The sequence below is a fragment of the Telmatherina bonti genome, assembly GCF_933228915.1.
Source record: "Telmatherina bonti genome assembly, chromosome: 4".
Lineage (NCBI taxonomy): Eukaryota > Metazoa > Chordata > Actinopteri > Atheriniformes > Telmatherinidae > Telmatherina > Telmatherina bonti.
In genome coordinates this window covers 39,790,638-39,854,475 of record NC_136622.1, presented here as the reverse complement: position 1 = coordinate 39,854,475, position 63,838 = coordinate 39,790,638, and positions in this window count along the sequence as shown.

The following is a 63,838-nucleotide window of genomic DNA, read 5'->3' as shown; positions in this document are numbered from 1 at the left end:
CTGGTTTCGGGTCTCTGGTTTCAGGGTTCTGGTTTCGGGTCTCTGGTTTCAGGGTTCTGGTCTCGGGTCTCTGGTTTCAGGGTTCTGGTTTCAGGTCTCTGGTTTCAGGGGTCTGGTTTCGGGTCTCTGGTTTCAGGGTTCTGGTTTCAGGTCTCTGGTTTCAGGGTTCTGGTTTCGGGTCTCTGGTTTCAGGGTTCTGGTTTCGGGTCTCTGGTTTCAGTGTCTCTGGTTTCGGGTCTCTGGTTTCAGGTCTCTGGTTTCAGGGTTCTGGTTTCGGGTCTCTGGTTTCAGGGTTCTGGTTTCGGGTCTCTGGTTTCAGGGTTCTGGTTTCAGGTCTCTGGTTTCAGGGGTCTGGTTTCGGGTCTCTGGTTTCAGGGTTCTGGTTTCAGGTCTCTGGTTTCAGGGTTCTGGTTTCGGGTCTGTGGTTTCAGGGTTCTGGTTTCAGGTCTCTGGTTTCAGGGTTCTGGTTTCAGGTCTCTGGTTTCAGGGGTCTGGTTTTGGGTCTCTGGTTTCAGGGTTCTGGTTTCAGGTCTCTGGTTTCAGGGGTCTGGTTTCAGGGTTCTGGTTTCAGGTCTCTGGTTTCAGGGTTCTAGTTTCAGGTCTCTGGTTTCAGGGGTCTGGTTTCAGGGTTCTGGTTTCAGGTCTCTGGTTTCAGAGGTCTGGTTTCGGGTCTCTGGTTTCAGGAGTCTGGTTTCGGGTCTCTGGTTTCAGGGGTCTGGTTTCAGGGTTCTGGTTTCAGGTCTCTGGTTTCAGGGGTCTGGTTTCGGGTCTCTGGTTTCAGGGTTCTGGTTTCGGGTCTCTGGTTTCAGGGTTCTAGTTTCTGGTCTCTGGTTTCAGGAGTCTGGTTTCAGGTCTCTGGTTTCAGGGGTCTGGTTTCAGGGGTCTGGTTTCGGGTCTCTGGTTTCAGGGTCTCTAGTTTCAGGGTTCTGGTTTCAGGTCTCTGGTTTCATGGTTCTGGTTTCAGGTCTCTGGTTTCAGGGTTCTGGTTTCGGGTCTCTGGTTTCAGGGTTCTGGTTTCTGGTCTCTGGTTTCAGGTCTCTGGTTTCTGGTCTCTGGTTTCAGGGGTCTGGTTTCGGGTCTCTGGTTTCAGGGTTCTGGTTTCAGGTCTCTGGTTTCAGGGTTCTGGTTTCGGGTCTGTGGTTTCAGGGTTCTGGTTTCAGGTCTCTGGTTTCAGGGATCTGGTTTTGGGTCTCTTGTTTCAGGGTTCTGGTTTCAGGTCTCTGGTTTCAGGGGTCTGGTTTCAGGGTTCTGGTTTCGGGTCTCTGGTTTCAGGAGTCTGGTTTCGGGTCTCTGGTTTCAGGGGTCTGGTTTCAGGGGTCTGGTTTCGGGTCTCTGGTTTCAGGGTCTCTAGTTTCAGGTCTCTGGTTTCAGGTCTCTGGTTTCAGGGTTCTGGTTTCAGGTCTCTGGTTTCAGGGTTCTGGTTTTGGGTCTCTGGTTTCAGGGTTCTGGTTTCAGGTCTCTGGTTTCAGGGGTCTGGTTTCAGGGTTCTGGTTTCAGGTCTCTGGTTTCAGGGGTCTGGTTTCAGGTCTCTGGTTTCAGGAGTCTGGTTTCAGGTCTCTGGTTTCAGGGGTCTGGTTTCGGGTCTCTGGTTTCAGGGTTCTGGTTTCAGGTCTCTGGTTTCAGGGGTCTGGTTTCGGGTCTCTGGTTTCAGGAGTCTGGTTTCGGGCCTCTGGTTTCAAGGGTCTGGTTTCAGGTCTGTGGTTTCAGGTCTCTGGTTTCAGGGTTCTGGTTTTGGGTCTCTGGTTTCAGGGTTCTGGTTTCGGGTATCTGGTTTCAGGGTTCTGGTTTCGGGTCTCTGGTTTCAGGGTTCTGGTTTCAGGTCTCTGGTTTCAGGGGTCTGGTTTCGGGTCTCTGGTTTCAGGGGTCTGGTTTCGGGTCTCTGGTTTCAGGGGTCTGGTTTCAGGTTTCTGGTTTCGGGTCTCTGGTTTCAGGGTTCTGGTTTCGGGTTTCAGGTTTCAGGTCTCTGGTTTCTGGTTTTCACCTCTAGTTTCAGGGGTCTGGTTTCAGGTCTGTGGTTTCAGGTCTCTGGTTTCAGGGTTCTGGTTTCGGGTCTCTGGTTTCAGGGTTCTGGTTTCGGGTCTCTGGTTTCAGGGTTCTGGTTTCGGGTCTCTGGTTTCAGGGTTCTGGTTTCGGGTCTGTGGTTTCAGGGTTCTGGTTTCGGGTCTCTGGTTTCAGGAGTCTGGTTTCGGGTCTCTGGTTTCAGGGGTCTGGTTTCAGGGTTCTGATTTCAGGTCTCTGGTTTCAGGGGTCTGGTTTCGGGTCTCTGGTTTCAGGGTTCTGGTTTCGGGTCTCTGGTTTCAGGGTTCTAGTTTCGGGTCTCTGGTTTCAGGAGTCTTGTTTCGGGTCTCTGGTTTCAGGGTTCTGGTTTCGGGTCTCTGGTTTCAGGGTTCTGGTTTCAGGTCTCTGGTTTCAGGGGTCTGGTTTCAGGTCTCTGGTTTCAGGGTTCTGGTTTCGGGTGTCTGGTTTCAGGGTTCTGATTTCGGGTCTCTGGTTTCAGGGTTCTGGTTTCGGGTCTCTGGTTTCAGGTCTCTGGTTTCTGGTCTTTGGTTTCAGGGTTCTGGTTTCGGGTCTCTGGTTTCAGGGTTTTGGTTTCGGGTCTCTGGTTTCAGGGTTCTGGTTTCGGGTCTCTGGTTTCAGGGTTCTGGTTTCAGGTCTCTGGTTTCAGGGTTCTGGTTTCGGGTCTCTGGTTTCAGGGTTTTGGTTTCGGGTCTCTGGTTTCAGGGTTCTGGTTTCGGGTCTCTGGTTTCAGGGTTCTGGTTTCAGGTCTCTGGTTTCAGGGTTCTGGTTTCGGGTCTCTGGTTTCAGGGTTCTGATTTCGGGTCTCTGGTTTCAGGGTTCTGGTTTCGGGTCTCTGGTTTCAGGTCTCTGGTTTCTGGTCTTTGGTTTCAGGGTTCTGGTTTCGGGTCTCTGGTTTCAGGGTTTTGGTTTCGGGTCTCTGGTTTCAGGGTTCTGGTTTCGGGTCTCTGGTTTCAGGGTTCTGGTTTCAGGTCTCTGGTTTCAGGGGTCTGGTTTCGGGTCTCTGGTTTCAGGGTTCTAGTTTCGGGTCTCTGGTTTCAGGAGTCTGGTTTCGGGTCTCTGGTTTCAGGAGTCTGGTTTCGGGTCTCTGGTTTCAGGGGTCTGGTTTCAGGGTTCTGGTTTCAGGTCTCTGGTTTCAGGGGTCTGGTTTCGGGTCTCTGGTTTCAGGGTTCTGGTTTCGGGTCTCTGGTTTCAGGGTTCTAGTTTCGGGTCTCTGGTTTCAGGAGTCTGGTTTCGGGTCTCTGGTTTCAGGGTTCTGGTTTCGGGTCTCTGGTTTCAGGGTTCTGGTTTCAGGTCTCTGGTTTCAGGGGTCTGGTTTCAGGTCTCTGGTTTCAGGGTTCTGGTTTCGGGTCTCTGGTTTCAGGGTTCTGGTTTCGGGTCTCTGGTTTCAGGGTTCTGATTTCGGGTCTCTGGTTTCGGGTCTCTGTTTTCAGGTCTCTGGTTTCAGGGTTCTGGTTTCGGGTCTCTGGTTTCAGGGTTCTGGTTTCGGGTCTCTGGTTTCAGGTCTCTGGTTTCTGGTCTTTGGTTTCAGGGTTCTGGTTTCGGGTCTCTGGTTTCAGGGTTCTGGTTTCGGGTCTCTGGTTTCAGGGTTCTGGTTTCGGGTCTCTGGTTTCAGGGTTCTGGTTTCAGGTCTCTGGTTTCAGGGGTCTGGTTTCGGGTCTCTGGTTTCAGGGTTCTGGTTTCAGGTCTCTGGTTTCAGGGTTCTGGTTTCGGGTCTGTGGTTTCAGAGTTCTGGTTTCAGGTCTCTGGTTTCAGGGATCTGGTTTTGGGTCTCTGGTTTCAGGGTTCTGGTTTCAGGTCTCTGGTTTCAGGGGTCTGGTTTCAGGGGTCTGGTTTCGGGTCTCTGGTTTCAGGGTCTCTAGTTTCAGGGTTCTGGTTTCAGGTCTCTGGTTTCATGGTTCTGGTTTCAGGTCTCTGGTTTCAGGGTTCTAGTTTCAGGTCTCTGGTTTCAGGGGTCTGGTTTCAGGGTTCTGGTTTCAGGTCTCTGGTTTCAGGGGTCTGGTTTCGGGTCTCTGGTTTCAGGAGTCTGGTTTCGGGTCTCTGGTTTCAGGGGTCTGGTTTCAGGGTTCTGGTTTCAGGTCTCTGGTTTCAGGGGTGTGGTTTCGGGTCTCTGGTTTCAGGGTTCTGGTTTCGGGTCTCTGGTTTCAGGGTTCTATTTTCGGGTCTCTGGTTTCAGGAGTCTGGTTTCGGGTCTCTGGTTTCAGGGTTCTGGTTTCGGGTCTCTGGTTTCAGGGTTCTGGTTTCAGGTCTCTGGTTTCAGGGGTCTGGTTTCAGGTCTCTGGTTTCAGGGTTCTGGTTTCGGGTCTCTGGTTTCAGGGTTCTGATTTCGGGTCTCTGGTTTCGGGTCTCTGTTTTCAGGTCTCTGGTTTCAGGGTTCTGGTTTCGGGTCTCTGGTTTCAGGGTTCTGGTTTCGGGTCTCTGGTTTCAGGTCTCTGGTTTCAGGGGTCTGGTTTCAGGGTTCTGGTTTCGGGTCTCTGGTTTCAGGGTTTTGGTTTCGGGTCTCTGGTTTCAGGGTTCTGGTTTCGGGTCTCTGGTTTCAGGGTTCTGGTTTCAGGTCTCTGGTTTCAGGGGTCTGGTTTCGGGTCTCTGGTTTCAGGGTTCTGGTTTCAGGGTTCTGGTTTCGGGTCTGTGGTTTCAGGGTTCTGGTTTCAGGTCTCTGGTTTCAAGGATCTGGTTTTGGGTCTCTGGTTTCAGGGTTCTGGTTTCAGGTCTCTGGTTTCAGGGGTCTGGTTTCAGGGTTCTGGTTTCGGGTCTCTGGTTTCAGGAGTCTGGTTTCGGGTCTCTGGTTTCAGGGGTCTGGTTTCAGGGGTCTGGTTTCGGGTCTCTGGTTTCAGGGTCTCTAGTTTCAGGTCTCTGGTTTCAGGTCTCTGGTTTCAGGGTTCTGGTTTCAGGTCTCTGGTTTCAGGGGTCTGGTTTCAGGGTTCTGGTTTCAGGTGTCTGGTTTCAGGGGTCTGGTTTCGGGTCTCTGGTTTCAGGAGTCTGTTTTCGGGTCTCTGGTTTCAGGGGTATGGTTTCAGGGTTCTGGTTTCAGGTCTCTGGTGTCAGGGGTCTGGTTTCGGGTCTCTGGTTTCAGGGTTCTGGTTTCGGGTCTCTGGTTTCAGGGTTCTAGTTTCGGGTCTCTGGTTTCAGGAGTCTGGTTTCGGGTCTCTGGTTTCAGGAGTCTGGTTTCGGGTCTCTGGTTTCAGGGGTCTGGTTTCAGGGTTCTGGTTTCAGGTCTCTGGTTTCAGGGTTCTGGTTTCAGGTCTCTGGTTTCAGGGGTCTGGTTTCGGGTCTCTGGTTTCAGGGTTCTAGTTTCGGGTCTCTGGTTTCAGGAGTCTGGTTTCGGGTCTCTGGTTTCAGGGTTCTGGTTTCGGGTCTCTGGTTTCAGGGGTCTGGTTTCAGGTCTCTGGTTTCAGGGTTCTGGTTTCGGGTCTCTGGTTTCAGGGTTCTGATTTCGGGTCTCTGGTTTCGGGTCTCTGTTTTCAGGTCTCTGGTTTCGGGTCTCTGGTTTCAGGGTTCTGGTTTCGGGTCTCTGGTTTCAGGTCTCTGGTTTCTGGTCTTTGGTTTCAGGGTTCTGGTTTCGGGTCTCTGGTTTCAGGGTTTTGGTTTCTGGTCTCTGGTTTCAGGGTTCTGGTTTCGGGTCTCTGGTTTCAGGGTTCTGGTTTCAGGTCTCTGGTTTCAGGGGTCTGGTTTCGGGTCTCTGGTTTCAGGGTTCTGGTTTCAGGTCTCTGGTTTCAGGGTTCTGGTTTCGGGTCTGTGGTTTCAGGGTTCTGGTTTCAGGTCTCTGGTTTCAGGGATCTGGTTTTGGGTCTCTGGTTTCAGGGTTCTGGTTTCAGGTCTCTGGTTTCAGGGTTCTGGTTTCGGGTTTCAGGGGTCTGGTTTCTGGTTTTCACCTCTAGTTTCAGGGGTCTGGTTTCAGGTCTGTGGTTTCAGGTCTCTGGTTTCAGGGTTCTGGTTTCGGGTCTCTGGTTTCAGGGTTCTGGTTTCGGGTCTCTGGTTTCAGGGTTCTGGTTTCAGGGTTCTGGTTTCAGGGTTCTGGTTTCAGGTCTCTGGTTTCAGGGGTCTGGTTTTGGGTCTCTGGTTTCAGGGTTCTGGTTTTGGGTCTCTGGTTTCAGGGTTCTGGTTTCAGGTCTCTGGTTTCAGGTCTCTGGTTTCAGGGGTCTGGTTTCAGGGTTCTCGTTTCTGGTCTCTGGTTTCAGGGTCTCTGGTTTTGGGTCTCTGGTTTCAGGGGTCTGGTTTCAGGTCTCTGGTTTCAGGGTTCTGGTTTCGGGTCTCTGTTTTCAGGGTTCTGGTTTCAGGTCTCTGGTTTCAGGGTTTTGGTTTCGGGTCTCTGGTTTCAGGGTTCTGGTTTCGGGTCTCTGGTTTCAGGGTTCTGGTTTCGGGTCTCTGGTTTCAGGGTTCTGGTTTCGGGTCTCTGGTTTCAGGTCTCTGGTTTCAGGGGTGTGGTTTCAGGGTTCTGGTTTCAGGTCTCTGGTTTCAGGGGTCTGGTTTCGGGTCTCTGGTTTCAGGGTTCAGGTTTTGGGTCTCTGGTTTCAGGGTTCTGGTTTCAGGTCTCTGGTTTCAGGGGTCTGGTTTCAGGGTTCTGGTTTCAGGTCTCTGGTTTCAGGGTTCTAGTTTCGGGTCTCTGGTTTCAGGGGTCTGGTTTCAGGTCTCTGGTTTCAGGGTTCTGGTTTCAGGTCTCTGGTTTCAGGGTTCTGGTTTCAGGTCTCTGGTTTCAGGGTTTTTGTTTCGGGTCTCTGATTTCAGGGGTCTGGTTTCAGGTCTCTGGTTTCAGGGGTCTGGTTTCAGGTCTCTGGTTTCAGGGTTCTGGTTTCGGGTCTCTGGGTTCAGGGTTCTGGTTTCAGGTCTCTGGTTTCAGGGTTTTGGTTTCAGGTCTCTGATTTCAGGGTTGTGGTTTCGGGTCTCTGGTTTCGGGTCTCTGGTTTCAGGTCTCTGGTTTCAGGGTTCTGGTTTCGGGTCTCTGGTCTCAGGGTTTTGGTTTCGGGTCTCTGGTTTCAGGTCTCTGGTTTCAGGCTTCTGGTTTCAGGTCTCTGGTTTCAGGGTTCTGGTTTTGGGTCTCTGGTTTCAGGGGTCTGGTTTCAGGTCTCAGGTTTCAGGGGTCTGGTTTCAGGGTTCTGGTTTCAGGTCTCTGGTTTCAGGGTTCTAGTTTCGGGTCTGTGGTTTCAGGGTTCTGGTTTCAGGTCTCTGGTTTCAGGGGTCTGGTTTCGGGTCTCTGGTTTCGGGTCTCTGGTTTCAGGGTTCTGGTTTCGGGTCTCTGGTTTCGAGTCTCTGGTTTCGGGTCTCTGGTTTCAGGGTTCTGGTTTCGGGTCTCTGGTTTCAGGTCTCTGGTTTCAGGTCTCTGGTTTCAGGGTTCTGGTTTCGGGTCTCTGGTTTCAGGGTTCTGGTTTCGGGTCTCTGGTTTCAGGAGTCTGGTTTCGGGTCTCTGGTTTCAAGGGTCTGGTTTCAGGTCTGTGGTTTCAGGTCTCTGGTTTCGGGTCTCTGGTTTCGGGTGTCTGGTTTCAGGGTTCTAGTTTCGGGTCTCTGGTTTCAGTGGTCTGGTTTCGGGTCTCTGGTTTCAGGAGTCTGGTTTCGGGTCTCTGGTTTCAGGGGTCTGGTTTCGGGTCTCTGGTTTCAGGGGTCTGGTTTCAGGGTTCTGGTTTCAGGTCTCTGGTTTCAGGGTTCTAGTTTCAGGTCTCTGGTTTCAGGGGTCTGGTTTCAGGGTTCTGGTTTCAGGTCTCTGGTTTCAGGGGTCTGGTTTCGGGTCTCTGGTTTCAGGGTTCTGGTTTCAGGTCTCTGGTTTCAGGGTTCTGGTTTCGGGTCTCTGGTTTCAGGGTTCTGGTTTCAGGTCTCTGGTTTCAGGGTTCTGGTTTCAGGTCTCTGGTTTCAGGGGTCTGGTTTTGGGTCTCTGGTTTCAGGGTTCTGGTTTCAGGTCTCTGGTTTCAGGGGTCTGGTTTCAGGGTTCTGGTTTCAAGTCTCTGGTTTCAGGGGTCTGGTTTTGGGTCTCTGGTTTCAGGGTTCTGGTTTCAGGTCTCTGGTTTCAGGTCTCTGGTTTCAGGGTTCTGGTTTCAGGTCTCTGGTTTCAGGGGTCTGGTTTTGGGTCTCTGGTTTCAGGGTTCTGGTTTCAGGTCTCTGGTTCCAGGGGTCTGGTTTCAGGGTTCTGGTTTCAGGTCTCTGGTTTCAGGAGTCTGGTTTCGGGTCTCTGGTTTCAGGAGTATGGTTTCGGGTCTCTGGTTTCAGGGGTCTGGTTTCATGGTTCTGGTTTCAGGTCTCTGGTTTCAGGGGACTGGTTTCGGGGTTCTGGTTTCAGGTATCTGGTTTCAGGCTTCTGGTTTCAGGTCTCTGGTTTCAGGGGTCTGGTTTTGGGTCTCTGGTTTCAGGGTTCTGGTTTCAGGTCTCTGGTTTCAGGGGTCTGGTTTCAGGGTTCTGGTTTCAGGTCTCTGGTTTCAGGGTTCTAGTTTCAGGTCTCTGGTTTCAGGGGTCTGGTTTCAGGGTTCTGGTTTCAGGTCTCTGGTTTCAGGGGTCTGGTTTCGGGTCTCTGGTTTCAGGTCTCTGGTTTCAGGGGTCTGGTTTCAGGTCTCTGGTTTCAGGGTTCTGGTTTCAGGTCTCTGGTTTCAGGGGTCTGGTTTCGGGTCTCTGGTTTCAGGTCTCTGGTTTCAGGGTCTCTGGTTTCGGGTCTCTGGTTTCAGGGGTCTGGTTTCAGGTCTCTGGTTTCGGGTTTCAGGGTTCTGGTTTCGGGTCTCTGGTTTCAGGGGTCTGGTTTCGGGTCTCTGGTTTCAGTGTTCTGGTTTCAGGGTCTCTGGTTTCAGGTCTCTGGTTTCGGGTCTCTGGTTTCAGGGTCTCTGGTTTCGGGGTCTCTGGTTTCAGGTCTCTGGTTTCAGGTCTGTGGTTTCAGGTCTCTGGTTTCAGGGTTCTGGTTTCAGGTCTCTGGTTTCAGGGTTCTGGTTTCAGGTCTCTGGTTTCAGGGGTCTGGTTTCGGTTCTCTGGTTTCAGGGGTCTGGTTTCAGGGTTCTGGTTTCAGGTCTCTGGTTTCAGGGTTCTGGTTTCAGGTCTCTGGTTTCAGGGGTCTGGTTTTGGGTCTCTGGTTTCAGGGTTCTGGTTTCAGGTCTCTGGTTTCAGGGTTCTGGTTTCAGGTCTCTGGTTTCAGGGGTCTGGTTTCAGGGTTCTGGTTTCAGGTCTCTGGTTTCAGGGTTCTGGTTTCGGGTCTCTGGTTTCAGGGTTCTGGTTTCAGGTCTCTGGTTTCAGGGTTCTGGTTTCAGGTCTCTGGTTTCAGGGGTCTGGTTTCGGGTCTCTGGTTTCAGGAGTCTGGTTTTGGGTCTCTGGTTTCAGGGGTCTGGTTTCAGGGTTCTGGTTTCAGGTCTCTGGTTTCAGGTGTCTGGTTTCGGGTCTCTGGTTTCAGGGTTCTGGTTTCAGGTCTCTGGTTTCAGGGCTCTGGTTTCGGGTCTCTGGTTTCAGGGTCTCTGGTTTCGGGTCTCTGGTTTCAGGGGTCTGGTTTCTGGTTTTCACCTCTAGTTTCAGGTTTCTGGTTTCAGGTCTTTGGTTTGAGGTCTCTGGTTTCAGGGTTCTGGTTTCAGGGTTCTGGTTTCGGGTCTCTGGTTTCAGAGTTCTGGTTTCGGGTCTCTGGTTTCAGGGTTCTGGTTTCGGGTTTCAGGGGTCTGGTTTCTGGTTTTCACCTCTAGTTTCAGGGGTCTGGTTTCAGGTCTGTGGTTTCAGGTCTCTGGTTTCAGGGTTCTGGTTTCGGGTCTCTGGTTTCAGGGTTCTGGTTTCGGGTCTCTGGTTTCAGGGTTCTGGTTTCAGGGTTCTGGTTTCAGGGTTCTGGTTTCAGGGGTCTGGTTTTGGGTCTCTGGTTTCAGGGTTCTGGTTTCAGGTCTCTGGTTTCAGGGGTCTGGTTTCAGGGTTCTTGTTTCAGGTCTCTGGTTTCAGGGTTCTAGTTTCAGGTCTCTGGTTTCAGGGGTCTGGTTTCAGGGTTCTGGTTTCAGGTCTCTGGTTTCAGGGGTCTGGTTTCGGGTCTCTGGTTTCAGGTCTCTGGTTTCAGGGGTCTGGTTTCAGGTCTCTGGTTTCAGGGTTCTGGTTTCAGGTCTCTGGTTTCAGGGTTCTGGTTTCGGGTCTCTGGTTTCAGGTCTCTGGTTTCAGGGTCTCTGGTTTCAGGGGTCTGGTTTCGGGTCTCTGGTTTCAGTGTTCTGGTTTCAGGGTCTCTGGTTTCAGGTCTCTGGTTTCGGGTCTCTGGTTTCAGGGTCTCTGGTTTCGGGGTCTCTGGTTTCAGGTCTCTGGTTTCAGGTCTGTGGTTTCAGGTCTCTGGTTTCAGGGTTCTGGTTTCAGGTCTCTGGTTTCAGGGTTCTGGTTTCAGGTCTCTGGTTTCAGGGGTCTGGTTTCGGTTCTCTGGTTTCAGGGGTCTGGTTTCAGGGTTCTGGTTTCAGGTCTCTGGTTTCAGGGTTCTGGTTTCAGGTCTCTGGTTTCAGGGGTCTGGTTTTGGGTCTCTGGTTTCAGGGTTCTGGTTTCAGGTCTCTGGTTTCAGGGTTCTGGTTTCAGGTCTCTGGTTTCAGGGGTCTGGTTTCAGGGTTCTGGTTTCAGGTCTCTGGTTTCAGGGTTCTGGTTTCGGGTCTCTGGTTTCAGGGTTCTGGTTTCAGGTCTCTGGTTTCAGGGTTCTGGTTTCAGGTCTCTGGTTTCAGGGGTCTGGTTTCGGGTCTCTGGTTTCAGGAGTCTGGTTTTGGGTCTCTGGTTTCAGGGGTCTGGTTTCAGGGTTCTGGTTTCAGGTCTCTGGTTTCAGGTGTCTGGTTTCGGGTCTCTGGTTTCAGGGTTCTGGTTTCAGGTCTCTGGTTTCAGGGCTCTGGTTTCGGGTCTCTGGTTTCAGGGGTCTGGTTTCGGGTCTCTGGTTTCAGTGTTCTGGTTTCAGGGTCTCTGGTTTCAGGTCTCTGGTTTCGGGTCTCTGGTTTCAGGGTCTCTGGTTTCGGGGTCTCTGGTTTCAGGTCTCTGGTTTCAGGTCTGTGGTTTCAGGTCTCTGGTTTCAGGGTTCTGGTTTCAGGTCTCTGGTTTCAGGGTTCTGGTTTCAGGTCTCTGGTTTCAGGGGTCTGGTTTCGGTTCTCTGGTTTCAGGGGTCTGGTTTCAGGGTTCTGGTTTCAGGTCTCTGGTTTCAGGGTTCTGGTTTCAGGTCTCTGGTTTCAGGGGTCTGGTTTTGGGTCTCTGGTTTCAGGGTTCTGGTTTCAGGTCTCTGGTTTCAGGGTTCTGGTTTCAGGTCTCTGGTTTCAGGGGTCTGGTTTCAGGGTTCTGGTTTCAGGTCTCTGGTTTCAGGGTTCTGGTTTCGGGTCTCTGGTTTCAGGGTTCTGGTTTCAGGTCTCTGGTTTCAGGGTTCTGGTTTCAGGTCTCTGGTTTCAGGGGTCTGGTTTCGGGTCTCTGGTTTCAGGAGTCTGGTTTTGGGTCTCTGGTTTCAGGGGTCTGGTTTCAGGGTTCTGGTTTCAGGTCTCTGGTTTCAGGTGTCTGGTTTCGGGTCTCTGGTTTCAGGGTTCTGGTTTCAGGTCTCTGGTTTCAGGGCTCTGGTTTCGGGTCTCTGGTTTCAGGGTCTCTGGTTTCGGGTCTCTGGTTTCAGGGGTCTGGTTTCAGGTCTCTGGTTTCGGGTCTCTGGTTTCAGGGTCTTTGGTTTCAGGTCTCTGGTTTCAGGGGTCTGGTTTTGGGTCTCTGGTTTCAGGGTTCTGGTTTCAGGTCTCTGGTTTCAGGGGTCTGGTTTCGGGTCTCTGGTTTCAGGGGTCTGGTTTCGGGTCTCTGGTTTCAGGGGTCTGGTTTCAGGGTTCTGGTTTCAGGTCTCTGGTTTCAGGGTTCTAGTTTCAGGTCTCTGGTTTCAGGGGTCTGGTTTCAGGGTTCTGGTTTCAGGTCTCTGGTTTCAGGGGTCTGGTTTCGGGTCTCTGGTTTCAGGTCTCTGGTTTCAGGGGTCTGGTTTCAGGTCTCTGGTTTCAGGGTTCTGGTTTCAGGTCTCTGGTTTCAGGGGTCTGGTTTCGGGTCTCTGGTTTCAGGTCTCTGGTTTCAGGGTCTCTGGTTTCGGGTCTCTGGTTTCAGGGGTCTGGTTTCAGGTCTCTGGTTTCGGGTTTCAGGGTTCTGGTTTCGGGTCTCTGGTTTCAGGGGTCTGGTTTCGGGTCTCTGGTTTCAGTGTTCTGGTTTCAGGGTCTCTGGTTTCAGGTCTCTGGTTTCGGGTCTCTGGTTTCAGGGTCTCTGGTTTCGGGTCTCTGGTTTCAGGGTTCTGGTTTCAGGGTCTCTGGTTTCAGGTCTCTGGTTTCAGGTCTGTGGTTTCAGGTCTCTGGTTTCAGGGTTCTGGTTTCAGGTCTCTGGTTTCAGGGGTCTGGTTTCGGTTCTCTGGTTTCAGGGGTCTGGTTTCAGGGTTCTGGTTTCAGGTCTCTGGTTTCAGGGTTCTGGTTTCAGGTCTCTGGTTTCAGGGGTCTGGTTTTCGGTCTCTGGTTTCAGGGTTCTGGTTTCAGGTCTCTGGTTTCAGGGTTCTGGTTTCAGGTCTCTGGTTTCAGGGGTCTGGTTTCAGGGTTCTGGTTTCAGGTCTCTGGTTTCAGGGTTCTGGTTTCGGGTCTCTGGTTTCAGGGTTCTGGTTTCAGGTCTCTGGTTTCAGGGTTCTGGTTTCAGGTCTCTGGTTTCAGGGGTCTGGTTTTGGGTCTCTGGTTTCAGGAGTCTGGTTTTGGGTCTCTGGTTTCAGGGGTCTGGTTTCAGGGTTCTGGTTTCAGGTCTCTGGTTTCAGGTGTCTGGTTTCGTGTCTCTGGTTTCAGGGTTCTGGTTTCAGGTCTCTGGTTTCAGGGCTCTGGTTTCGGGTCTCTGGTTTCAGGGTCTCTGGTTTCGGGTCTCTGGTTTCAGGGGTCTGGTTTCAGGTCTCTGGTTTCGGGTCTCTGGTTTCAGGGTCTTTGGTTTCGGGTCTCTGGTTTCAGGGGTCTGGTTTCGGGGGTCTGGTTTCAGGGTTCTGGTTTCAGGTCTCTGGTTTCAGGGTTCTGGTTTCAGGTCTCTGGTTTCAGGGGTCTGGTTTTGGGTCTCTGGTTTCAGGGTTCTGGTTTCAGGTCTCTGGTTTCAGGGTTCTGGTTTCAGGTCTCTGGTTTCAGGGGTCTGGTTTCAGGGTTCTGGTTTCAGGTCTCTGGTTTCAGGGTTCTGGTTTCGGGTCTCTGGTTTCAGGGTTCTGGTTTCAGGTCTCTGGTTTCAGGGTTCTGGTTTCAGGTCTCTGGTTTCAGGGGTCTGGTTTCGGGTCTCTGGTTTCAGGAGTCTGGTTTTGGGTCTCTGGTTTCAGGGGTCTGGTTTCAGGGTTCTGGTTTCAGGTCTCTGGTTTCAGGTGTCTGGTTTCGGGTCTCTGGTTTCAGGGTTCTGGTTTCAGGTCTCTGGTTTCAGGGCTCTGGTTTCGGGTCTCTGGTTTCAGGGTCTCTGGTTTCGGGTCTCTGGTTTCAGGGGTCTGGTTTCAGGTCTCTGGTTTCGGGTCTCTGGTTTCAGGGTCTTTGGTTTCAGGTCTCTGGTTTCAGGGGTCTGGTTTTGGGTCTCTGGTTTCAGGGTTCTGGTTTCAGGTCTCTGGTTTCAGGGGTCTGGTTTCGGGTCTCTGGTTTCAGGGGTCTGGTTTCGGGTCTCTGGTTTCAGGGGTCTGGTTTCAGGGTTCTGGTTTCAGGTCTCTGGTTTCAGGGTTCTAGTTTCAGGTCTCTGGTTTCAGGGGTCTGGTTTCAGGGTTCTGGTTTCAGGTCTCTGGTTTCAGGGGTCTGGTTTCGGGTCTCTGGTTTCAGGTCTCTGGTTTCAGGGGTCTGGTTTCAGGTCTCTGGTTTCAGGGTTCTGGTTTCAGGTCTCTGGTTTCAGGGGTCTGGTTTCGGGTCTCTGGTTTCAGGTCTCTGGTTTCAGGGTCTCTGGTTTCGGGTCTCTGGTTTCAGGGGTCTGGTTTCAGGTCTCTGGTTTCGGGTTTCAGGGTTCTGGTTTCGGGTCTCTGGTTTCAGGGGTCTGGTTTCGGGTCTCTGGTTTCAGTGTTCTGGTTTCAGGGTCTCTGGTTTCAGGTCTCTGGTTTCGGGTCTCTGGTTTCAGGGTCTCTGGTTTCGGGTCTCTGGTTTCAGGGTTCTGGTTTCAGGGTCTCTGGTTTCAGGTCTCTGGTTTCAGGTCTGTGGTTTCAGGTCTCTGGTTTCAGGGTTCTGGTTTCAGGTCTCTGGTTTCAGGGGTCTGGTTTCGGTTCTCTGGTTTCAGGGGTCTGGTTTCAGGGTTCTGGTTTCAGGTCTCTGGTTTCAGGGTTCTGGTTTCAGGTCTCTGGTTTCAGGGGTCTGGTTTTCGGTCTCTGGTTTCAGGGTTCTGGTTTCAGGTCTCTGGTTTCAGGGTTCTGGTTTCAGGTCTCTGGTTTCAGGGGTCTGGTTTCAGGGTTCTGGTTTCAGGTCTCTGGTTTCAGGGTTCTGGTTTCGGGTCTCTGGTTTCAGGGTTCTGGTTTCAGGTCTCTGGTTTCAGGGTTCTGGTTTCAGGGGTCTGGTTTCAGGGGTCTGGTTTTGGGTCTCTGGTTTCAGGAGTCTGGTTTTGGGTCTCTGGTTTCAGGGGTCTGGTTTCAGGGTTCTGGTTTCAGGTCTCTGGTTTCAGGTGTCTGGTTTCGTGTCTCTGGTTTCAGGGTTCTGGTTTCAGGTCTCTGGTTTCAGGGCTCTGGTTTCGGGTCTCTGGTTTCAGGGTCTCTGGTTTCGGGTCTCTGGTTTCAGGGGTCTGGTTTCAGGTCTCTGGTTTCGGGTCTCTGGTTTCAGGGTCTTTGGTTTCGGGTCTCTGGTTTCAGGGGTCTGGTTTCGGGGTTCTGGTTTCAGGTCTCTGGTTTCAGGGTTCTGGTTTCAGGTCTCTGGTTTCAGGGGTCTGGTTTTGGGTCTCTGGTTTCAGGGTTCTGGTTTCAGGGGTCTGGTGTCAGGGTTCTGGTTTCAGGTCTCTGGTTTCAGGGTTCTAGTTTCAGGTCTCTGGTTTCAGGGGTCTGGTTTCAGGGTTCTGGTTTCAGGTCTCTGGTTTCAGGGGTCTGGTTTCGGGTCTCTGGTTTCAGGTCGCTGGTTTCAGGTCTCTGGTTTCAGGGTTCTGGTTTCAGGTCTCTGGTTTCAGGGGTCTGGTTTCGGGTCTCTGGTTTCAGGTCTCTGGTTTCAGGGTCTCTGGTTTCGGGTCTCTGGTTTCAGGGGTCTGGTTTCAGGTTTCGGGTTTCAGGGTTCTGGTTTCAGGTCTCTGGTTTCAGGGGTCTGGTTTCGGGTCTCTGGTTTCAGGGTTCTGGTTTCAGGGTCTCTGGTTTCAGGTCTCTGGTTTCGGGTCTCTGGTTTCAGGGTCTCTGGTTTCGGGTCTGTGGTTTCAGGGTTCTGGTTTCAGGGTCTCTGGTTTCAGGTCTCTGGTTTCAGGTCTGTGGTTTCAGGTCTCTGGTTGCAGGTCTCTGGTTTCAGGTCTCTGGTTTCAGGGGTCTGGTTTCGGGTCTCTGGTTTCAGGGGTCTGGTTTCAGGGTTCTGGTTTCAGGTCTCTGGTTTCAGGGTTCTGGTTTCAGGTCTCTGGTTTCAGGGTTCTGGTTTCAGGTCTCTGGTTTCAGGGTTCTGGTTTCAGGTCTCTGGTTTCAGGGTCTCTGGTTTCAGGTCTCTGGTTTCAGGGGTCTGGTTTCAGGGTTCTGGTTTCAGGTCTCTGGTTTCAGGGTTCTGGTTTCGGGTCTCTGGTTTCAGGGTTCTGGTTTCAGGTCTCTGGTTTCAGGGTTCTGGTTTCAGGTCTCTGGTTTCAGGGGTCTGGTTTCGGGTCTCTGGTTTCAGGGGTCTGGTTTTGGGTCTCTGGTTTCAGGGGTCTGGTTTCAGGGTTCTGGTTTCAGGTCTCTGGTTTCAGGGTTCTGGTTTCAGGTCTCTGGTTTCAGGGGTCTGGTTTCGAGTGTCTGGTTTCGAGTCTCTGGTTTCAGGTCTCTGGTTTCAGGGTCTCTGGTTTCAGGTCTCTGGTTTCAGGGGTCTGGTTTCAGGTCTCTGGTTTCGGGTCTCTGGTTTCAGGGTCTTTGGTTTCGGGTCTCTGGTTTCAGGGGTCTGGTTTCGGGGTTCTGGTTTCAGGTCTCTGGTTTCAGGGTTCTGGCTTCAGGTCTCTGGTTTCAGGGGTCTGGTTTTGGGTCTCTGGTTTCAGGGTTCTGGTTTCAGGTCTCTGGTTTCAGGGGTCTGGTTTCAGGGTTCTGGTTTCAGGTCTCTGGTTTCAGGGTTCTAGTTTCAGGTCTCTGGTTTCAGGGGTCTGGTTTCAGGGTTCTGGTTTCAGGTCTCTGGTTTCAGGGGTCTGGTTTCGGGTCTCTGGTTTCAGGGTTCTGGTTTCAGGTCTCTGGTTTCAGGGGTCTTTTTTCAGGTCTCTGGTTTCAGGGGTCTGGTTTCAGGTCTCTGGTTTCAGGGGTCTGGTTTCGGGTCTCTGGTTTCAGGTCTCTGGTTTCAGGGTCTCTGGTTTCGGGTCTCTGGTTTCAGGGGTCTGGTTTCAGGTCTCTGGTTTCGGGTCTCTGGTTTCAGGGTCTCTGGTTTCAGGTCTCTGGTTTCAGGGTTCTGGTTTCAGGTCTCTGGTTTCAGGGGTCTGGTTTCGGGTCTCTGGTTTCAGGTCTCTGGTTTCAGGGTCTCTGGTTTCGGGTCTCTGGTTTCAGGGGTCTGGTTTCAGGTCTCTGGTTTCGGGTTTCAGGGTTCTGGTTTCGGGTCTCTGGTTTCAGGGGTCTGGTTTCGGTTCTCTGGTTTCAGGGGTCTGGTTTCAGGGTTCTGGTTTCAGGTCTCTGGTTTCAGGGTTCTGGTTTCAGGTCTCTGGTTTCAGGGGTCTGGTTTTGGGTCTCTGGTTTCAGGGTTCTGGTTTCAGGTCTCTGGTTTCAGGGTTCTGGTTTCAGGTCTCTGGTTTCAGGGGTCTGGTTTCAGGGTTCTGGTTTCAGGTCTCTGGTTTCAGGGTTCTGGTTTCGGGTCTCTGGTTTCAGGGTTCTGGTTTCAGGTCTCTGGTTTCAGGGTTCTGGTTTCAGGTCTCTGGTTTCAGGGGTCTGGTTTCGGGTCTCTGGTTTCAGGAGTCTGGTTTTGGGTCTCTGGTTTCAGGGGTCTGGTTTCAGGGTTCTGGTTTCAGGTCTCTGGTTTCAGGTGTCTGGTTTCGGGTCTCTGGTTTCAGGGTTCTGGTTTCAGGTCTCTGGTTTCAGGGCTCTGGTTTCGGGTCTCTGGTTTCAGGGTCTCTGGTTTCGGGTCTCTGGTTTCAGGGGTCTGGTTTCAGGTCTCTGGTTTCGGGTCTCTGGTTTCAGGGTCTTTGGTTTCAGGTCTCTGGTTTCAGGGGTCTGGTTTTGGGTCTCTGGTTTCAGGGTTCTGGTTTCAGGTCTCTGGTTTCAGGGGTCTGGTTTCGGGTCTCTGGTTTCAGGGGTCTGGTTTCGGGTCTCTGGTTTCAGGGGTCTGGTTTCAGGGTTCTGGTTTCAGGTCTCTGGTTTCAGGGTTCTAGTTTCAGGTCTCTGGTTTCAGGGGTCTGGTTTCAGGGTTCTGGTTTCAGGTCTCTGGTTTCAGGGGTCTGGTTTCGGGTCTCTGGTTTCAGGTCTCTGGTTTCAGGGGTCTGGTTTCAGGTCTCTGGTTTCAGGGTTCTGGTTTCAGGTCTCTGGTTTCAGGGGTCTGGTTTCGGGTCTCTGGTTTCAGGTCTCTGGTTTCAGGGTCTCTGGTTTCGGGTCTCTGGTTTCAGGGGTCTGGTTTCAGGTCTCTGGTTTCGGGTTTCAGGGTTCTGGTTTCGGGTCTCTGGTTTCAGGGGTCTGGTTTCGGGTCTCTGGTTTCAGGGTTCTGGTTTCAGGGTCTCTGGTTTCAGGTCTCTGGTTTCGGGTCTCTGGTTTCAGGGTCTCTGGTTTCGGGTCTGTGGTTTCAGGGTTCTGGTTTCAGGGTCTCTGGTTTCAGGTCTCTGGTTTCAGGTCTGTGGTTTCAGGTCTCTGGTTGCAGGTCTCTGGTTTCAGGTCTCTGGTTTCAGGGGTCTGGTTTCGGGTCTCTGGTTTCAGGGGTCTGGTTTCAGGGTTCTGGTTTCAGGTCTCTGGTTTCAGGGTTCTGGTTTCAGGTCTCTGGTTTCAGGGTTCTGGTTTCAGGTCTCTGGTTTCAGGGTTCTGGTTTCAGGTCTCTGGTTTCAGGGTCTCTGGTTTCAGGTCTCTGGTTTCAGGGGTCTGGTTTCAGGGTTCTGGTTTCAGGTCTCTGGTTTCAGGGTTCTGGTTTCGGGTCTCTGGTTTCAGGGTTCTGGTTTCAGGTCTCTGGTTTCAGGGTTCTGGTTTCAGGTCTCTGGTTTCAGGGGTCTGGTTTCGGGTCTCTGGTTTCAGGGGTCTGGTTTTGGGTCTCTGGTTTCAGGGGTCTGGTTTCAGGGTTCTGGTTTCAGGTCTCTGGTTTCAGGGTTCTGGTTTCAGGTCTCTGGTTTCAGGGGTCTGGTTTCGAGTGTCTGGTTTCGAGTCTCTGGTTTCAGGTCTCTGGTTTCAGGGTCTCTGGTTTCAGGTCTCTGGTTTCAGGGGTCTGGTTTCAGGTCTCTGGTTTCGGGTCTCTGGTTTCAGGGTCTTTGGTTTCGGGTCTCTGGTTTCAGGGGTCTGGTTTCGGGGTTCTGGTTTCAGGTCTCTGGTTTCAGGGTTCTGGCTTCAGGTCTCTGGTTTCAGGGGTCTGGTTTTGGGTCTCTGGTTTCAGGGTTCTGGTTTCAGGTCTCTGGTTTCAGGGGTCTGGTTTCAGGGTTCTGGTTTCAGGTCTCTGGTTTCAGGGTTCTAGTTTCAGGTCTCTGGTTTCAGGGGTCTGGTTTCAGGGTTCTGGTTTCAGGTCTCTGGTTTCAGGGGTCTGGTTTCGGGTCTCTGGTTTCAGGGTTCTGGTTTCAGGTCTCTGGTTTCAGGGGTCTTTTTTCAGGTCTCTGGTTTCAGGGGTCTGGTTTCAGGTCTCTGGTTTCAGGGGTCTGGTTTCGGGTCTCTGGTTTCAGGTCTCTGGTTTCAGGGTCTCTGGTTTCGGGTCTCTGGTTTCAGGGGTCTGGTTTCAGGTCTCTGGTTTCGGGTCTCTGGTTTCAGGGTCTCTGGTTTCAGGTCTCTGGTTTCAGGGTTCTGGTTTCAGGTCTCTGGTTTCAGGGGTCTGGTTTCGGGTCTCTGGTTTCAGGTCTCTGGTTTCAGGGTCTCTGGTTTCGGGTCTCTGGTTTCAGGGGTCTGGTTTCAGGTCTCTGGTTTCGGGTTTCAGGGTTCTGGTTTCGGGTCTCTGGTTTCAGGGGTCTGGTTTCGGTTCTCTGGTTTCAGGGGTCTGGTTTCAGGGTTCTGGTTTCAGGTCTCTGGTTTCAGGGTTCTGGTTTCAGGTCTCTGGTTTCAGGGGTCTGGTTTTGGGTCTCTGGTTTCAGGGTTCTGGTTTCAGGTCTCTGGTTTCAGGGTTCTGGTTTCAGGTCTCTGGTTTCAGGGGTCTGGTTTCAGGGTTCTGGTTTCAGGTCTCTGGTTTCAGGGTTCTGGTTTCGGGTCTCTGGTTTCAGGGTTCTGGTTTCAGGTCTCTGGTTTCAGGGTTCTGGTTTCAGGTCTCTGGTTTCAGGGGTCTGGTTTCGGGTCTCTGGTTTCAGGAGTCTGGTTTTGGGTCTCTGGTTTCAGGGGTCTGGTTTCAGGGTTCTGGTTTCAGGTCTCTGGTTTCAGGTGTCTGGTTTCGGGTCTCTGGTTTCAGGGTTCTGGTTTCAGGTCTCTGGTTTCAGGGCTCTGGTTTCGGGTCTCTGGTTTCAGGGTCTCTGGTTTCGGGTCTCTGGTTTCAGGGGTCTGGTTTCAGGTCTCTGGTTTCGGGTCTCTGGTTTCAGGGTCTTTGGTTTCAGGTCTCTGGTTTCAGGGGTCTGGTTTTGGGTCTCTGGTTTCAGGGTTCTGGTTTCAGGTCTCTGGTTTCAGGGGTCTGGTTTCGGGTCTCTGGTTTCAGGGGTCTGGTTTCGGGTCTCTGGTTTCAGGGGTCTGGTTTCAGGGTTCTGGTTTCAGGTCTCTGGTTTCAGGGTTCTAGTTTCAGGTCTCTGGTTTCAGGGGTCTGGTTTCAGGGTTCTGGTTTCAGGTCTCTGGTTTCAGGGGTCTGGTTTCGGGTCTCTGGTTTCAGGTCTCTGGTTTCAGGGGTCTGGTTTCAGGTCTCTGGTTTCAGGGTTCTGGTTTCAGGTCTCTGGTTTCAGGGGTCTGGTTTCGGGTCTCTGGTTTCAGGTCTCTGGTTTCAGGGTCTCTGGTTTCGGGTCTCTGGTTTCAGGGGTCTGGTTTCAGGTCTCTGGTTTCGGGTTTCAGGGTTCTGGTTTCGGGTCTCTGGTTTCAGGGGTCTGGTTTCGGGTCTCTGGTTTCAGTGTTCTGGTTTCAGGGTCTCTGGTTTCAGGTCTCTGGTTTCGGGTCTCTGGTTTCAGGGTCTCTGGTTTCGGGTCTCTGGTTTCAGGGTTCTGGTTTCAGGGTCTCTGGTTTCAGGTCTCTGGTTTCAGGTCTGTGGTTTCAGGTCTCTGGTTTCAGGGTTCTGGTTTCAGGTCTCTGGTTTCAGGGGTCTGGTTTCGGTTCTCTGGTTTCAGGGGTCTGGTTTCAGGGTTCTGGTTTCAGGTCTCTGGTTTCAGGGTTCTGGTTTCAGGTCTCTGGTTTCAGGGGTCTGGTTTTCGGTCTCTGGTTTCAGGGTTCTGGTTTCAGGTCTCTGGTTTCAGGGTTCTGGTTTCAGGTCTCTGGTTTCAGGGGTCTGGTTTCAGGGTTCTGGTTTCAGGTCTCTGGTTTCAGGGTTCTGGTTTCGGGTCTCTGGTTTCAGGGTTCTGGTTTCAGGTCTCTGGTTTCAGGGTTCTGGTTTCAGGTCTCTGGTTTCAGGGGTCTGGTTTTGGGTCTCTGGTTTCAGGAGTCTGGTTTTGGGTCTCTGGTTTCAGGGGTCTGGTTTCAGGGTTCTGGTTTCAGGTCTCTGGTTTCAGGTGTCTGGTTTCGTGTCTCTGGTTTCAGGGTTCTGGTTTCAGGTCTCTGGTTTCAGGGCTCTGGTTTCGGGTCTCTGGTTTCAGGGTCTCTGGTTTCGGGTCTCTGGTTTCAGGGGTCTGGTTTCAGGTCTCTGGTTTCGGGTCTCTGGTTTCAGGGTCTTTGGTTTCGGGTCTCTGGTTTCAGGGGTCTGGTTTCGGGGTTCTGGTTTCAGGTCTCTGGTTTCAGGGTTCTGGTTTCAGGTCTCTGGTTTCAGGGGTCTGGTTTTGGGTCTCTGGTTTCAGGGTTCTGGTTTCAGGGGTCTGGTGTCAGGGTTCTGGTTTCAGGTCTCTGGTTTCAGGGTTCTAGTTTCAGGTCTCTGGTTTCAGGGGTCTGGTTTCAGGGTTCTGGTTTCAGGTCTCTGGTTTCAGGGGTCTGGTTTCGGGTCTCTGGTTTCAGGTCGCTGGTTTCAGGTCTCTGGTTTCAGGGTTCTGGTTTCAGGTCTCTGGTTTCAGGGGTCTGGTTTCGGGTCTCTGGTTTCAGGGTCTCTGGTTTCGGGTCTCTGGTTTCAGGGGTCTGGTTTCAGGTTTCGGGTTTCAGGGTTCTGGTTTCAGGTCTCTGGTTTCAGGGGTCTGGTTTCGGGTCTCTGGTTTCAGGGTTCTGGTTTCAGGGTCTCTGGTTTCAGGTCTCTGGTTTCGGGTCTCTGGTTTCAGGGTCTCTGGTTTCGGGTCTGTGGTTTCAGGGTTCTGGTTTCAGGGTCTCTGGTTTCAGGTCTCTGGTTTCAGGTCTGTGGTTTCAGGTCTCTGGTTGCAGGTCTCTGGTTTCAGGTCTCTGGTTTCAGGGGTCTGGTTTCGGGTCTCTGGTTTCAGGGGTCTGGTTTCAGGGTTCTGGTTTCAGGTCTCTGGTTTCAGGGTTCTGGTTTCAGGTCTCTGGTTTCAGGGTTCTGGTTTCAGGTCTCTGGTTTCAGGGTTCTGGTTTCAGGTCTCTGGTTTCAGGGTCTCTGGTTTCAGGTCTCTGGTTTCAGGGGTCTGGTTTCAGGGTTCTGGTTTCAGGTCTCTGGTTTCAGGGTTCTGGTTTCGGGTCTCTGGTTTCAGGGTTCTGGTTTCAGGTCTCTGGTTTCAGGGTTCTGGTTTCAGGTCTCTGGTTTCAGGGGTCTGGTTTCGGGTCTCTGGTTTCAGGAGTCTGGTTTTGGGTCTCTGGTTTCAGGGGTCTGGTTTCAGGGTTCTGGTTTCAGGTCTCTGGTTTCAGGGTTCTGGTTTCAGGTCTCTGGTTTCAGGGGTCTGGTTTCGAGTGTCTGGTTTCGAGTCTCTGGTTTCAGGTCTCTGGTTTCAGGGTCTCTGGTTTCAGGTCTCTGGTTTCAGGGGTCTGGTTTCAGGTCTCTGGTTTCGGGTCTCTGGTTTCAGGGTCTTTGGTTTCGGGTCTCTGGTTTCAGGGGTCTGGTTTCGGGGTTCTGGTTTCAGGTCTCTGGTTTCAGGGTTCTGGCTTCAGGTCTCTGGTTTCAGGGGTCTGGTTTTGGGTCTCTGGTTTCAGGGTTCTGGTTTCAGGTCTCTGGTTTCAGGGGTCTGGTTTCAGGGTTCTGGTTTCAGGTCTCTGGTTTCAGGGTTCTAGTTTCAGGTCTCTGGTTTCAGGGGTCTGGTTTCAGGGTTCTGGTTTCAGGTCTCTGGTTTCAGGGGTCTGGTTTCGGGTCTCTGGTTTCAGGGTTCTGGTTTCAGGTCTCTGGTTTCAGGGGTCTTTTTTCAGGTCTCTGGTTTCAGGGGTCTGGTTTCAGGTCTCTGGTTTCAGGGGTCTGGTTTCGGGTCTCTGGTTTCAGGTCTCTGGTTTCAGGGTCTCTGGTTTCGGGTCTCTGGTTTCAGGGGTCTGGTTTCAGGTCTCTGGTTTCGGGTCTCTGGTTTCAGGGTCTCTGGTTTCAGGTCTCTGGTTTCAGGGTTCTGGTTTCAGGTCTCTGGTTTCAGGGGTCTGGTTTCGGGTCTCTGGTTTCAGGTCTCTGGTTTCAGGGTCTCTGGTTTCGGGTCTCTGGTTTCAGGGGTCTGGTTTCAGGTCTCTGGTTTCGGGTTTCAGGGTTCTGGTTTCGGGTCTCTGGTTTCAGGGGTCTGGTTTCGGGTCTCTGGTTTCAGGGTTCTGGTTTCAGGGTCTCTGGTTTCAGGTCTCTGGTTTCGGGTGTCTGGTTTCAGGGTCTCTGGTTTCGGGTCTCTGGTTTCAGGGTTCTGGTTTCAGGGTCTCTGGTTTCAGGTCTGTGGTTTCAGGGTCTCTGGTTTCAGGTCTCTGGTTTCAGGTCTGTGGTTTCAGGTCTCTGGTTTCAGGGGTCTGGTTTCAGGTCTCTGGTTTCAGGGGTCTGGTTTCGGGTCTCTGGTTTCAGGGGTCTGGTTTCAGGGTTCTGGTTTCAGGTCTCTGGTTTCAGGGTTCTGGTTTCAGGTCTCTGGTTTCAGGGGTCTGGTTTTGGGTCTCTGGTTTCAGGGTTCTGGTTTCAGGTCTCTGGTTTCAGGGTTCTGGTCTCAGGTCTCTGGTTTCAGGGGTCTGGTTTCAGGGTTCTGGTTTCAGGTCTCTGGTTTCAGGGTTCTGGTTTCGGGTCTCTGGTTTCAGGGTTCTGGTTTCAGGTCTCTGGTTTCAGGGTTCTGGTTTCAGGTCTCTGGTTTCAGGGGTCTGGTTTCGGGTCTCTGGTTTCAGGTCTCTGGTTTCAGGTGTCTGGTTTCGGGTCTCTGGTTTCAGGGTTCTGGTTTCAGGTCTCTGGTTTCAGGGGTCTGGTTTCGGGTCTCTGGTTTCAGGTCTCTGGTTTCAGGGTCTCTGGTTTCAGGGGTCTGGTTTCAGGTCTCTGGTTTCGGGTCTCTGGTTTCAGGGTATTTGGTTTCGGGTCTCTGGTTTCAGGGGTCTGGTTTCGGGGTTCTGGTTTCGGGTTTCAGGGTTCTGGTTTCGGGTCTCTGGTTTCAGGGGTCTGGTTTCGGGTCTCTGGTTTCAGGGTTCTGGTTTCAGGGTCTCTGGTTTCAGGTCTCTGGTTTCGGGTCTCTGGTTTCAGGGTCTCTGGTTTCAGGTCTCTGGTTTCAGGGTTCTGGTTTCGGGTCTCTGGTTTCAGGGTTCTGGTTTCAGGTCTCTTGTTTCAGGGGTCTGGTTTCGGGTCTCTGGTTTCAGGTCTCTGGTTTCAGGGTCTCTGGTTTTGGGTCTCTGGTTTCAGGCTTCTGGTTTCAGGTCTCTGGTTTCGGGTCTCTGGTTTCAGGGTTCTAGTTTCAGGGGTCTGGTTTCAGGTCTCTGGTTTCAGGGGTCTGGTTTCAGGTCTCTGGTTTCAGGGGTCTGGTTTCAGGTCTCTGGTTTCAGGGTTCTGGTTTCAGGTCTCTTGTTTCAGGGGTCTGGTTTCGGGTCTCTGGTTTCAGGTCTCTGGTTTCAGGGTCTCTGGTTTCAGGGGTCTGGTTTCAGGGTTCTGGTTTCAGGTCTCTGGTTTCAGGGTTCTAGTTTCAGGTCTCTGGTTTCAGGGTTCTGGTTTCAGGTCTCTGGTTTCAGGGTTCTGGTTTCAGGTCTCTGGTTTCAGGGTTCTGGTTTCAGGTCTCTGGTTTCAGGTCTCTGGTTTCAGGGTTCTTGTTTCAGGTCTCTGGTTTCAGGGGTCTGGTTTCAGGGTTCTGGTTTCAGGTCTCTGGTTTCAGGGGTCTGGTTTCAGGGTCTCTGGTTTCAGGGTTCTGGTTTCAGGTCTCTGGTTTCAGGTCTCTGGTTTCAGGGTTCTTGTTTCAGGTCTCTGGTTTCAGGGGTCTGGTTTTGGGTCTCTGGTTTCAGGTCTCTGGTTTCAGGTCTCTGGTTTCAGGGGCTCTGGTTTCAGGTCTCTGGTTTCAGGTCTGTGGTTTCAGGTTTCTGTTTTCAGGGTTGTGGTTTAAAGGTCTCTGGTTTCAGGGTTCTGGTTTCAGGGTTGTGGTTTAAAGGTCTCTGGTTTCAGGTCTCTGGTTTCAGGGTTCTGGTTTCAGGTCTCTGGTTTCAGGGTTCTGGTTTCAGGTCTCTGGTTTCAGGTCTCTGGTTTCAGGGTTCTGGTTTCAGGTCTCTGGTTTCAGGGGTCTGGTTTTGGGTCTCTGGTTTCAGGGTTCTGGTTTCAGGTCTCTGGTTTCAGGGTTCTGGTTTCAGGTCTCTGGTTTCAGGGGTCTGGTTTCGGGTCTCTGGTTTCAGGGTTCTGGTTTCAGGGTCTCTGGTTTCAGGGTCTCTGGTTTCAGGTCTGTGGTTTCAGGGTTCTGGTTTCAGGGTTGTGGTTTAAAGGTCTCTGGTTTCAGGTCTCTTGTTTCAGGGTTCTGGTTTCAGGTCTCTGGTTTCAGGGTCTTTTGTTTCGGGTCTCTGGTTTCAGGGGTCTGGTTTCAGGTCTCTGGTTTCAGGGTTCTGGTTTCAGGTCTCTGGTTTCAGGGGTCTGGTTTCAGGGTTCTGGTTTCAGGTCTCTGGTTTCAGGTCTCTGGTTTCAGGGTTCTGGTTTCAGGTCTCTGGTTTCAGGGTTCTGGTTTCAGGTCTCTGGTTTCAGGGGTCTGGTTTTGGGTCTCTGGTTTCAGGGTTCTGGTTTCAGGTCTCTGGTTTCAGGTCTCTGGTTTCAGGGTTCTGGTTTCAGGTCTCTGGTTTCAGGGGTCTGGTTTTGGGTCTCTGGTTTCAGGGTTCTGGTTTCAGGTCTCTGGTTTCAGGGGTCTGGTTTCAGGGTTCTGGTTTCAGGTCTCTGGTTTCAGGTCTCTGGTTTCGGGTCTCTGGTTTCAGGGTCTTTTGTTTCGGGTCTCTGGTTTCAGGGGTCTGGTTTCAGGTCTGTGGTTTCATGGTTCTGGTTTCAGGGTTGTGGTTTAAAGGTCTCTGGTTTCAGGGTTGTGGTTTCATGGTTCTGGTTTCAGGTCTGTGGTTTCATGGTTCTGGTTTCAGGTCTGTGGTTTCAGGGGTCTGGTTTCAGGGTTCTGGTTTCAGGTCTCTGGTTTCAGGTCTCTGGTTTCGGGTCTCTGGTTTCAGGGTCTTTTGTTTCGGGTCTCTGGTTTCAGGGGTCTGGTTTCAGGTCTGTGGTTTCATGGTTCTGGTTTCAGGGTTGTGGTTTAAAGGTCTCTGGTTTCAGGGTTGTGGTTTCATGGTTCTGGTTTCAGGTCTGTGGTTTCATGGTTCTGGTTTCAGGTCTGTGGTTTCAGGTTTCTGGTTTCAGGGTTGTGGTTTAAAGGTCTCTGGTTTCAGGTCTCTGGATTCAGTGTTCTGGTTTCGGGTCTCTGGTTTCAGGGTTCTGGTTTCGGGTCTCTGGTTTCAGGGTTCTGGTTTCAGGTCTCTGGTTTCAGGGTTCTGGTTTCAGGTCTCTGGTTTCAGGGTTCTGGTTTCAGGTCTCTGGTTTCAGGGTTCTGGTTTCAGGTCTCTGGTTTCAGGTCTCTGGTTTCAGGGTTCTTGTTTCAGGTCTCTGGTTTCAGGGGTCTGGTTTCAGGGTTCTGGTTTCAGGTCTCTGGTTTCAGGGGTCTGGTTTCAGGGTCTCTGGTTTCAGGGTTCTGGTTTCAGGTCTCTGGTTTCAGGTCTCTGGTTTCAGGGTTCTTGTTTCAGGTCTCTGGTTTCAGGGGTCTGGTTTTGGGTCTCTGGTTTCAGGTCTCTGGTTTCAGGTCTCTGGTTTCAGGGGCTCTGGTTTCAGGTCTCTGGTTTCAGGTCTGTGGTTTCAGGTTTCTGTTTTCAGGGTTGTGGTTTAAAGGTCTCTGGTTTCAGGGTTCTGGTTTCAGGGTTGTGGTTTAAAGGTCTCTGGTTTCAGGTCTCTGGTTTCAGGGTTCTGGTTTCAGGTCTCTGGTTTCAGGGTTCTGGTTTCAGGTCTCTGGTTTCAGGTCTCTGGTTTCAGGGTTCTGGTTTCAGGTCTCTGGTTTCGGGTCTCTGGTTTCGAGTCTCTGGTTTCAGGTCTCTGGTTTCAGGGGTCTGGTTTCAGGTCTCTGGTTTCAGGGTTCTAGTTTCAGGGGTCTGGTTTCAGGTCTCTGGTTTCAGGGGTCTGGTTTCAGGTCTCTGGTTTCAGGGTTCTGGTTTCAGGTCTCTGGTTTCAGGGTTCTGGTTTCAGGTCTCTTGTTTCAGGGGTCTGGTTTCGGGTCTCTGGTTTCAGGTCTCTGGTTTCAGGGTCTCTGGTTTTGGGTCTCTGGTTTCAGTCTTCTGGTTTCAGGTCTCTGGTTTCGGGTCTCTGGTTTCGAGTCTCTGGTTTCAGGTCTCTGGTTTCAGGGGTCTGGTTTCAGGTCTCTGGTTTCAGGGGTCTGGTTTCAGGTCTCTGGTTTCAGGGGTCTGGTTTCAGGTCTCTGGTTTCGGGTCTCTGGTTTCATGGTCTCTGGTTTCGGGTCTCTGGTTTCAGGGGTCTGGTTTCGGGTCTCTGGTTTCAGGGGTCTGGTTTCAGGTCTCTGGTTTCAGGGGTCTGGTTTCAGGTCTCTGGTTTCAGGGGTCTGGTTTCAGGTCTCTGGTTTCGGGTCTCTGGTTTCATGGTCTCTGGTTTCGGGTCTCTGGTTTCAGGGGTCTGGTTTCGGGTCTCTGGTTTCAGGGTTCTGGTTTCAGGGTCTCTGGTTTCAGGTCTCTGGTTTCGGGTTTCAGGTTTCAGGGTCTCTGGTTTCAGGTCTCTTGTTTCAGGTCTGTGGTTTCAGGTCTCTGGTTTCAGGGTTCTGGTTTCAGGTCTCTGGTTTCAGGTCTCTGGTTTCAGGGTTCTGGTTTCAGGTCTCTGGTTTCAGGGTTCTGGTTTCAGGGTCTCTGGTTTCAGGTCTCTGGTTTCAGGTCTCTGGTTTCAGGGTTCTGGTTTCAGGTCTCTGGTTTCAGGTCTCTGGTTTCAGGGTTCTGGTTTCAGGTCTCTGGTTTCAGGGTTCTGGTTTCAGGGTCTCTGGTTTCAGGGTCTCTGGTTTCAGGTCTGTGGTTTCAGGGTTCTGGTTTCAGGGTTGTGGTTTAAAGGTCTCTGGTTTCAGGTCTCTTGTTTCAGGGTTCTGGTTTCAGGTCTCTGGTTTCAGGGTCTTTTGTTTCGGGTCTCTGGTTTCAGGGGTCTGGTTTCAGGTCTCTGGTTTCAGGGTTCTGGTTTCAGGTCTCTGGTTTCAGGGGTCTGGTTTCAGGGTTCTGGTTTCAGGTCTCTGGTTTCAGGGTTCTAGTTTCAGGGGTCTGGTTTCAGGGGTCTGCTTTCAGGGTTCTGGTTTCAGGTCTCTGGTTTCAGGGGTCTGGTTTCGGGTCTCTGGTTTCAGGGTTCTGGTTTCAGGTCTCTTGTTTCAGGGGTCTGGTTTCGGGTCTCTGGTTTCAGGTCTCTGGTTTCAGGGTCTCTGGTTTTGGGTCTCTGGTTTCAGGCTTCTGGTTTCAGGTCTCTGGTTTCGGGTCTCTGGTTTCGAGTCTCTGGTTTCAGGTCTCTGGTTTCAGGGGTCTGGTTTCAGGTCTCTGGTTTCAGGGTTCTAGTTTCAGGGGTCTGGTTTCAGGTCTCTGGTTTCAGGGGTCTGGTTTCAGGGTTCTGGTTTCAGGGTTCTGGTTTCAGGTCTCTGGTTTCAGGGTTCTGGTTTCAGGTCTCTTGTTTCAGGGGTCTGGTTTCGGGTCTCTGGTTTCAGGTCTCTGGTTTCAGGGTCTCTGGTTTTGGGTCTCTGGTTTCAGTCTTCTGGTTTCAGGTCTCTGGTTTCGGGTCTCTGGTTTCGAGTCTCTGGTTTCAGGTCTCTGGTTTCAGGGGTCTGGTTTCAGATCTCTGGTTTCAGGGGTCTGGTTTCAGGTCTCTGGTTTCAGGGGTCTGGTTTCAGGTCTCTGGTTTCGGGTCTCTGGTTTCATGGTCTCTGGTTTCGGGTCTCTGGTTTCAGGGGTCTGGTTTCGGGTCTCTGGTTTCAGGGTTCTGGTTTCAGGGTCTCTGGTTTCAGTTCTCTGGTTTCGGGTTTCAGGTTTCAGGGTCTCTGGTTTCAGGTCTCTGGTTTCAGGTCTGTGGTTTCAGGTCTCTGGTTTCAGGGTTCTGGTTTCAGGTCTCTGGTTTCAGGTCTCTGGTTTCAGGGTTCTGGTTTCAGGTCTCTGGTTTCAGGGTTCCTGTTTCAGGGTCTCTGGTTTCAGGGTCTCTGGTTTCAGGTCTCTGGTTTCAGGGTCTCTGGTTTCAGGTCTCTGGTTTCAGGTCTGTGGTTTCAGGGTTCTGGTTTCAGGGTTCTGGTTTAAAGGTCTCTGGTTTCAGGTCTCTGGTTTCAGTGTTCTGGTTTCGGGTCTCTGGTTTCAGGGTTCTGGTTTCGGGTCTCTGGTTTCAGGGTTCTGGTTTCAGGTCTCTGGTTTCAGGGTTCTGGTTTCAGGTCTCTGGTTTCAGGTCTCTGGTTTCAGGGTTCTGGTTTCAGGTCTCTGGTTTCAGGGGTCTGGTTTTGGGTCTCTGGTTTCCGGGTTCTGGTTTCAGGTCTCTGGTTTCAGGTCTCTGGTTTCAGGGTTCTGGTTTCAGGTCTCTGGTTTCAGGGGTCTGGTTTTGGGTCTCTGGTTTCAGGGTTCTGGTTTCAGGTCTCTGGTTTCAGGGGTCTGGTTTCAGGGTTCTGGTTTCAGGTCTCTGGTTTCAGGGTTCTGGTTTCAGGTCTCTGGTTTCAGGGGTCTGGTTTCGGGTCTCTGGTTTCAGGAGTCTGGTTTTGGGTCTCTGGTTTCAGGGGTCTGGTTTCAGGGTTCTGGTTTCAGGTCTCTGGTTTCAGGTCTGTGGTTTCAGGTTTCTGTTTTCAGGGTTGTGGTTTAAAGGTCTCTGGTTTCAGGGTTCTGGTTTCAGGGTTGTGGTTTAAAGGTCTCTGGTTTCAGGTCTCTGGTTTCAGGGTTCTGGTTTCAGGTCTCTGGTTTCAGGGTTCTGGTTTCAGGTCTCTGGTTTCAGGTCTCTGGTTTCAGGGGTCTGGTTTCAGGTCTCTGGTTTCAGGGTTCTAGTTTCAGGGGTCTGGTTTCAGGTCTCTGGTTTCAGGGGTCTGGTTTCAGGTCTCTGGTTTCAGGGTTCTGGTTTCAGGTCTCTGGTTTCAGGGTTCTGGTTTCAGGTCTCTTGTTTCAGGGGTCTGGTTTCGGGTCTCTGGTTTCAGGTCTCTGGTTTCAGGGTCTCTGGTTTTGGGTCTCTGGTTTCAGTCTTCTGGTTTCAGGTCTCTGGTTTCGGGTCTCTGGTTTCGAGTCTCTGGTTTCAGGTCTCTGGTTTCAGGGGTCTGGTTTCAGGTCTCTGGTTTCAGGGGTCTGGTTTCAGGTCTCTGGTTTCAGGGGTCTGGTTTCAGGTCTCTGGTTTCGGGTCTCTGGTTTCATGGTCTCTGGTTTCGGGTCTCTGGTTTCAGGGGTCTGGTTTCGGGTCTCTGGTTTCAGGGGTCTGGTTTCAGGTCTCTGGTTTCAGGGGTCTGGTTTCAGGTCTCTGGTTTCAGGGGTCTGGTTTCAGGTCTCTGGTTTCGGGTCTCTGGTTTCATGGTCTCTGGTTTCGGGTCTCTGGTTTCAGGGGTCTGGTTTCGGGTCTCTGGTTTCAGGGTTCTGGTTTCAGGGTCTCTGGTTTCAGGTCTCTGGTTTCGGGTTTCAGGTTTCAGGGTCTCTGGTTTCAGGTCTCTTGTTTCAGGTCTGTGGTTTCAGGTCTCTGGTTTCAGGGTTCTGGTTTCAGGTCTCTGGTTTCAGGTCTCTGGTTTCAGGGTTCTGGTTTCAGGTCTCTGGTTTCAGGGTTCTGGTTTCAGGGTCTCTGGTTTCAGGTCTCTGGTTTCAGGTCTCTGGTTTCAGGGTTCTGGTTTCAGGTCTCTGGTTTCAGGTCTCTGGTTTCAGGGTTCTGGTTTCAGGTCTCTGGTTTCAGGGTTCTGGTTTCAGGGTCTCTGGTTTCAGGGTCTCTGGTTTCAGGTCTGTGGTTTCAGGGTTCTGGTTTCAGGGTTGTGGTTTAAAGGTCTCTGGTTTCAGGTCTCTTGTTTCAGGGTTCTGGTTTCAGGTCTCTGGTTTCAGGGTCTTTTGTTTCGGGTCTCTGGTTTCAGGGGTCTGGTTTCAGGTCTCTGGTTTCAGGGTTCTGGTTTCAGGTCTCTGGTTTCAGGGGTCTGGTTTCAGGGTTCTGGTTTCAGGTCTCTGGTTTCAGGGTTCTAGTTTCAGGGGTCTGGTTTCAGGGGTCTGCTTTCAGGGTTCTGGTTTCAGGTCTCTGGTTTCAGGGGTCTGGTTTCGGGTCTCTGGTTTCAGGGTTCTGGTTTCAGGTCTCTTGTTTCAGGGGTCTGGTTTCGGGTCTCTGGTTTCAGGTCTCTGGTTTCAGGGTCTCTGGTTTTGGGTCTCTGGTTTCAGGCTTCTGGTTTCAGGTCTCTGGTTTCGGGTCTCTGGTTTCGAGTCTCTGGTTTCAGGTCTCTGGTTTCAGGGGTCTGGTTTCAGGTCTCTGGTTTCAGGGTTCTAGTTTCAGGGGTCTGGTTTCAGGTCTCTGGTTTCAGGGGTCTGGTTTCAGGGTTCTGGTTTCAGGGTTCTGGTTTCAGGTCTCTGGTTTCAGGGTTCTGGTTTCAGGTCTCTTGTTTCAGGGGTCTGGTTTTGGGTCTCTGGTTTCAGGTCTCTGGTTTCAGGGTCTCTGGTTTTGGGTCTCTGGTTTCAGTCTTCTGGTTTCAGGTCTCTGGTTTCGGGTCTCTGGTTTCGAGTCTCTGGTTTCAGGTCTCTGGTTTCAGGGGTCTGGTTTCAGGTCTCTGGTTTCAGGGGTCTGGTTTCAGGTCTCTGGTTTCAGGGGTCTGGTTTCAGGTCTCTGGTTTCGGGTCTCTGGTTTCATGGTCTCTGGTTTCGGGTCTCTGGTTTCAGGGGTCTGGTTTCGGGTCTCTGGTTTCAGGGTTCTGGTTTCAGGGTCTCTGGTTTCAGTTCTCTGGTTTCGGGTTTCAGGTTTCAGGGTCTCTGGTTTCAGGTCTCTGGTTTCAGGTCTGTGGTTTCAGGTCTCTGGTTTCAGGGTTCTGGTTTCAGGTCTCTGGTTTCAGGTCTCTGGTTTCAGGGTTCTGGTTTCAGGTCTCTGGTTTCAGGGTTCCTGTTTCAGGGTCTCTGGTTTCAGGGTCTCTGGTTTCAGGTCTCTGGTTTCAGGGTCTCTGGTTTCAGGTCTCTGGTTTCAGGTCTGTGGTTTCAGGGTTCTGGTTTCAGGGTTCTGGTTTAAAGGTCTCTGGTTTCAGGTCTCTGGTTTCAGTGTTCTGGTTTCGGGTCTCTGGTTTCAGGGTTCTGGTTTCGGGTCTCTGGTTTCAGGGTTCTGGTTTCAGGTCTCTGGTTTCAGGGTTCTGGTTTCAGGTCTCTGGTTTCAGGTCTCTGGTTTCAGGGTTCTGGTTTCAGGTCTCTGGTTTCAGGGGTCTGGTTTTGGGTCTCTGGTTTCAGGGTTCTGGTTTCAGGTCTCTGGTTTCAGGTCTCTGGTTTCAGGGTTCTGGTTTCAGGTCTCTGGTTTCAGGGGTCTGGTTTTGGGTCTCTGGTTTCAGGGTTCTGGTTTCAGGTCTCTGGTTTCAGGGGTCTGGTTTCAGGGTTCTGGTTTCAGGTCTCTGGTTTCAGGGTTCTGGTTTCAGGTCTCTGGTTTCAGGGGTCTGGTTTCGGGTCTCTGGTTTCAGGAGTCTGGTTTTGGGTCTCTGGTTTCAGGGGTCTGGTTTCAGGGTTCTGGTTTCAGGTCTCTGGTTTCAGGGTTCTGGTTTCAGGGTTCTGGTTTCAGGTCTCTGGTTTCAGGGTTCTGGTTTCAGGTCTCTGGTTTCAGGGGTCTGGTTTCGGGTCTCTGGTTTCAGGGGACTGGTTTCGGGGTTCTGGTTTTAGGTCTCTGGTTTCAGGGTCTCTGGTTTCAGGTCTCTGGTTTCAGGGGTCTGGTTTTGGGTCTCTGGTTTCAGGGTTCTGGTTTCAGGTCTCTGGTTTCAGGGGTCTGGTTTCAGGGTTCTGGTTTCAGGTCTCTGGTTTCAGGGTTCTAGTTTCAGGTCTCTGGTTTCAGGGGTCTGGTTTTGGGTCTCTGGTTTCAGGGTTCTGGTTTCAGGTCTCTGGTTTCAGGGGTCTGGTTTCAGGGTTCTGGTTTCAGGTCTCTGGTTTCAGGGTTCTGGTTTCAGGTCTCTGGTTTCAGGGGTCTGGTTTCGGGTATCTGGTTTCAGGAGTCTGGTTTTGGGTCTCTGGTTTCAGGGGTCTGGTTTCAGGGTTCTGGTTTCAGGTCTCTGGTTTCAGGGTTCTGGTTTCAGGGTTCTGGTTTCAGGTCTCTGGTTTCAGGGTTCTGGTTTCAGGTCTCTGGTTTCAGGGGTCTGGTTTCGGGTCTCTGGTTTCAGGGGACTGGTTTCGGGGTTCTGGTTTTAGGTCTCTGGTTTCAGGGTCTCTGGTTTCAGGTCTCTGGTTTCAGGGGTCTGGTTTTGGGTCTCTGGTTTCAGGGTTCTGGTTTCAGGTCTCTGGTTTCAGGGGTCTGGTTTCAGGGTTCTGGTTTCAGGTCTCTGGTTTCAGGGTTCTAGTTTCAGGTCTCTGGTTTCAGGGGTCTGGTTTCAGGGTTCTGGTTTCAGGTCTCTGGTTTCAGGGTTCTGGTTTCAGGTCTCTGGTTTCAGGAGTCTGGTTTCAGGTCTCTGGTTTCAGGGGTCTGGTTTCAGGTCTCTGGTTTCAGGGTTCTGGTTTCAGGTCTCTGGTTTCAGGGGTCTGGTTTCGGGTCTCTGGTTTCAGGTCTCTGGTTTCAGGGTCTCTGGTTTCGGGTCTCTGGTTTCAGGGGTCTGGTTTCAGGTCTCTGGTTTCGGGTTTCAGGGTTCTGGTTTCGGGTCTCTGGTTTCAGGGGTCTGGTTTCGGGTCTCTGGTTTCAGGGTTCTGGTTTCAGGGTCTCTGGTTTCGGGTCTCTGGTTTCGGGTCTCTGGTTTCAGGGTCTCTGGTTTCAGGTCTCTGGTTTCAGGGTTCTGGTTTCAGGGTCTCTGGTTTCAGGTCTCTGGTTTCAGGTCTCTGGTTTCAGGTCTCTGGTTTCAGGGTTCTGGTTTCAGGTCTCTGGTTTCAGGTCTCTGGTTTCAGGGTTCTGGTTTCAGGTCTCTGGTTTCAGGGTTCTGGTTTCAGGGTCTCTGGTTTTGGGTCTCTGGTTTCAGGCTTCTGGTTTCAGGTCTCTGGTTTCGGGTCTCTGGTTTCAGGGTTCTAGTTTCAGGGGTCTGGTTTCAGGTCTCTGGTTTCAGGGGTCTGGTTTCAGGTCTCTGGTTTCAGGGGTCTGGTTTCAGGTCTCTGGTTTCAGGGTTCTGGTTTCAGGTCTCTTGTTTCAGGGGTCTGGTTTCGGGTCTCTGGTTTCAGGCTTCTGGTGTCAGGTCTCTGGTTTCGGGTCTCTGGTTTCGAGTCTCTGGTTTCAGGTCTCTGGTTTCAGGGGTCTGGTTTCAGGTCTCTGGTTTCAGGGGTCTGGTTTCAGGTCTCTGGTTTCAGGGGTCTGGTTTCAGGTCTCTGGTTTCGGGTCTCTGGTTTCATGGTCTCTGGTTTCGGGTCTCTGGTTTCAGGGGTCTGGTTTCGGGTCTCTGGTTTCAGGGTTCTGGTTTCAGGGTCTCTGGTTTCAGGTCTCTGGTTTCGGGTTTCAGGTTTCAGGGTCTCTGGTTTCAGGTCTCTTGTTTCAGGTCTGTGGTTTCAGGTCTCTGGTTTCAGGGTTCTGGTTTCAGGTCTCTGGTTTCAGGTCTCTGGTTTCAGGGTTCTGGTTTCAGGTCTCTGGTTTCAGGGTTCTGGTTTCAGGGTCTCTGGTTTCAGGTCTCTGGTTTCAGGGTTCTGGTTTCAGGTCTCTGGTTTCAGGTCTCTGGTTTCAGGGTTCTGGTTTCAGGTCTCTGGTTTCAGGGTTCTGGTTTCAGGGTCTCTGGTTTCAGGGTCTCTGGTTTCAGGTCTGTGGTTTCAGGGTTCTGGTTTCAGGGTTGTGGTTTAAAGGTCTCTGGTTTCAGGTCTCTTGTTTCAGGGTTCTGGTTTCAGGTCTCTGGTTTCAGGGTCTTTTGTTTCGGGTCTCTGGTTTCAGGGGTCTGGTTTCAGGTCTCTGGTTTCAGGGTTCTGGTTTCAGGTCTCTGGTTTCAGGGGTCTGGTTTCAGGGTTCTGGTTTCAGGTCTCTGGTTTCAGGGTTCTAGTTTCAGGGGTCTGGTTTCAGGGGTCTGCTTTCAGGGTTCTGGTTTCAGGTCTCTGGTTTCAGGGGTCTGGTTTCGGGTCTCTGGTTTCAGGGTTCTGGTTTCAGGTCTCTTGTTTCAGGGGTCTGGTTTCGGGTCTCTGGTTTCAGGTCTCTGGTTTCAGGGTCTCTGGTTTTGGGTCTCTGGTTTCAGGCTTCTGGTTTCAGGTCTCTGGTTTCGGGTCTCTGGTTTCGAGTCTCTGGTTTCAGGTCTCTGGTTTCAGGGGTCTGGTTTCAGGTCTCTGGTTTCAGGGGTCTGGTTTCAGGTCTCTGGTTTCGGGTCTCTGGTTTCATGGTCTCTGGTTTCGGGTCTCTGGTTTCAGGGGTCTGGTTTCGGGTCTCTGGTTTCAGGGTTCTGGTTTCAGGGTCTCTGGTTTCAGTTCTCTGGTTTCGGGTTTCAGGTTTCAGGGTCTCTGGTTTCAGGTCTGTGGTTTCAGGTCTCTGGTTTCAGGGTTCTGGTTTCAGGTCTCTGGTTTCAGGTCTCTGGTTTCAGGGTTCTGGTTTCAGGTCTCTGGTTTCAGGGTTCCTGTTTCAGGGTCTCTGGTTTCAGGGTCTCTGGTTTCAGGTCTCTGGTTTCAGGGTCTCTGGTTTCAGGTCTCTGGTTTCAGGTCTGTGGTTTCAGGGTTCTGGTTTCAGGGTTCTGGTTTAAAGGTCTCTGGTTTCAGGTCTCTGGTTTCAGTGTTCTGGTTTCGGGTCTCTGGTTTCAGGGTTCTGGTTTCGGGTCTCTGGTTTCAGGGTTCTGGTTTCAGGTCTCTGGTTTCAGGGTTCTGGTTTCAGGTCTCTGGTTTCAGGTCTCTGGTTTCAGGGTTCTGGTTTCAGGTCTCTGGTTTCAGGGGTCTGGTTTTGGGTCTCTGGTTTCAGGGTTCTGGTTTCAGGTCTCTGGTTTCAGGTCTCTGGTTTCAGGGTTCTGGTTTCAGGTCTCTGGTTTCAGGGGTCTGGTTTTGGGTCTCTGGTTTCAGGGTTCTGGTTTCAGGTCTCTGGTTTCAGGGGTCTGGTTTCAGGGTTCTGGTTTCAGGTCTCTGGTTTCAGGGTTCTGGTTTCAGGTCTCTGGTTTCAGGGGTCTGGTTTCGGGTCTCTGGTTTCAGGAGTCTGGTTTTGGGTCTCTGGTTTCAGGGGTCTGGTTTCAGGGTTCTGGTTTCAGGTCTCTGGTTTCAGGGTTCTGGTTTCAGGGTTCTGGTTTCAGGTCTCTGGTTTCAGGGTTCTGGTTTCAGGTCTCTGGTTTCAGGGGTCTGGTTTCGGGTCTCTGGTTTCAGGGGACTGGTTTCGGGGTTCTGGTTTTAGGTCTCTGGTTTCAGGGTCTCTGGTTTCAGGTCTCTGGTTTCAGGGGTCTGGTTTTGGGTCTCTGGTTTCAGGGTTCTGGTTTCAGGTCTCTGGTTTCAGGGGTCTGGTTTCAGGGTTCTGGTTTCAGGTCTCTGGTTTCAGGGTTCTAGTTTCAGGTCTCTGGTTTCAGGGGTCTGGTTTTGGGTCTCTGGTTTCAGGGTTCTGGTTTCAGGTCTCTGGTTTCAGGGGTCTGGTTTCAGGGTTCTGGTTTCAGGTCTCTGGTTTCAGGGTTCTGGTTTCAGGTCTCTGGTTTCAGGGGTCTGGTTTCGGGTATCTGGTTTCAGGAGTCTGGTTTTGGGTCTCTGGTTTCAGGGGTCTGGTTTCAGGGTTCTGGTTTCAGGTCTCTGGTTTCAGGGTTCTGGTTTCAGGGTTCTGGTTTCAGGTCTCTGGTTTCAGGGTTCTGGTTTCAGGTCTCTGGTTTCAGGGGTCTGGTTTCGGGTCTCTGGTTTCAGGGGACTGGTTTCGGGGTTCTGGTTTTAGGTCTCTGGTTTCAGGGTCTCTGGTTTCAGGTCTCTGGTTTCAGGGGTCTGGTTTTGGGTCTCTGGTTTCAGGGTTCTGGTTTCAGGTCTCTGGTTTCAGGGTTCTAGTTTCAGGTCTCTGGTTTCAGGGGTCTGGTTTCAGGGTTCTGGTTTCAGGTCTCTGGTTTCAGGGTTCTGGTTTCAGGTCTCTGGTTTCAGGAGTCTGGTTTCAGGTCTCTGGTTTCAGGGGTCTGGTTTCAGGTCTCTGGTTTCAGGGTTCTGGTTTCAGGTCTCTGGTTTCAGGGGTCTGGTTTCGGGTCTCTGGTTTCAGGTCTCTGGTTTCAGGGTCTCTGGTTTCGGGTCTCTGGTTTCAGGGGTCTGGTTTCAGGTCTCTGGTTTCGGGTTTCAGGGTTCTGGTTTCGGGTCTCTGGTTTCAGGGGTCTGGTTTCGGGTCTCTGGTTTCAGGGTTCTGGTTTCAGGGTCTCTGGTTTCAGGTCTCTGGTTTCGGGTCTCTGGTTTCAGGGTCTCTGGTTTCAGGTCTCTGGTTTCAGGGTTCTGGTTTCAGGGTCTCTGGTTTCAGGTCTCTGGTTTCAGGTCTCTGGTTTCAGGTCTCTGGTTTCAGGGTTCTGGTTTCAGGTCTCTGGTTTCAGGTCTCTGGTTTCAGGGTTCTGGTTTCTGGTCTCTGGTTTCAGGGTTCTGGTTTCAGGGTCTCTGGTTTCAGGGTCTCTGGTTTCAGGTCTGTGGTTTCATGGTTCTGGTTTCAGGGTTGTGGTTTAAAGGTCTCTGGTTTCAGGTCTCTTGTTTCAGGGTTCTGGTTTCAGGTCTCTGGTTTCAGGGTTCTGGTTTCAGGTCTCTGGTTTCAGGTCTCTGGTTTCAGGGTTCTGGTTTCAGGTCTCTGGTTTCAGGGGTCTGGTTTTGGGTCCCTGGTTTCAGGGTTCTGGTTTCAGGTCTCTGGTTTCAGGTCTCTGGTTTCAGGGTTCTGGTTTCAGGTCTCTGGTTTCAGGGGTCTGGTTTTGGGTCTCTGGTTTCAGGGTTCTGGTTTCAGGTCTCTGGTTTCAGGGGTCTGGTTTCAGGGTTCTGGTTTCAGGTCTCTGGTTTCAGGGTTCTGGTTTCAGGTCTCTGGTTTCAGGGGTCTGGTTTCGGGTCTCTGGTTTCAGGTCTCTGGTTTCGGGTCTCTGGTTTCAGGGTCTTTTGTTTCGGGTCTCTGGTTTCAGGGGTCTGGTTTCAGGGTTCTGGTTTCAGGTCTCTGGTTTCAGGGTTCTGGTTTCAGGTCTCTGGTTTCAGGGGTCTGGTTTCAGGGTTCTGGTTTCAGGTCTCTGGTTTCAGGGTTCTAGTTTCAGGGGTCTGGTTTCAGGGGTCTGGTTTCAGGGTTCTGGTTTCAGGTCTCTGGTTTCAGGGGTCTCTGGTTTCGGGTCTCTGGTTTCAGGGTTCTGGTTTCAGGTCTCTTGTTTCAGGGGTCTGGTTTCGGGTCTCTGGTTTCAGGTCTCTGGTTTCAGGGTCTCTGGTTTTGGGTCTCTGGTTTCAGGCTTCTGGTTTCAGGTCTCTGGTTTCGGGTCTCTGGTTTCGAGTCTCTGGTTTCAGGTCTCTGGTTTCAGGGGTCTGGTTTCAGGTCTCTGGTTTCAGGGTTCTAGTTTCAGGGGTCTGGTTTCAGGTCTCTGGTTTCAGGGGTCTGGTTTCAGGTCTCTGGTTTCAGGGGTCTGGTTTCAGGTCTCTGGTTTCAGGGTTCTGGTTTCAGGTCTCTTGTTTCAGGGGTCTGGTTTCGGGTCTCTGGTTTCAGGTCTCTGGTTTCAGGGTCTCTGGTTTTGGGTCTCTGGTTTCAGGCTTCTGGTTTCAGGTTTCTGGTTTCGGGTCTCTGGTTTCGAGTCTCTGGTTTCAGGTCTCTGGTTTCAGGGGTCTGGTTTCAGGTCTCTGGTTTCAGGGGTCTGGTTTCAGGTCTCTGGTTTCAGGGGTCTGGTTTCAGGTCTCTGGTTTCGGGTCTCTGGTTTCATGGTCTCTGGTTTCGGGTCTCTGGTTTCAGGGGTCTGGTTTCGGGTCTCTGGTTTCAGGGTTCTGGTTTCAGGGTCTCTGGTTTCAGGTCTCTGGTTTCGGGTTTCAGGTTTCAGGGTCTCTGGTTTCAGGTGTCTTGTTTCAGGTCTGTGGTTTCAGGTCTCTGGTTTCAGGGTTCTGGTTTCAGGTCTCTGGTTTCAGGTCTCTGGTTTCAGGGTTCTGGTTTCAGGTCTCTGGTTTCAGGGTTCTGGTTTCAGGGTCTCTGGTTTCAGGTCTCTGGTTTCAGGTCTCTGGTTTCAGGGTTCTGGTTTCAGGTCTCTGGTTTCAGGTCTCTGGTTTCAGGGTTCTGGTTTCAGGTCTCTGGTTTCAGGGTTCTGGTTTCAGGGTCTCTGGTTTCAGGGTCTCTGGTTTCAGGTCTGTGGTTTCAGGGTTCTGGTTTCAGGGTTGTGGTTTAAAGGTCTCTGGTTTCAGGTCTCTTGTTTCAGGGTTCTGGTTTCAGGTCTCTGGTTTCAGGGTTCTGGTTTCAGGTCTCTGGTTTCAGGTCTCTGGTTTCAGGGTTCTGGTTTCAGGTCTCTGGTTTCAGGGGTCTGGTTTTGGGTCTCTGGTTTCAGGGTTCTGGTTTCAGGTCTCTGGTTTCAGGTCTCTGGTTTCAGGGTTCTGGTTTCAGGTCTCTGGTTTCAGGGGTCTGGTTTTGGGTCTCTGGTTTCAGGGTTCTGGTTTCAGGTCTCTGGTTTCAGGGGTCTGGTTTCAGGGGTCTGGTTTCAGGTCTCTGGTTTCAGGGTTCTGGTTTCAGGTCTCTGGTTTCAGGGGTCTGGTTTCGGGTCTCTGGTTTCAGGTCTCTGGTTTCGGGTCTCTGGTTTCAGGGTCTTTTGTTTCGGGTCTCTGGTTTCAGGGGTCTGGTTTCAGGTCTCTGGTTTCGGGTCTCTGGTTTCGAGTCTCTGGTTTCAGGTCTCTGGTTTCAGGGGTCTGGTTTCAGGTCTCTGGTTTCAGGGGTCTGGTTTCAGGTCTCTGGTTTCAGGGGTCTGGTTTCAGGTCTCTGGTTTCGGGTCTCTGGTTTCATGGTCTCTGGTTTCGGGTCTCTGGTTTCAGGGGTCTGGTTTCGGGTCTCTGGTTTCAGGGTTCTGGTTTCAGGGTCTCTGGTTTCAGTTCTCTGGTTTCGGGTCTCTGGTTTCAGGGTCTCTGGTTTCAGGTCTCTGGTTTCAGGTCTGTGGTTTCAGGTCTCTGGTTTCAGGGTTCTGGTTTCAGGTCTCTGGTTTCAGGTCTCTGGTTTCAGGGTTCTGGTTTCAGGTCTCTGGTTTCAGGGTTCCTGTTTCAGGGTCTCTGGTTTCAGGGTCTCTGGTTTCAGGTCTCTGGTTTCAGGGTCTCTGGTTTCAGGTCTCTGGTTTCAGGTCTGTGGTTTCAGGGTTCTGGTTTCAGGGTTGTGGTTTAAAGGTCTCTGGTTTCAGGTCTCTGGTTTCAGTGTTCTGGTTTCGGGTCTCTGGTTTCAGGGTTCTGGTTTCGGGTCTCTGGTTTCAGGGTTCTGGTTTCAGGTCTCTGGTTTCAGGGTTCTGGTTTCAGGTCTCTGGTTTCAGGTCTCTTGTTTCAGGGTTCTGGTTTCAGGTCTCTGGTTTCAGGGGTCTGGTTTTGGGTCTCTGGTTTCAGGGTTCTGGTTTCAGGTCTCTGGTTTCAGGTCTCTGGTTTCAGGGTTCTGGTTTCAGGTCTCTGGTTTCAGGGGTCTGGTTTTGGGTCTCTGGTTTCAGGGTTCTGGTTTCAGGTCTCTGGTTTCAGGGGTCTGGTTTCAGGGTTCTGGTTTCAGGTCTCTGGTTTCAGGGTTCTGGTTTCAGGTCTCTGGTTTCAGGGGTCTGGTTTCGGGTCTCTGGTTTCAGGAGTCTGGTTTTGGGTCTCTGGTTTCAGGGGTCTGGTTTCAGGGTTCTGGTTTCAGGTCTCTGGTTTCAGGGTTCTGGTTTCAGGGTTCTGGTTTCAGGTCTCTGGTTTCAGGGTTCTGGTTTCAGGTCTCTGGTTTCAGGGGTCTGGTTTTGGGTCTCTGGTTTCAGGGTTCTGGTTTCAGGTCTCTGGTTTCAGGGGTCTGGTTTCAGGGTTCTTGTTTCAGGTCTCTGGTTTCAGGGTTCTAGTTTCAGGTCTCTGGTTTCAGGGGTCTGGTTTCAGGGTTCTGGTTTCAGGTCTCTGGTTTCAGGGTTCTGGTTTCAGGTCTCTGGTTTCAGGAGTCTGGTTTCAGGTCTCTGGTTTCAGGGGTCTGGTTTCAGGTCTCTGGTTTCAGGTCTCTGGTTTCAGGGTCTCTGGTTTTGGGTCTCTGGTTTCAGGCTTCTGGTTTCAGGTCTCTGGTTTCAGGGGTCTGGTTTCGGGTCTCTGGTTTCAGGGTTCTGGTTTCAGGTCTCTTGTTTCAGGGGTCTGGTTTCGGGTCTCTGGTTTCAGGCTTCTGGTTTCAGGTCTCTGGTTTCGGGTCTCTGGTTTCGAGTCTCTGGTTTCAGGTCTCTGGTTTCAGGTCTCTTGTTTCAGGGGTCTGGTTTCGGGTCTCTGGTTTCAGGTCTCTGGTTTCAGGGTTCTAGTTTCAGGGGTCTGGTTTCAGGGGTCTGGTTTCAGGGTTCTGGTTTCAGGTCTCTGGTTTCAGGGGTCTGGTTTCGGGTCTCTGGTTTCAGGGTTCTGGTTTCAGGTCTCTTTTTTCAGGGGTCTGGTTTCGGGTCTCTGGTTTCAGGCTTCTGGTTTCAGGTCTCTGGTTTCGGGTCTCTGGTTTCGAGTCTCTGGTTTCAGGTCTCTGGTTTCAGGGGTCTGGTTTCAGGTCTCTGGTTTCAGGGGTCTGGTTTCAGGTCTCTGGTTTCAGGGGTCTGGTTTCAGGTCTCTGGTTTCGGGTCTCTGGTTTCATGGTCTCTGGTTTCGGGTCTCTGGTTTCAGGGGTCTGGTTTCGGGTCTCTGGTTTCAGGGTTCTGGTTTCAGGGTCTCTGGTTTCAGGTCTCTGGTTTCGGGTTTCAGGTTTCAGGGTCTCTGGTTTCAGGTCTCTGGTTTCAGGTCTGTGGTTTCAGGTCTCTGGTTTCAGGGTTCTGGTTTCAGGTCTCTGGTTTCAGGTCTCTGGTTTCAGGGTTCTGGTTTCAGGTCTCTGGTTTCAGGGTTCTGGTTTCAGGGTCTCTGGTTTCAGGTCTCTGGTTTCAGGTCTCTGGTTTCAGGGTTCTGGTTTCAGGTCTCTGGTTTCAGGGTTCTGGTTTCAGGGTCTCTGGTTTCAGGTCTGTGGTTTCAGGGTTCTGGTTTCAGGGTTGTGGTTTAAAGGTCTCTGGTTTCAGGTCTCTTGTTTCAGGGTTCTGGTTTCAGGTCTCTGGTTTCAGGGTTCTGGTTTCAGGTCTCTGGTTTCAGGTCTCTGGTTTCAGGGTTCTGGTTTCAGGTCTCTGGTTTCAGGGGTCTGGTTTTGGGTCTCTGGTTTCAGGGTTCTGGTTTCAGGTCTCTGGTTTCAGGGGTCTGGTTTCAGGGTTCTGGTTTCAGGTCTCTGGTTTCAGGGGTCTGGTTTCAGGTCTCTGGTTTCAGGGTTCTGGTTTCAGGTCTCTGGTTTCAGGGGTCTGGTTTCAGGGTTCTGGTTTCAGGTCTCTGGTTTCAGGGTTCTAGTTTCAGGGGTCTGGTTTCAGGGGTCTGGTTTCAGGGTTCTGGTTTCAGGTCTCTGGTTTCAGGGGTCTGGTTTCGGGTCTTTGGTTTCAGGGTTCTGGTTTCAGGTCTCTTGTTTCAGGGGTCTGGTTTCGGGTCTCTGGTTTCAGGTCTCAGGTTTTAGGGTCTCTGGTTTTGGGTCTCTGGTTTCAGGCTTCTGGTTTCAGGTCTCTGGTTTCGGGTCTCTGGTTTCGAGTCTCTGGTTTCAGGTCTCTGGTTTCAGGGGTCTGGTTTCAGGTCTCTGGTTTCAGGGTTCTAGTTTCAGGGGTCTGGTTTCAGGTCTCTGGTTTCAGGGGTCTGGTTTCAGGTCTCTGGTTTCAGGGGTCTGGTTTCAGGGTTCTGGTTTCAGGTCTCTGGTTTCAGGGGTCTGGTTTCGGGTCTCTGGTTTCAGGGTTCTGGTTTCAGGTCTCTAGTTTCAGGGGTCTGGTTTCGGGTCTCTGGTTTCAGGTCTCTGGTTTCAGGGTTCTAGTTTCAGGGGTCTGGTTTCAGGGGTCTGGTTTCAGGGTTCTGGTTTCAGGTCTCTGGTTTCAGGGGTCTGGTTTCGGGTCTCTGGTTTCAGGGTTCTGGTTTCAGGTCTCTTGTTTCAGGGGTCTGGTTTCGGGTCTCTGGTTTCAGGCTTCTGGTTTCAGGTCTCTGGTTTCGGGTCTCTGGTTTCGAGTCTCTGGTTTCAGGTCTCTGGTTTCAGGTCTCTTGTTTCAGGGGTCTGGTTTCGGGTCTCTGGTTTCAGGTCTCTGGTTTCAGGGTTCTAGTTTCAGGGGTCTGGTTTCAGGGGTCTGGTTTCAGGGTTCTGGTTTCAGGTCTCTGGTTTCAGGGGTCTGGTTTCGGGTCTCTGGTTTCAGGGTTCTGGTTTCAGGTCTCTTTTTTCAGGGGTCTGGTTTCGGGTCTCTGGTTTCAGGCTTCTGGTTTCAGGTCTCTGGTTTCGGGTCTCTGGTTTCGAGTCTCTGGTTTCAGGTCTCTGGTTTCAGGGGTCTGGTTTCAGGTCTCTGGTTTCAGGGTTCTAGTTTCAGGGGTCTGGTTTCAGGTCTCTGGTTTCAGGGGTCTGGTTTCAGGTCTCTGGTTTCAGGGGTCTGGTTTCAGGTCTCTGGTTTCAGGGTTCTGGTTTCAGGTCTCTTGTTTCAGGGGTCTGGTTTCGGGTCTCTGGTTTCAGGTCTCTGGTTTCAGGGTCTCTGGTTTTGGGTCTCTGGTTTCAGGCTTCTGGTTTCAGGTCTCTGGTTTCGGGTCTCTGGTTTCGAGTCTCTGGTTTCAGGTCTCTGGTTTCAGGGGTCTGGTTTCAGGTCTCTGGTTTCAGGGGTCTGGTTTCAGGTCTCTGGTTTCAGGGGTCTGGTTTCAGGTCTCTGGTTTCGGGTCTCTGGTTTCATGGTCTCTGGTTTCGGGTCTCTGGTTTCAGGGGTCTGGTTTCGGGTCTCTGGTTTCAGGGTTCTGGTTTCAGGGTCTCTGGTTTCAGGTCTCTGGTTTCGGGTTTCAGGTTTCAGGGTCTCTGGTTTCAGGTCTCTGGTTTCAGGTCTGTGGTTTCAGGTCTCTGGTTTCAGGGTTCTGGTTTCAGGTCTCTGGTTTCAGGTCTCTGGTTTCAGGGTTCTGGTTTCAGGTCTCTGGTTTCAGGGTTCTGGTTTCAGGGTCTCTGGTTTCAGGTCTCTGGTTTCAGGTCTCTGGTTTCAGGGTTCTGGTTTCAGGTCTCTGGTTTCAGGGTTCTGGTTTCAGGGTCTCTGGTTTCAGGTCTGTGGTTTCAGGGTTCTGGTTTCAGGGTTGTGGTTTAAAGGTCTCTGGTTTCAGGTCTCTTGTTTCAGGGTTCTGGTTTCAGGTCTCTGGTTTCAGGGTTCTGGTTTCAGGTCTCTGGTTTCAGGTCTCTGGTTTCAGGGTTCTGGTTTCAGGTCTCTGGTTTCAGGGGTCTGGTTTTGGGTCTCTGGTTTCAGGGTTCTGGTTTCAGGTCTCTGGTTTCAGGGGTCTGGTTTCAGGGTTCTGGTTTCAGGTCTCTGGTTTCAGGGGTCTGGTTTCAGGTCTCTGGTTTCAGGGTTCTGGTTTCAGGTCTCTGGTTTCAGGGGTCTGGTTTCAGGGTTCTGGTTTCAGGTCTCTGGTTTCAGGGTTCTAGTTTCAGGGGTCTGGTTTCAGGGGTCTGGTTTCAGGGTTCTGGTTTCAGGTCTCTGGTTTCAGGGGTCTGGTTTCGGGTCTCTGGTTTCAGGGTTCTGGTTTCAGGTCTCTTGTTTCAGGGGTCTGGTTTCGGGTCTCTGGTTTCAGGTCTCAGGTTTTAGGGTCTCTGGTTTTGGGTCTCTGGTTTCAGGCTTCTGGTTTCAGGTCTCTGGTTTCGGGTCTCTGGTTTCGAGTCTCTGGTTTCAGGTCTCTGGTTTCAGGGGTCTGGTTTCAGGTCTCTGGTTTCAGGGTTCTAGTTTCAGGGGTCTGGTTTCAGGTCTCTGGTTTCAGGGGTCTGGTTTCAGGTCTCTGGTTTCAGGGTTCTGGTTTCAGGTCTCTGGTTTCAGGGTTCTGGTTTCAGGTCTCTTGTTTCAGGGGTCTGGTTTCGGGTCTCTGGTTTCAGGTCTCTGGTTTCAGGGTCTCTGGTTTTGGGTCTCTGGTTTCAGGCTTCTGGTTTCAGGTCTCTGGTTTCGGGTCTCTGGTTTCGAGTCTCTGGTTTCAGGTCTCTGGTTTCAGGGGTCTGGTTTCAGGTCTCTGGTTTCAGGGGTCTGGTTTCAGGTCTCTGGTTTCAGGGGTCTGGTTTCAGGTCTCTGGTTTCAGGGTTCTGGTTTCAGGGTCTCTGGTTTCAGGTCTCTGGTTTCGGGTTTCAGGTTTCAGGGTCTCTGGTTTCAGGGTTCTGGTTTCAGGTCTCTGGTTTCAGGGGTCTGGTTTTGGGTCTCTGGTTTCAGGGTTCTGGTTTCAGGTCTCTGGTTTCAGGGGTCTGGTTTCAGGGTTCTGGTTTCAGGTCTCTGGTTTCAGGGGTCTGGTTTCAGGTCTCTGGTTTCAGGGTTCTGGTTTCAGGTCTCTGGTTTCAGGGGTCTGGTTTCAGGGTTCTGGTTTCAGGTCTCTGGTTTCAGGGTTCTAGTTTCAGGGGTCTGGTTTCAGGGGTCTGGTTTCAGGGTTCTGGTTTCAGGTCTCTGGTTTCAGGGGTCTGGTTTCGGGTCTCTGGTTTCAGGGTTCTGGTTTCAGGTCTCTTGTTTCAGGGGTCTGGTTTCGGGTCTCTGGTTTCAGGTCTCAGGTTTTAGGGTCTCTGGTTTTGGGTCTCTGGTTTCAGGCTTCTGGTTTCAGGTCTCTGGTTTCGGGTCTCTGGTTTCGAGTCTCTGGTTTCAGGTCTCTGGTTTCAGGGGTCTGGTTTCAGGTCTCTGGTTTCAGGGTTCTAGTTTCAGGGGTCTGGTTTCAGGTCTCTGGTTTCAGGGGTCTGGTTTCAGGTCTCTGGTTTCAGGGTTCTGGTTTCAGGTCTCTGGTTTCAGGGTTCTGGTTTCAGGTCTCTTGTTTCAGGGGTCTGGTTTCGGGTCTCTGGTTTCAGGTCTCTGGTTTCAGGGTCTCTGGTTTTGGGTCTCTGGTTTCAGGCTTCTGGTTTCAGGTCTCTGGTTTCGGGTCTCTGGTTTCGAGTCTCTGGTTTCAGGTCTCTGGTTTCAGGGGTCTGGTTTCAGGTCTCTGGTTTCAGGGGTCTGGTTTCAGGTCTCTGGTTTCAGGGGTCTGGTTTCAGGTCTCTGGTTTCAGGGTTCTGGTTTCAGGGTCTCTGGTTTCAGGTCTCTGGTTTCGGGTTTCAGGTTTCAGGGTCTCTGGTTTCAGGTCTCTGGTTTCAGGTCTGTGGTTTCAGGTCTCTGGTTTCAGGGTTCTGGTTTCAGGTCTCTGGTTTCAGGTCTCTGGTTTCAGGGTTCTGGTTTCAGGTCTCTGGTTTCAGGGTTCCTGTTTCAGGGTCTCTGGTTTCAGGGTCTCTGGTTTCAGGTCTCTGGTTTCAGGGTCTCTGGTTTCAGGTCTCTGGTTTCAGGTCTGTGGTTTCAGGGTTCTGGTTTCAGGGTTGTGGTTTAAAGGTCTCTGGTTTCAGGTCTCTGGTTTCAGTGTTCTGGTTTCGGGTCTCTGGTTTCAGGGTTCTGGTTTCGGGTCTCTGGTTTCAGGGTTCTGGTTTCAGGTCTCTGGTTTCAGGGGTCTGGTTTCAGGTCTCTGGTTTCAGGTCTCTGGTTTCAGGGTTCTCGTTTCAGGTCTCTGGTTTCAGGGGTCTGGTTTTGGGTCTCTGGTTTCAGGGTTCTGGTTTCTGGTCTCTGGTTTCAGGTCTCTGGTTTCAGGGTTCTGGTTTCAGGTCTCTGGTTTCAGGGGTCTGGTTTTGGGTCTCTGGTTTCAGGGTTCTGGTTTCAGGTCTCTGGTTTCAGGGGTCTGGTTTCAGGGTTCTGGTTTCAGGTCTCTGGTTTCAGGGTTCTGGTTTCAGGTCTCTGGTTTCAGGGGTCTGGTTTCGGGTCTCTGGTTTCAGGAGTCTGGTTTTGGGTCTCTGGTTTCAGGGGTCTGGTTTCAGGGTTCTGGTTTCAGGTCTCTGGTTTCACGTGTCTGGTTTCGGGTCTCTGGTTTCAGGTCTCTGGTTTCAGGGTCTCTGGTTTCGGGTCTCTGGTTTCAGGGGTCTGGTTTCAGGTCTCTGGTTTCGGGCCTCTGGTTTCAGGGTCTTTTGTTTCGGGTCTCTGGTTTCAGGGGTCTGGTTTCAGGGTTCTGGTTTCAGGTCTCTGGTTTCAGAGTTCTGGTTTCAGGTCTCTGGTTTCAGAGTTCTGGTTTCAGGTCTCTGGTTTCAGGGGTCTGGTTTTGGGTCTCTGGTTTCAGGCTTCTGGTTTCAGGTCTCTGGTTTCAGGGGTCTGGTTTCAGGGTTCTGGTTTCAGGTCTCTGGTTTCAGGGTTCTAGTTTCAGGGGTCTGGTTTCAGGGGTCTGGTTTCAGGGTTCTGGTTTCAGGTCTCTGGTTTCAGGGGTCTGGTTTCGGGTCTCTGGTTTCAGGGTTCTGGTTTCAGGTCTCTGGTTTCAGGGGTCTGGTTTCAGGTCTCTGGTTTCAGGGTTCTGGTTTCAGGTCTCTTGTTTCAGGGTTCTGGTTTCAGGTCTCTGGTTTCAGGGTTCTGGTTTCAGGTCTCTGGTTTCAGGTCTCTGGTTTCAGGGTTCTGGTTTCAGGTCTCTGGTTTCAGGGGTCTGGTTTTGGGTCTCTGGTTTCAGGGTTCTGGTTTCAGGTCTCTGGTTTCAGGGGTCTGGTTTCAGGGTTCTGGTTTCAGGTCTCTGGTTTCAGGGGTCTGGTTTCAGGTCTCTGGTTTCAGGGTTCTGGTTTCAGGTCTCTGGTTTCAGGGGTCTGGTTTCAGGGTTCTGGTTTCAGGTCTCTGGTTTCAGGGTTCTAGTTTCAGGGGTCTGGTTTCAGGGGTCTGGTTTCAGGGTTCTGGTTTCAGGTCTCTGGTTTCAGGGGTCTGGTTTCGGGTCTCTGGTTTCAGGGTTCTGGTTTCAGGTCTCTTGTTTCAGGGGTCTGGTTTCGGGTCTCTGGTTTCAGGTCTCAGGTTTTAGGGTCTCTGGTTTTGGGTCTCTGGTTTCAGGCTTCTGGTTTCAGGTCTCTGGTTTCGGGTCTCTGGTTTCGAGTCTCTGGTTTCAGGTCTCTGGTTTCAGGGGTCTGGTTTCAGGTCTCTGGTTTCAGGGTTCTAGATTCAGGGGTCTGGTTTCAGGTCTCTGGTTTCAGGGGTCTGGTTTCAGGTCTCTGGTTTCAGGGTTCTGGTTTCAGGTCTCTGGTTTCAGGGTTCTGGTTTCAGGTCTCTTGTTTCAGGGGTCTGGTTTCGGGTCTCTGGTTTCAGGTCTCTGGTTTCAGGGTCTCTGGTTTTGGGTCTCTGGTTTCAGGCTTCTGGTTTCAGGTCTCTGGTTTCGGGTCTCTGGTTTCGAGTCTCTGGTTTCAGGTCTCTGGTTTCAGGGGTCTGGTTTCAGGTCTCTGGTTTCAGGGGTCTGGTTTCAGGTCTCTGGTTTCAGGGGTCTGGTTTCAGGTCTCTGGTTTCAGGGTTCTGGTTTCAGGGTCTCTGGTTTCAGGTCTCTGGTTTCGGGTTTCAGGTTTCAGGGTCTCTGGTTTCAGGTCTCTGGTTTCAGGTCTGTGGTTTCAGGTCTCTGGTTTCAGGGTTCTGGTTTCAGGTCTCTGGTTTCAGGTCTCTGGTTTCAGGGTTCTGGTTTCAGGTCTCTGGTTTCAGGGTTCCTGTTTCAGGGTCTCTGGTTTCAGGGTCTCTGGTTTCAGGTCTCTGGTTTCAGGGTCTCTGGTTTCAGGTCTCTGGTTTCAGGTCTGTGGTTTCAGGGTTCTGGTTTCAGGGTTGTGGTTTAAAGGTCTCTGGTTTCAGGTCTCTGGTTTCAGTGTTCTGGTTTCGGGTCTCTGGTTTCAGGGTTCTGGTTTCGGGTCTCTGGTTTCAGGGTTCTGGTTTCAGGTCTCTGGTTTCAGGGGTCTGGTTTCAGGTCTCTGGTTTCAGGTCTCTGGTTTCAGGGTTCTCGTTTCAGGTCTCTGGTTTCAGGGGTCTGGTTTTGGGTCTCTGGTTTCAGGGTTCTGGTTTCTGGTCTCTGGTTTCAGGTCTCTGGTTTCAGGGTTCTGGTTTCAGGTCTCTGGTTTCAGGGGTCTGGTTTTGGGTCTCTGGTTTCAGGGTTCTGGTTTCAGGTCTCTGGTTTCAGGGGTCTGGTTTCAGGGTTCTGGTTTCAGGTCTCTGGTTTCAGGGTTCTGGTTTCAGGTCTCTGGTTTCAGGGGTCTGGTTTCGGGTCTCTGGTTTCAGGAGTCTGGTTTTGGGTCTCTGGTTTCAGGGGTCTGGTTTCAGGGTTCTGGTTTCAGGTCTCTGGTTTCACGTGTCTGGTTTCGGGTCTCTGGTTTCAGGTCTCTGGTTTCAGGGTCTCTGGTTTCGGGTCTCTGGTTTCAGGGGTCTGGTTTCAGGTCTCTGGTTTCGGGCCTCTGGTTTCAGGGTCTTTTGTTTCGGGTCTCTGGTTTCAGGGGTCTGGTTTCAGGGTTCTGGTTTCAGGTCTCTGGTTTCAGAGTTCTGGTTTCAGGTCTCTGGTTTCAGGGGTCTGGTTTTGGGTCTCTGGTTTCAGGCTTCTGGTTTCAGGTCTCTGGTTTCAGGGGTCTGGTTTCAGGGTTCTGGTTTCAGGTCTCTGGTTTCAGGGTTCTAGTTTCAGGGGTCTGGTTTCAGGGGTCTGGTTTCAGGGTTCTGGTTTCAGGTCTCTGGTTTCAGGGGTCTGGTTTCGGGTCTCTGGTTTCAGGGTTCTGGTTTCAGGTCTCTGGTTTCAGGGGTCTGGTTTCAGGTCTCTGGTTTCAGGGTTCTGGTTTCAGGTCTCTGGTTTCAGGGTTCTGGTTTCAGGTCTCTTGTTTCAGGGGTCTGGTTTCGGGTCTCTGGTTTCAGGTCTCTGGTTTCAGGGTCTCTGGTTTTGGGTCTCTGGTTTCAGGGGTCTGGTTTCAGGTCTCTGGTTTCGGGTCTCTGGTTTCGAGTCTCTGTTTTCAGGTCTCTGGTTTCAGGGGTCTGGTTTCAGGTCTCTGGTTTCAGGGGTCTGGTTTCAGGTCTCTGGTTTCAGGGTTCTGGTTTCAGGGTTGTGGTTTAAAGGTCTCTGGTTTCAGGTCTCTGGTTTCAGGGTTCTGGTTTCAGGTCTCTGGTTTAAGGTTTCTGGTTTCAGGTCTCTGGTTTCAGGTCTCTGGTTTCAGGGTTCTGGTTTCAGGTCTCTGGTTTCAGGGGTCTGGTTTTGGGTCTCTGGTTTCAGGGTTCTGGTTTCGGGTCTCTGGTTTCAGGTCTCTGGTTTCAGGGTTCTGGTTTCAGGTCTCTGGTTTCAGGTCTCTGGTTTCAGGGTTCTGTTTTCAGGTCTCTGGTTTCAGGGGTCTGGTTTTGGGTCTCTGGTTTCAGGGTTCTGGTTTCGGGTCTCTGGTTTCAGGTCTCTGGTTTCAGGGTTCTGGTTTCAGGGTTCTGGTTTCAGGTCTCTGGTTTCAGGGGTCTGGTTTTGTGTCTCTGGTTTCAGGGTTCTGGTTTCAGGTCTCTGGTTTCAGGGGTCTGGTTTCAGGGTTCTGGTTTCAGGTCTCTGGTTTCAGGGTTCTGGTTTCAGGTCTCTGGTTTCAGGGGTCTGGTTTCGGGTCTCTGGTTTCAGGAGTCTGGTTTTGGGTCTCTGGTTTCAGGGGTCTGGTTTCAGGGTTCTGGTTTCAGGTCTCTGGTTTCAGGTGTCTGGTTTCGGGTCTCTCGTTTCAGTGTTCTGGTTTCAGGTCTCTGGTTTCAGGGGTCTGGTTTCGGGTCTCTGGTTTCAGGTCTCTGGTTTCAGGGTCTCTGGTTTCGGGTCTCTGGTTTCAGGGGTCTGGTTTTGGGTCTCTGGTTTCAGGGTTCTGGTTTCGGGTCTCTGGTTTCAGGTCTCTGGTTTCAGGGTTCTGGTTTCAGGGTTCTGGTTTCAGGTCTCTGGTTTCAGGGGTCTGGTTTCGGGTCTCTGGTTTCAGGGTTCTGGTTTCAGGTCTCTGGTTTCAGGGGTCTGGTTTCAGGTCTCTGGTTTCAGGGTTCTGGTTTCAGGTCTCTGGTTTCAGGGTTCTGGTTTCAGGTCTCTTGTTTCAGGGGTCTGGTTTCGGGTCTCTGGTTTCAGGTCTCTGGTTTCAGGGTCTCTGGTTTTGGGTCTCTGGTTTCAGGGGTCTGGTTTCAGGTCTCTGGTTTCGGGTCTCTGGTTTCGAGTCTCTGTTTTCAGGTCTCTGGTTTCAGGTCTCTGGTTTCAGGGTTCTGGTTTCAGGTCTCTGGTTTCAGGGGTCTGGTTTTGGGTCTCTGGTTTCAGGGTTCTGGTTTCGGGTCTCTGGTTTCAGGTCTCTGGTTTCAGGGTTCTGGTTTCAGGGTTCTGGTTTCAGGTCTCTGGTTTCAGGGGTCTGGTTTTGTGTCTCTGGTTTCAGGGTTCTGGTTTCAGGTCTCTGGTTTCAGGGGTCTGGTTTCAGGGTTCTGGTTTCAGGTCTCTGGTTTCAGGGTTCTGGTTTCAGGTCTCTGGTTTCAGGGGTCTGGTTTCGGGTCTCTGGTTTCAGGAGTCTGGTTTTGGGTCTCTGGTTTCAGGGGTCTGGTTTCAGGGTTCTGGTTTCAGGTCTCTGGTTTCAGGTGTCTGGTTTCGGGTCTCTCGTTTCAGTGTTCTGGTTTCAGGTCTCTGGTTTCAGGGGTCTGGTTTCGGGTCTCTGGTTTCAGGTCTCTGGTTTCAGGGTCTCTGGTTTCGGGTCTCTGGTTTCAGGGTTCTGGTTTCAGGTCTCTGGTTTCGGGTCTCTGGTTTCAGGGTCTTTGGTTTCGGGTCTCTGGTTTCAGGGGTCTGGTTTCGGGGTTCTGGTTTCAGGTCTCTGGTTTCAGGGTTCTGGTTTCAGGTCTCTGGTTTCAGGGGTCTGGTTTTGGGTCTCTGGTTTCAGGGTTCTGGTTTCAGGTCTCTGGTTTCAGGGGTCTGGTTTCAGGGTTCTGGTTTCAGGTCTCTGGTTTCAGGGTTCTAGTTTCAGGTCTCTGGTTTCAGGGGTCTGGTTTCAGGGTTCTGGTTTCAGGTCTCTGGTTTCAGGGGTCTGGTTTCGGGTCTCTGGTTTCAGGGTTCTGGTTTCAGGTCTCTGGTTTCAGGGGTCTGGTTTCAGGTCTCTGGTTTCAGGTCTCTGGTTTCAGGGTTCTGGTTTCAGGTCTCTGGTTTCAGGGGTCTGGTTTCGGGTCTCTGGTTTCAGGGTCTCTGGTTTCGGGTCTCTGGTTTCAGGGGTCTGGTTTCAGGTCTCTGGTTTCGGGTCTCTGGTTTCAGGTTTCTGGTTTCAGGGTCTCTGGTTTCGGGTCTCTGGTTTCACGGGTCTGGTTTCAGGTCTCTGGTTTCGGGTTTCAGGGTTCTGGTTTTGGGTCTCTGGTTTCAGGGGTCTGGTTTCGGGTCTCTGGTTTCAGGGTTCTGGTTTCAGGGTCTCTGGTTTCAGGTCTCTGGTTTCGGGTCTCTGGTTTCAGGGTCTCTGGTTTCAGGTCTCTGGTTTCAGGTTTCAGGTTTCAGGGTCTCTGGTTTCAGGTCTCTGGTTTCAGGTCTGTGGTTTCAGGTCTCTGGTTTCAGGGTTCTGGTTTCAGGTCTCTGGTTTCAGGTCTCTGGTTTCAGGGTTCTGGTTTCAGGTCTCTGGTTTCAGGGTTCTGGTTTCAGGGTCTCTGGTTTCAGGGTCTCTGGTTTCAGGTCTCTGGTTTCAGGTCTCTGGTTTCAGGGTCTCTGGTTTCAGGTCTCTGGTTTCAGGGTTCTGGTTTCAGGTCTCTGGTTTCAGGGTTCTGGTTTCAGGTCTCTGGTTTCAGGGGTCTGGTTTCAGGGTTCTGGTTTCAGGTCTCTGGTTTCAGGGTTCTGGTTTCAGGTCTCTGGTTTCAGGGGTCTGGTTTCGGGTCTCTGGTTTCAGGAGTCTGGTTTTGGGCCTCTGGTTTCAGGGGTCTGGTTTCAGGGTTCTGGTTTCAGGTCTCTGGTTTCAGGTGTCTGGTTTCAGGGGTCTGGTTTCGGGTCTCTGGTTTCAGGTCTCTGGTTTCAGGGTCTCTGGTTTCAGGTCTCTGGTTTCGGGTTTCAGGTTTCAGGGTCTCTGGTTTCAGGTCTCTGGTTTCAGGTCTGTGGTTTCAGGTCTCTGGTTTCAGGGTTCTGGTTTCAGGTCTCTGGTTTCAGGTCTCTGGTTTCAGGGTTCTGGTTTCAGGTCTCTGGTTTCAGGGTTCCGGTTTCAGGGTCTCTGGTTTCAGGGTCTCTGGTTTCAGGTCTCTGGTTTCAGGGTCTCTGGTTTCAGGTCTCTGGTTTCAGGTCTGTGGTTTCAGGGTTCTGGTTTCAGGGTTGTGGTTTAAAGGTCTCTGGTTTCAGGTCTCTGGTTTCAGTGTTCTGGTTTCGGGTCTCTGGTTTCAGGGTTCTGGTTTCGGGTCTCTGGTTTCAGGGTTCTGGTTTCAGGTCTCTGGTTTCAGGGTTCTGGTTTCAGGTCTCTGGTTTCAGGGTTCTGGTTTCAGGTCTCTGGTTTCAGGGTTCTGGTTTCAGGGTCTCTGGTTTCAGGGTCTCTGGTTTCAGGTCTCTGGTTTCAGGTCTGTGGTTTCAGGGTTCTGGTTTCAGGGTTGTGGTTTAAAGGTCTCTGGTTTCAGGTCTCTGGTTTCAGGGTTCTGGTTTCAGGTCTCTGGTTTAAGGTTTCTGGTTTCAGGTCTCTGGTTTCAGGTCTCTGGTTTCAGGGTTCTGGTTTCAGGTCTCTGGTTTCAGGGGTCTGGTTTTGGGTCTCTGGTTTCAGGGTTCTGGTTTCGGGTCTCTGGTTTCAGGTCTTTGGTTTCAGGGTTCTGGTTTCAGGTCTCTGGTTTCAGGTCTCTGGTTTCAGGGTCTCTGGTTTCAGGGTCTCTGGTTTCAGGTCTCTGGTTTCAGGTCTGTGGTTTCAGGGTTCTGGTTTCAGGGTTGTGGTTTAAAGGTCTCTGGTTTCAGGTCTCTGGTTTCAGTGTTCTGGTTTCGGGTCTCTGGTTTCAGGGTTCTGGTTTCGGGTCTCTGGTTTCAGGGTTCTCGTTTCAGGTCTCTGGTTTCAGGGTTCTGGTTTCAGGTCTCTGGTTTCAGGGTTCTCGTTTCAGGTCTCTGGTTTCAGGGTTCTGGTTTCAGGGTCTCTGGTTTCAGGGTCTCTGGTTTCAGGTCTGTGGTTTCAGGGTTCTGGTTTCAATGTTGTGGTTTAAAGGTCTCTGGTTTCAGGTCTCTGGTTTCAGGGTTCTGGTTTCAGGTCTCTGGTTTAAGGTTTCTGGTTTCAGGTCTCTGGTTTCAGGTCTCTGGTTTCAGGGTTCTGGTTTCAGGTCTCTGGTTTCAGGGGTCTGGTTTTGGGTCTCTGGTTTCAGGGTTCTGGTTTCGGGTCTCTGGTTTCAGGTCTCTGGTTTCAGGGTTCTGGTTTCAGGTCTCTGGTTTCAGGTCTCTGGTTTCAGGGTTCTGGTTTCAGGGTTCTGGTTTCGGGTCTCTGGTTTCAGGTCTCTGGTTTCAGGGTTCTGGTTTCAGGGTTCTGGTTTCAGGTCTCTGGTTTCAGGGGTCTGGTTTTGTGTCTCTGGTTTCAGGGTTCTGGTTTCAGGTCTCTGGTTTCAGGGTTCTGGTTTCAGGGGTCTGGTTTCGGGTCTCTGGTTTCAGGTCTCTGGTTTCAGGGTCTCTGGTTTTGGGTCTCTGGTTTCAGGGGTCTGGTTTCAGGTCTCTGGTTTCGGGTCTCTGGTTTCGAGTCTCTGTTTTCAGGTCTCTGGTTTCAGGGGTCTGGTTTCAGGTCTCTGGTTTCAGGGGTCTGGTTTCAGGTCTCTGGTTTCAGGGTTCTGGTTTCAGGTCTCTGGTTTCAGGGGTCTGGTTTCAGGTCTCTGGTTTCAGGGGTCTGGTTTCAGGTCTCTGGTTTCAGGGTTCTGGTTTCAGGTCTCTGGTTTCAGGGGTCTGGTTTCGGGTCTCTGGTTTCAGGGGTCTGGTTTCAGGTCTCTGGTTTCGGGTCTCTGGTTTCAGGGGTCTGGTTTCGGGTCTCTGGTTTCAGGGTTCTGGTTTCAGGGTCTCTGGTTTCAGGTCTCTGGTTTCGGGTTTCAGGTTTCAGGGTATCTGGTTTCAGGTCTCTGGTTTCAGGTCTGTGGTTTCAGGTCTCTGGTTTCAGGGTTCTGGTTTCAGGTCTCTGGTTTCAGGTCTCTGGTTTCAGGGTTCTGGTTTCAGGTCTCTGGTTTCAGGGTTCCGGTTTCAGGGTCTCTGGTTTCAGGGTCTCTGGTTTCAGGTCTCTGGTTTCAGGTCTCTGGTTTCAGGGTCTCTGGTTTCAGGTCTCTGGTTTCAGGTCTGTGGTTTCAGGGTTCTGGTTTCAGGGTTGTGGTTTAAAGGTCTCTGGTTTCAGGTCTCTGGTTTCAGGGTTCTGGTTTCAGGTCTCTGGTTTAAGGTTTCTGGTTTCAGGTCTCTGGTTTCAGGGTTCTGGTTTCAGGGGTCTGGTTTCAGGGGTCTGGTTTTGGGTCTCTGGTTTCAGGGTTCTGGTTTCGGGTCTCTGGTTTCAGGTCTCTGGTTTCAGGGTTCTGGTTTCAGGTCTCTGGTTTCAGGTCTCTGGTTTCAGGGTTCTGGTTTCAGGTCTCTGGTTTCAGGGGTCTGGTTTTGGGTCTCTGGTTTCAGGGTTCTGGTTTCGGGTCTCTGGTTTCAGGTCTCTGGTTTCAGGGTTCTGGTTTCAGGGTTCTGGTTTCAGGTCTCTGGTTTCAGGGGTCTGGTTTTGTGTCTCTGGTTTCAGGGTTCTGGTTTCAGGTCTCTGGTTTCAGGGGTCTGGTTTCAGGGTTCTGGTTTCAGGTCTCTGGTTTCAGGGTTCTGGTTTCAGGTCTCTGGTTTCAGGGTTCTGGTTTCGGGTCTCTGGTTTCAGGAGTCTGGTTTTGGGTCTCTGGTTTCAGGGGTCTGGTTTCAGGGTTCTGGTTTCAGGTCTCTGGTTTCAGGTGTCTGGTTTCGGGTCTCTGGTTTCAGTGTTCTGGTTTCAGGTCTCTGGTTTCAGGGGTCTGGTTTCGGGTCTCTGGTTTCAGGTCTCTGGTTTCAGGGTCTCTGGTTTCGGGTCTCTGGTTTCAGGGTTCTGGTTTCAGGTCTCTGGTTTCGGGTCTCTGGTTTCAGGGTCTTTGGTTTCGGGTCTCTGGTTTCAGGGGTCTGGTTTCGGGGTTCTGGTTTCAGGTCTCTGGTTTCAGGGTTCTGGTTTCAGGTCTCTGGTTTCAGGGGTCTGGTTTTGGGTCTCTGGTTTCAGGGTTCTGGTTTCAGGTCTCTGGTTTCAGGGGTCTGGTTTCAGGGTTCTGGTTTCAGGTCTCTGGTTTCAGGGTTCTAGTTTCAGGTCTCTGGTTTCAGGGGTCTGGTTTCAGGGTTCTGGTTTCAGGTCTCTGGTTTCAGGGGTCTGGTTTCGGGTCTCTGGTTTCAGGGTTCTGGTTTCAGGTCTCTGGTTTCAGGGGTCTGGTTTCAGGTCTCTGGTTTCAGGGGTCTGGTTTCAGGTCTCTGGTTTCAGGGTTCTGGTTTCAGGTCTCTGGTTTCAGGGGTCTGGTTTCGGGTCTCTGGTTTCAGGGTCTCTGGTTTCGGGTCTCTGGTTTCAGGGGTCTGGTTTCAGGTCTCTGGTTTCGGGTCTCTGGTTTCAGGTTTCTGGTTTCAGGGTCTCTGGTTTCGGGTCTCTGGTTTCACGGGTCTGGTTTCAGGTCTCTGGTTTCGGGTTTCAGGGTCTCTGGTTTCAGGTCTCTGGTTTCAGGTCTGTGGTTTCAGGTCTCTGGTTTCAGGGTTCTGGTTTCAGGTCTCTGGTTTCAGGTCTCTGGTTTCAGGGTTCTGGTTTCAGGTCTCTGGTTTCAGGGTTCTGGTTTCAGGGTCTCTGGTTTCAGGTCTCTGGTTTCAGGTCTCTGGTTTCAGGGTCTCTGGTTTCAGGTCTCTGGTTTCAGGTCTCTGGTTTCAGGGTTCTGGTTTCAGGTCTCTGGTTTCAGGGTTCTGGTTTCAGGTCTCTGGTTTCAGGGGTCTGGTTTCAGGGTTCTGGTTTCAGGTCTCTGGTTTCAGGGTTCTGGTTTCAGGTCTCTGGTTTCAGGGGTCTGGTTTCGGGTCTCTGGTTTCAGGAGTCTGGTTTTGGGTCTCTGGTTTCAGGGGTCTGGTTTCAGGGTTCTGGTTTCAGGTCTCTGGTTTCAGGTGTCTGGTTTCGGGTCTCTGGTTTCAGGGTTCTGGTTTCAGGTCTCTGGTTTCAGGGGTCTGGTTTCGGGTCTCTGGTTTCAGGTCTCTGGTTTCAGGGTCTCTGGTTTCAGGTCTCTGGTTTCGGGTTTCAGGTTTCAGGGTCTCTGGTTTCAGGTCTCTGGTTTCAGGTCTGTGGTTTCAGGTCTCTGGTTTCAGGGTTCTGGTTTCAGGTCTCTGGTTTCAGGTCTCTGGTTTCAGGGTTCTGGTTTCAGGTCTCTGGTTTCAGGGTTCCGGTTTCAGGGTCTCTGGTTTTGGGTCTCTGGTTTCAGGTCTCTGGTTTCAGGTCTCTGGTTTCAGGGTCTCTGGTTTCAGGTCTCTGGTTTCAGGTCTGTGGTTTCAGGGTTCTGGTTTCAGGGTTGTGGTTTAAAGGTCTCTGGTTTCAGGTCTCTGGTTTCAGTGTTCTGGTTTCGGGTCTCTGGTTTCAGGGTTCTGGTTTCGGGTCTCTGGTTTCAGGGTTCTGGTTTCAGGTCTCTGGTTTCAGGGTTCTGGTTTCAGGTCTCTGGTTTCAGGGTTCTGGTTTCAGGTCTCTGGTTTCAGGGTTCTGGTTTCAGGTCTCTGGTTTCAGGGTTCTGGTTTCAGGTCTCTGGTTTCAGGGGTCTGGTTTCGGGTCTCTGGTTTCAGGGTCTCTGGTTTCGGGTCTCTGGTTTCAGGGGTCTGGTTTCAGGTCTCTGGTTTCGGGTCTCTGGTTTCAGGTTTCTGGTTTCAGGGTCTCTGGTTTCGGGTCTCTGGTTTCACGGGTCTGGTTTCAGGTCTCTGGTTTCGGGTTTCAGGGTTCTGGTTTTGGGTCTCTGGTTTCAGGGGTCTGGTTTCGGGTCTCTGGTTTCAGGGTTCTGGTTTCAGGGTCTCTGGTTTCAGGTCTCTGGTTTCGGGTCTCTGGTTTCAGGGTCTCTGGTTTCAGGTCTCTGGTTTCAGGTTTCAGGTTTCAGGGTCTCTGGTTTCAGGTCTCTGGTTTCAGGTCTGTGGTTTCAGGTCTCTGGTTTCAGGGTTCTGGTTTCAGGTCTCTGGTTTCAGGTCTCTGGTTTCAGGGTTCTGGTTTCAGGTCTCTGGTTTCAGGGTTCTGGTTTCAGGGTCTCTGGTTTCAGGTCTCTGGTTTCAGGTCTCTGGTTTTAGGGTCTCTGGTTTCAGGTCTCTGGTTTCAGGTCTCTGGTTTCAGGGTTCTGGTTTCAGGTCTCTGGTTTCAGGGTTCTGGTTTCAGGTCTCTGGTTTCAGGGGTCTGGTTTCAGGGTTCTGGTTTCAGGTCTCTGGTTTCAGGGTTCTGGTTTCAGGTCTCTGGTTTCAGGGGTCTGGTTTCGGGTCTCTGGTTTCAGGAGTCTGGTTTTGGGTCTCTGGTTTCAGGGGTCTGGTTTCAGGGTTCTGGTTTCAGGTCTCTGGTTTCAGGTGTCTGGTTTCGGGTCTCTGGTTTCAGGGTTCTGGTTTCAGGTCTCTGGTTTCAGGGGTCTGGTTTCGGGTCTCTGGTTTCAGGTCTCTGGTTTCAGGGTCTCTGGTTTCAGGTCTCTGGTTTCGGGTTTCAGGTTTCAGGGTCTCTGGTTTCAGGTCTCTGGTTTCAGGTCTGTGGTTTCAGGTCTCTGGTTTCAGGGTTCTGGTTTCAGGTCTCTGGTTTCAGGTCTCTGGTTTCAGGGTTCTGGTTTCAGGTCTCTGGTTTCAGGGTTCCGGTTTCAGGGTCTCTGGTTTCAGGGTCTCTGGTTTCAGGTCTCTGGTTTCAGGGTCTCTGGTTTCAGGTCTCTGGTTTCAGGTCTGTGGTTTCAGGGTTCTGGTTTCAGGGTTGTGGTTTAAAGGTCTCTGGTTTCAGGTCTCTGGTTTCAGTGTTCTGGTTTCGGGTCTCTGGTTTCAGGGTTCTGGTTTCGGGTCTCTGGTTTCAGGGTTCTGGTTTCAGGTCTCTGGTTTCAGGGTTCTGGTTTCAGGTCTCTGGTTTCAGGGTTCTGGTTTCAGGTCTCTGGTTTCAGGGTTCTGGTTTCAGGGTCTCTGGTTTCAGGGTCTCTGGTTTCAGGTCTCTGGTTTCAGGTCTGTGGTTTCAGGGTTCTGGTTTCAGGGTTGTGGTTTAAAGGTCTCTGGTTTCAGGTCTCTGGTTTCAGGGTTCTGGTTTCAGGTCTCTGGTTTAAGGTTTCTGGTTTCAGGTCTCTGGTTTCAGGTCTCTGGTTTCAGGGTTCTGGTTTCAGGTCTCTGGTTTCAGGGGTCTGGTTTTGGGTCTCTGGTTTCAGGGTTCTGGTTTCGGGTCTCTGGTTTCAGGTCTTTGGTTTCAGGGTTCTGGTTTCAGGTCTCTGGTTTCAGGTCTCTGGTTTCAGGGTCTCTGGTTTCAGGTCTCTGGTTTCAGGTCTCTGGTTTCAGGTCTGTGGTTTCAGGGTTGTGGTTTAAAGGTCTCTGGTTTCAGGTCTCTGGTTTCAGTGTTCTGGTTTCGGGTCTCTGGTTTCAGGGTTCTGGTTTCGGGTCTCTGGTTTCAGGGTTCTGGTTTCAGGTCTCTGGTTTCAGGGTTCTGGTTTCAGGTCTCTGGTTTCAGGGTTCTGGTTTCAGGTCTCTGGTTTCAGGGTTCTGGTTTCAGGGTCTCTGGTTTCAGGGTCTCTGGTTTCAGGTCTCTGGTTTCAGGTCTGTGGTTTCAGGGTTCTGGTTTCAGGGTTGTGGTTTAAAGGTCTCTGGTTTCAGGTCTCTGGTTTCAGGGTTCTGGTTTCAGGTCTCTGGTTTAAGGTTTCTGGTTTCAGGTCTCTGGTTTCAGGTCTCTGGTTTCAGGGTTCTGGTTTCAGGTCTCTGGTTTCAGGGGTCTGGTTTTGGGTCTCTGGTTTCAGGGTTCTGGTTTCGGGTCTCTGGTTTCAGGTCTCTGGTTTCAGGGTTCTGGTTTCAGGTCTCTGGTTTCAGGTCTCTGGTTTCAGGGTTCTGGTTTCAGGTCTCTGGTTTCAGGGGTCTGGTTTTGGGTCTCTGGTTTCAGGGTTCTGGTTTCGGGTCTCTGGTTTCAGGTCTCTGGTTTCAGGGTTCTGGTTTCAGGGTTCTGGTTTCAGGTCTCTGGTTTCAGGTCTCTGGTTTCAGGGTTCTGGTTTCAGGTCTCTGGTTTCAGGGGTCTGGTTTCAGGTCTCTGGTTTCAGGGTTCTGGTTTCAGGTCTCTGGTTTCAGGGGTCTGGTTTCGGGTCTCTGGTTTCAGGGTCTCTGGTTTCGGGTCTCTGGTTTCAGGGGTCTGGTTTCAGGTCTCTGGTTTCGGGTCTCTGGTTTCAGGTTTCTGGTTTCAGGGTCTCTGGTTTCGGGTCTCTGGTTTCACGGGTCTGGTTTCAGGTCTCTGGTTTCGGGTTTCAGGGTTCTGGTTTTGGGTCTCTGGTTTCAGGGGTCTGGTTTCGGGTCTCTGGTTTCAGGGTTCTGGTTTCAGGGTCTCTGGTTTCAGGTCTCTGGTTTCGGGTCTCTGGTTTCAGGGTCTCTGGTTTCAGGTCTCTGGTTTCAGGGTTCTGGTTTCAGGTCTCTGGTTTCAGGGTTCTGGTTTCAGGGTCTCTGGTTTCAGGTCTCTGGTTTCAGGTCTCTGGTTTCAGGGTCTCTGGTTTCAGGTCTCTGGTTTCAGGTCTCTGGTTTCAGGGTTCTGGTTTCAGGTCTCTGGTTTCAGGGTTCTGGTTTCAGGTCTCTGGTTTCAGGGGTCTGGTTTCAGGGTTCTGGTTTCAGGTCTCTGGTTTCAGGGTTCTGGTTTCAGGTCTCTGGTTTCAGGGGTCTGGTTTCGGGTCTCTGGTTTCAGGAGTCTGGTTTTGGGTCTCTGGTTTCAGGGGTCTGGTTTCAGGGTTCTGGTTTCAGGTCTCTGGTTTCAGGTGTCTGGTTTCGGGTCTCTGGTTTCAGGGTTCTGGTTTCAGGTCTCTGGTTTCAGGGGTCTGGTTTCGGGTCTCTGGTTTCAGGTCTCTGGTTTCAGGGTCTCTGGTTTCAGGTCTCTGGTTTCGGGTTTCAGGTTTCAGGGTCTCTGGTTTCAGGTCTCTGGTTTCAGGTCTGTGGTTTCAGGTCTCTGGTTTCAGGGTTCTGGTTTCAGGTCTCTGGTTTCAGGTCTCTGGTTTCAGGGTTCTGGTTTCAGGTCTCTGGTTTCAGGGTTCCGGTTTCAGGGTCTCTGGTTTCAGGGTCTCTGGTTTCAGGTCTCTGGTTTCAGGGTCTCTGGCTTCAGGTCTCTGGTTTCAGGTCTGTGGTTTCAGGGTTCTGGTTTCAGGGTTGTGGTTTAAAGGTCTCTGGTTTCAGTGTTCTGGTTTCGGGTCTCTGGTTTCAGGGTTCTGGTTTCGGGTCTCTGGTTTCAGGGTTCTGGTTTCAGGTCTCTGGTTTCAGGGTTCTGGTTTCAGGTCTCTGGTTTCAGGGTTCTGGTTTCAGGTCTCTGGTTTCAGGGTTCTGGTTTCAGGGTCTCTGGTTTCAGGGTCTCTGGTTTCAGGTCTCTGGTTTCAGGTCTGTGGTTTCAGGGTTCTGGTTTCAGGGTTGTGGTTTAAAGGTCTCTGGTTTCAGGTCTCTGGTTTCAGGGTTCTGGTTTCAGGTCTCTGGTTTAAGGTTTCTGGTTTCAGGTCTCTGGTTTCAGGTCTCTGGTTTCAGGGTTCTGGTTTCAGGTCTCTGGTTTCAGGGGTCTGGTTTTGGGTCTCTGGTTTCAGGGTTCTGGTTTCGGGTCTCTGGTTTCAGGTCTTTGGTTTCAGGGTTCTGGTTTCAGGTCTCTGGTTTCAGGTCTCTGGTTTCAGGGTCTCTGGTTTCAGGTCTCTGGTTTCAGGTCTCTGGTTTCAGGTCTGTGGTTTCAGGGTTGTGGTTTAAAGGTCTCTGGTTTCAGGTCTCTGGTTTCAGTGTTCTGGTTTCGGGTCTCTGGTTTCAGGGTTCTGGTTTCGGGTCTCTGGTTTCAGGGTTCTGGTTTCAGGTCTCTGGTTTCAGGGTTCTGGTTTCAGGTCTCTGGTTTCAGGGTTCTGGTTTCAGGTCTCTGGTTTCAGGGTTCTGGTTTCAGGGTCTCTGGTTTCAGGGTCTCTGGTTTCAGGTCTCTGGTTTCAGGTCTGTGGTTTCAGGGTTCTGGTTTCAGGGTTGTGGTTTAAAGGTCTCTGGTTTCAGGTCTCTGGTTTCAGGGTTCTGGTTTCAGGTCTCTGGTTTAAGGTTTCTGGTTTCAGGTCTCTGGTTTCAGGTCTCTGGTTTCAGGGTTCTGGTTTCAGGTCTCTGGTTTCAGGGGTCTGGTTTTGGGTCTCTGGTTTCAGGGTTCTGGTTTCGGGTCTCTGGTTTCAGGTCTCTGGTTTCAGGGTTCTGGTTTCAGGTCTCTGGTTTCAGGTCTCTGGTTTCAGGGTTCTGGTTTCAGGTCTCTGGTTTCAGGGGTCTGGTTTTGGGTCTCTGGTTTCAGGGTTCTGGTTTCGGGTCTCTGGTTTCAGGTCTCTGGTTTCAGGGTTCTGGTTTCAGGGTTCTGGTTTCAGGTCTCTGGTTTCAGGGGTCTGGTTTTGTGTCTCTGGTTTCAGGGTTCTGGTTTCAGGTCTCTGGTTTCAGGGTTCTGGTTTCAGGTCTCTGGTTTCAGGGTTCTGGTTTCAGGGTTGTGGTTTAAAGGTCTCTGGTTTCAGGTCTCTGGTTTCAGGGTTCTGGTTTCAGGTCTCTGGTTTAAGGTTTCTGGTTTCAGGTCTCTGGTTTCAGGTCTCTGGTTTCAGGGTTCTGGTTTCAGGTCTCTGGTTTCAGGGGTCTGGTTTTGGGTCTCTGGTTTCAGGGTTCTGGTTTCGGGTCTCTGGTTTCAGGTCTCTGGTTTCAGGGTTCTGGTTTCAGGTCTCTGGTTTCAGGTCTCTGGTTTCAGGGTTCTGGTTTCAGGTCTCTGGTTTCAGGGGTCTGGTTTTGGGTCTCTGGTTTCAGGGTTCTGGTTTCGGGTCTCTGGTTTCAGGTCTCTGGTTTCAGGGTTCTGGTTTCAGGGTTCTGGTTTCAGGTCTCTGGTTTCAGGGGTCTGGTTTTGTGTCTCTGGTTTCAGGGTTCTGGTTTCAGGTCTCTGGTTTCAGGGGTCTGGTTTCAGGGTTCTGGTTTTGGGTCTCTGGTTTCAGGGGTCTGGTTTCAGGGTTCTGGTTTCAGGTCTCTGGTTTCAGGTGTCTGGTTTCAGGGGTCTGGTTTCAGGGTTCTGGTTTCAGGTCTCTGGTTTCAGGTGTCTGGTTTCGGGTCTCTGGTTTCAGTGTTCTGGTTTCAGGTCTCTGGTTTCAGGGGTCTGGTTTCGGGTCTCTGGTTTCAGGTCTCTGGTTTCAGGGTCTCTGGTTTCGGGTCTCTGGTTTCAGGGTTCTGGTTTCAGGTCTCTGGTTTCAGGTCTCTGGTTTCAGGGTCTTTGGTTTCGGGTCTCTGGTTTCAGGGGTCTGGTTTCGGGGTTCTGGTTTCAGGTCTCTGGTTTCAGGGTTCTGGTTTCAGGTCTCTGGTTTCAGGGGTCTGGTTTTGGGTCTCTGGTTTCAGGGTTCTGGTTTCAGGTCTCTGGTTTCAGGGGTCTGGTTTCAGGGTTCTGGTTTCAGGTCTCTGGTTTCAGGGTTCTAGTTTCAGGTCTCTGGTTTCAGGGGTCTGGTTTCAGGGTTCTGGTTTCAGGTCTCTGGTTTCAGGGGTCTGGTTTCGGGTCTCTGGTTTCAGGGTTCTGGTTTCAGGTCTCTGGTTTCAGGGGTCTGGTTTCAGGTCTCTGGTTTCAGGGGTCTGGTTTCAGGTCTCTGGTTTCAGGGTTCTGGTTTCAGGTCTCTGGTTTCAGGGGTCTGGTTTCGGGTCTCTGGTTTCAGGGTCTCTGGTTTCGGGTCTCTGGTTTCAGGGGTCTGGTTTCAGGTCTCTGGTTTCAGGTCTCTGGTTTCAGGTTTCTGGTTTCAGGGTCTCTGGTTTCGGGTCTCTGGTTTCAGGGGTCTGGTTTCAGGTCTCTGGTTTCGGGTTTCAGGGTTCTGGTTTCGGGTCTCTGGTTTCAGGGGTCTGGTTTCGGGTCTCTGGTTTCAGGGTTCTGGTTTCAGGGTCTCTGGTTTCAGGTCTCTGGTTTCGGGTCTCTGGTTTCAGGGTCTCTGGTTTCAGGTCTCTGGTTTCAGGTTTCAGGTTTCAGGGTCTCTGGTTTCAGGTCTCTGGTTTCAGGTCTGTGGTTTCAGGTCTCTGGTTTCAGGGTTCTGGTTTCAGGTCTCTGGTTTCAGGTCTCTGGTTTCAGGGTTCTGGTTTCAGGTCTCTGGTTTCAGGGTTCTGGTTTCAGGGTCTCTGGTTTCAGGGTCTCTGGTTTCAGGTCTCTGGTTTCAGGTCTCTGGTTTCAGGGTCTCTGGTTTCAGGTCTCTGGTTTCAGGTCTCTGGTTTCAGGGTTCTGGTTTCAGGTCTCTGGTT